At 33.4% G+C, this 72089-nt stretch overlaps 1 protein-coding gene across 1 annotated transcript; it reads left to right on the top strand.

Annotated features, from left to right (window-relative positions):
* The first annotated feature begins 21262 nt into the window (after positions 1-21262).
* Positions 21263-71834, top strand: LOC148310061 (uncharacterized). Its single transcript, XM_088259074.1, has 8 exons — positions 21263-21960; positions 55090-58124; positions 58939-59083; positions 61881-62067; positions 62457-62641; positions 63622-63737; positions 65955-66074; positions 71606-71834. The coding sequence occupies exons 1-8, from the start codon at positions 21672-21674 to the stop codon at positions 71768-71770; spliced, it is 4242 nt and encodes a 1413-aa protein (XP_088115200.1). The 5' UTR covers positions 21263-21671; the 3' UTR covers positions 71771-71834.
* Positions 71835-72089: the final 255 nt, after the last annotated feature.

The raw sequence follows: 72089 nt of genomic DNA, 5'->3' as shown, positions 1-72089 counted from the left end.
GGCTCAAAGCATTCTTATAACTGGCCTCTATCATATACAATCACAGATTTTGCTCCATCTCTTTCCTGTACCGAGATATTCATTATACAAACAGCCGCAAAATTGTGTTAATTTGATACGTGTTGGCGAAAAGGGTCATTGTAAGTTAATTATAGACTCGTTTATCTCAAAACTACTGTTTTTAAACTTTTATACTCGTCTATATAATCGACTGTTATTATTATTACAAGGAATAAAGCGTTATAAAAGTTATGTCATGGATTTATCATCGTTCATGATACATAATAAATAAAATAAAACCCTTACCGCACCCCAATGGTGCATAGGGCACTGCTTCATATAAACGCAGTGTTATCTCGATCGTTTACACATGAAGGAAAGGTGATCAGCCCTCCGCTTCAGGTACCAGTCCAGTGTAATATTGAATAAATATTACAGTGAAAAAATCACTTTATATTAAACCCCCCCTGGGAATCGAACCCGGGACCTCCAGAACGGTAGGCGAGCATGCTGACCATTACACTACGAAGGCGGACGAAGATACATAAGTGATACATAAGTCGATACATTTCTGTAAACAACTTATCACGATATAAGAAATTTTTATTTTGATTTATTTAACCCTAAAACTAAACATTCGTCCACGCGACGACGCCCTTCTGGGTGCAAGTCAAGTGCACTTACTTCCCCGCACCCCGCACCCGCCAGGGTGATTTATTGTTAAATGTCTCTTACATTCATTCCTAATAAACTAAACTTAAGTGTCATGTAACCAGTTACTAACTAACTAACTGACTAACCATCACGCCGCTTCTGCAGGGGTAGGCAGAGAGAATAGAACGCCACACCACTCTGTTTTTGCAAACATTCTTCGCCTCTTCCACGTTCGTGCATCTCCTCATTCACCCGCCGATTGTTTCGACTCCTAACCTGACCGCTTTCAAGTATTTGGCATACCTGATTGTGCCGAGTTTTTCTCGGTCTTCCTCTGGTCAATTGCCTTTTCACGTTAGATTAGCATAATCTTGTGCATTTTATTCTAGTTTAATAGTGGTAAAAAAGCCTCAATCTGACAATCCGTCCGTAAGCCATAAATTAAATAAAAAGGAAATAAAAAAAATATATTAGTTTCTCTCTCCTTTGTGCCATAGTATATTTGGCTGAAATTCTACTTTCTCTGCTACAAAATGAACGAAACAGTGCCATAGAAAATCTACTTATGGGAATATAAACATAGTATGCACTAGAATGTCCTCAAATAGAAAATAACGGATTAGTTTGTAAAATGCCAGCGGAACGGTCAACAAGATTGTCAATGTTCGCAATTCCATATTCAATCATAAGACAAACTAACTTATACTTATTCAAAACCCTTATCCGCACCCCAATGGTGCATAGGGCACTGCAACCCTCCGCTTCAGGCACCAGTCCAGGGTAATATTTAATAAATATTAGCGTGAAAAATCACTTATATTTATTTGACCCCCCCCCCCTGGGAATCGAACCCGGGACCACCGGTACGGTAGCCGAGCGTGCTGACCATTACACTACGGAGGCGGACAATTCACTTATACTTATAACGATATATTTTTTTGTAACTTATACTCTATACAACTATATAGTTTGTGTAACTTATACTTATAAATACATTTTCAAAACACATATTAAGAAAAAAATGGTATTTACTATATAATATAAAACCCTTATCCGCACCCCAATGGTGCATAGGGCACTGCGTCATTTTATTTTGCGTTTTACACATGAAGGAAAGGTGATCAGCCCTCCGCTTCAGGTACCAGTCCAGGGTAATACTGAATAATTATTACAGTGAAAAATCACTCATATTTATTTTACACCCCCTGGGAATCGAACCCGGGTCCTCCAGAATGGTAGCCGAGCGTGCTGACCATTACACTACGGAGGCGATATTTACTAAGTAAAAATTAATTTCTGTATTAATTTTTAAATCGAACACATACTTTTGGAGTCTACTAAATTGTATTTTATTAAAAAAAAAACACATAAAAATGAATATTGCGACAATTGTTTCGCCTAGTTATGGCATTTTCAAACGAATGTGAAGATTAAGTGGACTGACGGTCCTCATGTAACTATACAACTTAGTAGACTCAAAAAATCTGTGTTTGATTTAAAAATTAATACATAAATTAAAATGGAGTTCTACAAATTGAATGCCAAATCTATAAAAAAGTAAAAATTAAATTAATTTATGAATTTTTCCCCAGTCAAGAATGTTACATGGATATTCTAAGACTTGAAAAACAACGAAAAGAAAGTTTCGCTAATTAAGACGTCTTTAAATTGTTTACATATATTTATGTTAAAAAAAATAATTAGCATTTTTCCGATAATACGTCTCTTCACCTACATACTGCAATATTTGTTTAAGAAGAACGAGCAGGGTTGTCACAAATGTTCGAAAATTAATTTTCACACTTTTTTATAGTATTTTATTTCTGTCGCCTACTTTCAAAATCCGCCAGATCCATGTAAGTCGATTTTACAAAAAATGCAAAATTCTCCGGGTAACATTTACGTTTTAAAGATTTGTCTATCTTCAGACAAAATATTATAAAATAGAGGATTTTCGCATTTTTTTTTTTTTCAGTATTAAAAAAAAATACGAGACACAACTAGGTTGTCCAAACTTAAAACACAGTAAGGGACATTCTTTTGTAGTTCGTTTTTTTTTTTGCATTTCTGGACTAAGTAGATTCTACTTAATCCAAAAATGCAAAAAAACATATTACAAAAAAATGTCCCTTACTGTGTTTTGAGTTTGGACAGCCGAACTGATGATGACGTCATCTTAATTTTTGACCTATCCCCGCTCTCTGATTGGCCGATATGGGTCAGAAGGCAAGATCCATGAATATAGCGGAATTTGAAATACGTCGCTGTTTTTAAGTATTTTTTAGCAGGTAAGTATATAAATATTTTAAACAATAAAACCCACAATATGCATTCCTATGGAGTATTTATTTTTAAATTTTATAAAATTGGATCTGGCGGATTTTGAATCATCATTTTGAAACGCTATTCTCCAACACCATTTTCAAACGCAATATTTGAAAATGATGCAGAATGCATCGAAACACGTGTCACAATAGATTTCAAGAAAAAGTGGTAAGTATTTACAAAGTGTTTTTTTTGGTAGTTCTCCCAGAGGACTGAACATGGAACTGCGAACATTGACAATCTTTTTGATCGTCCAGCGGGAAGTTTACTAACCAATCCGTTATTTTATTTGATACCATTCGAACTCTATTTTTATTAAGAATGAATAGATGTTACCACAAAGTAACTACCGAATCAATTAATTAAACAAAAAATAAACCACTTTTTAAGACCACTTTTGAGTTAATTTATAAAAACGTGACTAGTTTTGAGAACTGAAGATGTTCTCATTTGTGTTTTCACCTATTAATGAGATTATCTCAATATCTCGTAAAATTTTCAATAAAAACCAACAAGTGACAACTGGCGAGCTTAGTTCATTTAATTTTTATTTTATTTATTTATGGTTCACAAACAATGAAAAACATATAACAATAAATGAAGTACAGTGCAATACAAATTGTTTGAATGTTTTTCATCAATTAGATGAGAACACAACAAGCTTACAGAAACAATAAAGGTGCAGGTTAAATACATACATACAGAATAGAAATTTGGTTTATCTTGTGAAACACAATAGAATTGAAACACGCGAGCAGTGCTCGGGTTGGCGCGCTGCGACACATGCGTCCGCGAACACTGCTCGTTTAAAAGTGGATAAAAAGAAATCCTTTGTGACATCCCTGATATGTGATATGCAGATGGCCGAGTCTCGATTTAAAGAAGTCGCATCGAGTGAAAGTCGTATCGAATGGATATAGTATGTGTGTGATGTGGTGTTATGGTGTGACACTCGCGTCACATAGCGCAGGTTATGTGGCAGCGCTGGGTACTGCACGGGAATGCGAATTGAGTCCAATGGGTCATCTGTGCAATGGAAACTCGGCTTATGGTGTGTGAAGTGGTGTTGGACTATTCCGTTTGCCGACGATATCCGATCATTATCAAAAGATATCAATGTTTGTTAACAGTATTCATATCATCAGTGGAATAACCTTTGGGCACGGATGCAATGGAAACTCCAACTTTTAATAACCTTGTTCACAAATCGCTCACTCCTTTCAAGAACGCCATAAATCAAAAAACCTGATTTTTCAGGAGAACTTTTTTAAAGTTTAAAAATAAAACACAATTTATTAAAAATAAATATCAAGCGACTTTTTGATCTTTTTACTGTGCAACAGATCTATTTAGGTAAAACCTGAAGGTTTTTTCGCCATTTGAAGAATATTAAATATATTTAAAAAAAAAAAAATAAACAATACCTTTTCTTCAAAATGCTAAAACAACATTTTCTGCCCTGTAGCGGGTAAATATTAAGTTAAAAATATGCCGCTTTTTCTGGGATATAGTACATTTTCTGGGCATTGTGAAAACATACACAACTGAAAATTTACAACTTTTGATTTATGACGTTCTTGAAAGGAGTGAGCGAAATGCAATAAAAACTCGATTTATGATGTGTGAGGTGGTGTTAAACTACCATATTCTCAATGTTATTAATATTTAAAGCATTTACTTTGTGGTTAGTCATTTTTACTTATTTATTTTTTTACAAAAATGTTAATAAAATTAGTATATACTAATATTATTAACATTTTTGTAAAAAAATAAATAAGTACCATATTCCGTTTGCTAATTATATATGATCATTATTTTGTTAAAAAAATCAGTGCTTAAAAATCAACGGAAAATCGGCTTATGGTGTATGAAGTGGTGTTGGACCATATCCGATCATTATCAAAAGATATCAATACTTCTTAACAGTATTCATGAATAACATTTGGGCACGGATGCAATGGAAACTCCAGCTGTATGAACTATGAATAACCTTTGGTAACGAATGCAATGGAAACTCGACTTACCGTTTGATGACAATGGCAATATTCGATCATTATAAAAATATATCAATACTTCTTAACAGTATGTATGAACTAACCTTTAAATAACCTTTGGGCACGGATGCAATGGATACTCCAACTGTATGAACCATGAATAACCTTTGGGCACGGATGCAATAGAAACTCCAACTATACGAACTATGAATAACCTTAACCTTGTTAGATTGTGTATTCCGTTTGTTGACGATATCCGACCATTATCAGCAACTACAAAAAACCTGAATGGGTATTAACAGTATTCATGAATAACCTTTGGGCACAGATGCAATGGAAACTCGACTTATGATGTTTAAAGTGGTGTTGAATATATATATATATATATATATATATATATATATATATATATATATATATATATATATATATATATATATATATATATTTTTTTTTTTTTTTTTTTGTCCGCCTCCGTGGTGTAATGGTCAGCGCGTTTAGCTACCGTCCCGGGTTCGATTCCCAGGGGGGGGGTGAAAATAAATATTAGTGATTTAACACTGTAATATATATTTAATATTACCCTGGACTGGTTCCTGAAGCGCAAGAGTGATCACCTTGCCTTCATGTAAGTAATGATCAAGATAACACCGCGTCAATTTGATGCAGCGCCCTATGCACCATTAGGAATATATATATATATATATATATATATATATATATATATATATATATATATATATATATATATATATATAAATATATATACATATATATGTATATATATAAATATATATGTATGTATATATATATATATATATATATATATATATATATATATATATATATATATATATATATATATATATATATATATATATATATATATATATATATACATATATGAGTTTCGAAATTTGAGTAGTGTAGTTGTAATCATGGGTAGAATGATGAATATGACACCTGTGTAAAGTGACCACTAAACCAGCCCATGACAGATCGTACCTCCTGTAAATAATCAGACTTACATATTCTTCTCCATGTACATACTTTGAGATGCTAAAATGTTCAAATTAAAACCTTGATACCAAAGTTTATACTGAGATTTTTTTACATAATGAAAATTATTTTTAAAAAAATGGCAGAAGTACCTAACAGCTTACCGTTGTAATAATTAATTTTTCAAGACCAGTTTCTTTACGACTGGCAATACTGCCAAGAACCAACCAAACCACAAAATACAGATAGATAATGCTTGACACACTTTATACTCGTCTATATAATCGACTGTTATTATTATTACAAGGAATAAAGCGTTATAAAAGTTATGTCATGGATTTATCATCGTTCATGATACATAAGTCGATACATTTCTCTAAACGACTTATCACGATATATGAAAAAAATGATTTATTTATTTATTTAACCCTAAAACTAAACATTCGTCCACGAGACGACGCCCTTCTGGGTGCAAGTCAAGTGCACTTACTTCCCCGCACCCCGCACCCCGCACCGCATTTATTGTTGAATGTCTCTTACATTCATTCCTAATAAACCAAACTTAAGTGTCATGTAACCAGTTACTAACTAACTAACTAACTAACCATCACGCCGCTTCTTCGCAGGGGTAGGCAGAGAGAATAGAACGCCACACCACTCTGTCTTTGCAAACATTCTTCGCCTCTTCCACGTTCATGCATCTCCTCATACATACCCGCCGATTATTACGACTCCTTACCTGACCACTTTCAAGTATTTGGCATACCTGATCGTGCCATGTTTTTCTCGGCCTTCCTCTGCCCCTTTTTCCAATTACATTCACCTCATAAATTTGTTTTACCGTTCTTTCCTCACTCATTCGTTCTACATGTCCGAACCATCTCAACACACCTTTCTTAATTTTATCGATAATGCTTATCTCAGCCTTGCATTCCTTCCTTATTTCACTATTCGAACATCTATCATACATCGTTCTGTCGCACATTCTTCTGAGAGATGGCATTTCGACTGCATTCAGTCTACTTTCATCCTTCTTTTGCCAACTCCATTCCATACATTAGAGTTGGAACCAGGACTCCGTTGTGCACTGCCAGTTTACTATTTACTTAACCAGTTACTATTTTTAATAAATACTTTTGATAATTTTCACGTTATTAATTGCGTAGTCCGCCTGACGAATGTTTGGTTACTATGTATCTACAAATATAGTTGAGATATCTAGGGTTAAATTTCATGTCCGCCTCCGTAGTGTAATGGTCAGCACGCTCGGCTACCGTTCTGGAGGTCCCGGGTTCGATTCCCAAGAGGGGTAAAATAAAAATAAGTGATTTTTTCACTGTAATATTTATTTAATATTACCCTAGACTGGTACCTGAAGCGGAGGGCTGATCACCTTTCCTTCATGTGTAAAACGATCAAGATAACACTGCGTTTATATGACGCAGTGCCCTATGCACCATTGGGGTGCGGATAAGGGTTTTATTATTATTATTATTAATATTTATTTAATATTACCCTAGACTGGTACCTGAAGCGGAGGGCTGATCACCTTTCCTTCATGTGTAAAACGATCAAGATAACACTGCGTTTATATGACGCAGTGCCCTATGCACCATTGGGGTGCGGATGAGGTTTTTATTATTATTAAACTTCATGTAAAGAAAATAAATAAGTACATTGGAGGGCTTATTGCTAAAAAGCAATATCTTCCAAACAATCAAAAATAGACTAGTGATATTGGTCAAGACATTGGATACCATATATAGCTGTTTGCATTCAGAGGGTAGATAGTGCTTGAACATAAGAAAAACATAAATTACTTCCTTTGCCTTCCTTATTATCATAAGTTGATGATAATAAGGAAGGCAAAGGAAGAAGGGAGTTTAGGGAAGGAGGTAGAGGGAGGAGGTTTGATGGACAGTTAGGATTCTAATGATAGATAGTAATATCTCAGACGTTTCTTAAAAGTTATTAGAGAAGGTGCATTTGTTTGCAAGTAGAGGTAATTCATTCCATTGTCTAGCCGCTTGGACAGAGAAGGATATTCTTGAATGTTTTTCGTAGATACTTTGTGGCACATTTTATAAACTTTATAAAATAAAACAACTTTGTTTTAACCACGTTTTATATGGTGTACGGAGTACGTGGAAGTTGTTGGTATCGTAAGGGAAGGGTAAAGGTTAACATAAACCTAACTATAAGTACAACATTTTGAGTGTGTCCAAATACTTGTTCACAAAATCTGGATTATCTCCAATTACAGGAGTTATTTTAATATTATTTTTTGACATCTCATCAAAGATGAAGAAGAATATGGAAGTCTGGGCATTTACGGGGCTGACGTGTGTAAAGTGGCCACTTAAACCAGCCGATGACGGTCGTCAGCCCCGTAAATGCCCAGACTTCCATATTCTTCTTCACCTTTGATGAGATGTCAAAAAATAATATAAAAAAATAACTATGAGTATTTCAATGTTTTAGAATTAGTACATAAACCCTTATGATGACAAGGTTCTTGTCGAAACCGGTTGGATAAAGTGTACCAATAAAAAGTGGTTAAAACAAAGTTGTATTATTTTATAAATAGAAGGAATCACTGAAGAATGATGTGTTATGGCGAGGAATGGAGAGTGTTCTTTATATTTTTATTTTCTTAGGAAGAACGAAAAATAATAAATAAATAAAATAAATTGTGGATTTTATTGCTGAAAAAAAATATTGTGACAATACTGTTATGGTATATGTACTGTAAATTATACAATGATATTTTAATTTATTTGACGCATTATCATCACATTCAAGCCACACGCGCCTAGCGCGTATTCCGCCCCGTGGAAAATGTCAGAATACGCGTCTGGCGAGTATGTATTAAATCGCATACAGTGCATCAATAGGGATTTCTCATGATGTTGGTTTATTGGCTAATAAATTAATATTAAAAATCACAAGACTATCGGTAGCATTCATATTGAAATATGTAAAGAACTAAGGGAGATATGAAGGTTTAAACTTTACATAGCTATTTTAATAAAACGAAAAACGGACAATGCGATACGTCATGAAATTTAACGTGTGTTATAAGACGTATCCCTTTATCTATCTGCTTTATAAAGCTAGTAGTAATGTAGATTCGTTTCATATGAAAACAACGTTTTTACGAAGGCTAATTTTGCAATAGAAAATAATAAAAATATTGATTATGTCGGCTGTTATAAACACTGCACGAGTCTCGCACAATCCTTCATAGGTTGAGTATGTTAAATTAGATCCACGGCCCCTACGTAAAGTACCTACTCTGTCTGCAAATCGGTTACTTTACATGAGAGAGCTTAGAAGATTTTTTCATCGTATTTTTATTTATTAACTAACGGTTTTATCTGAAATTCTAAACTAGTATTATACATTTAAAAACACGATAAAATAATGTATCAAATCGTTTTAAAACATTATTCTTTACCAAAATTAAGCAGTTAGCGTTTTAGGAGTTAAATTCATTTCGAAAATTCGATGTTGATAGCGTCTTATACGCCTGAAAACGAGACGTAATTTATTTTTTATATATTTTTTGTTTGTTTATATTTGTAGATATTTGTAAATATCTCAAAATTGACAAAAATGTAGTTAGAGCACTTTACGTAGGGCACGTCGAGATTTTCCTCCCGTCTGACAAAGATCCATTACTATCCAATCTTAGCTAAGGCTCCCGAATGATGATACCCAATTGATTTCTTATATTTATAGTGCGTGAATGGCAGTTATGATACATGCCCACTTTGTATTTGCGATCAGCTTTCATCCTATGTAGGAAAAGAACGCTTCCGCCATGATCTCACTTTGGTATCGATTTGAATAGAATTACCGAGAAGGTAGGAAATGGTCCGCGTTCTCACAGTCACACAGGTATTATTAGCTTTCTATTAAAATGATCACTTCTATGCAACTATTAAGTGTTATAAAACAAACAGGGTTGGCAATTCTGACATCTTAAGGCTCAATATACGATGAACTGCAACTATTTAATTTTATTTTATGTATTAATTTTAAATCGAACACAGATTTTTTAAAATGAAATGTTTGATAATGCCCTAACAAGGCGAAACAACTGTCACAATATATTTTTTTATGTGATTTCATTAATAGGTTAGGAGTCATTTCATAATTAGGTTAGGAGTCGTAACAATCGGCGGGTATGTATGAGGAGATGCATGAACGTGGAAGAGGCGAAGAATGTTTGCAAGGACAGAGTGGTGTGGCGCTCTATTCTCTCTGCCTACCCCTGCGGGGAAGCGGCGTTATGGTTAGTTAGTTAGTTAGTTAAAATTGTTATTTATATAGATATATATATACTATATATAATTTTTCCGTTGCTTCATGTGCAAGTTCCTAAGTCAATTTAGTAAGATTTTAACAAGGAGAGACCCTTTTAAATGTACGCAAGATCCTTGCTGAATTATTTTACATACTGGGAGACGCTTGAAAATAATTTGACTTTTTTACGTGTTCACAAATATGGGTTTCCCCACTTAAAAGTTATTCAACATGTAAAAATGGATAAATCCACCACAAATTGACTATCACACCACTTTTTTGGGTGTTTTACATCCTTTCACATGCGTGTTCTCAGCACCACCTAAGATTGAGGTAGAGCATTTTTTCTTCATTTAACGAAATGATTTTATGAAATGAAATTTTCTTAAATTGACGATTATTAAAATGTTTTAAATCCTTATTACTACCTAAATACAACTGCTACCGTCGTGCCATTTCCCCGCAGGGGTAGGCAGTACACTCTTAGCCTCCTTCACGTGCACACACATCTAGTCATACATGCCCTCCGATCACGCAGACTTTCGGCAACACCAGGTTTTAGGTTCTAATTGATCTGATCATGGCAAGTCATTTTCGGTCGTTCTCAATCTGTTTTCCCATTCGCACTGGCCAAATATGCTTTCTTATTCATCCTCTCGTTATCCATTCGCTCCACGTGTCCATACCACCAAAAGTTTAAGAAATTTTGTTTATAAAGATTAATTATATATGTGAAACTTTTTCGACTTACCGTATGGAGCCCTGAATTATAATAAACTGGCAACCCTGACACAAACGTCAACCTACATTTGACAGTTCTCAGATTGCATCTACCTTCCGTCTCGATTACAGCCGAGTTTAACAGACACCCATCGATTACTCCGTACAATTTGCACGTCCTAATCCCCGGTTGAAGTTTACCCAACATTCAACAAAGCTACTCTCTAGGATTACAAAAGGTGAAAGTTTAAACTCTAACTGACGATTATTGCATGGGTTTTTTATGGCGTAACAGACGTTTTATTAAAAATTTTATTCGACAACTGGAACTGTCAATTCCGATGTTTATAGAGCATAAAATATGAAATGAGGTAAAAACGATTTAGGAAATTATTAATATTTTATTTCTAGAATTTGCAAAAGTTTGAACGAAAAATTCGCAAAGAAAGAGATAAGGTCGATTCCTTGTATCCCTAGTGATGTGCTAAAAAACACAAAGCGAACGCAACTTTGTTTCGTTCGTCATGTATAACATCATTGTATTTTTTTAAATTTATTATTCTTTCATTAATAGATTCGGCAGTCGCTTTGTTGTGATATTAATTTTTCTTTTTAAATTTTACTAAAATAACTCCTAACTGGAGATAATCCAGATTTGGACACACTCAAAATGTTTAAGTATATTTACTGGCCACTAAGGTAGGTGCACTGAAATCAATTAAATATGCAGTTATAATATATATTATATAAAAATCAGCGAAAGCTAAACTGGCAGTGCACAACGGAGTCCTGGGTCCGACCCTAATGTATGGAAGTGAAACATGGAGTTGGCAAAAGAAGGATAAAAGTAGTCTGAATGCAGTCGAAATGCGATCAATCAAAAGAATGTGCGACAAAACGATGTATGATAGATGTTCGAATAGTGAAATAAGGAAGGAATGCAAAGCTGAGATAAGCATTATCGATAAAATTAAGAAAGGTGTGTTGAGATGGTTTGGACATGTAGAACGAATGAGTGAGGAAAGAACGGTAAAACAAATTTATGAGGCGATTGTAATTGGAAAAAGGAGAAGAGGCAGACTGAGAAAAACTTGGCACATACTTGAAATCGGTCAGGTTAGGAGTCGAAACAATCCGTGGGTATGTATGAGGAGATGCATGAACGTGGAAGAGGCGAAGAATGTTTTCAAAGATAGAGTAGAGTGGTGTGGCGTTCTATTCTCTGTGGCTACCCCTGCGGGGAACGGCGTGGTGGTTAGTTAGTTAGTCAGTTAAGGTAGGTTTTTCATCCTTTTACACCTTAGTGCATGTTACCTTAGACCTCTGCCTTTAGTGCATGTTGTTTTGCTATCCTTTTGCATGTTGGTCCTTGGGTAAATTCAAACTTTGAGAACCACCGTCTTTTAAAATCACACCTAATTAAAATTCGACGACAGTAAATAGATTATTTATTGACAAGATTTACTTTTACCATTTAATACAAGTAGAAAGTCATTTCGCTCGTCGAGTACTCATTACTATTTTCAGCCTGCATCCGACCCCGATTCGGTAGCGAGGTGGACACGCGTTTGCTTTCGCGCCGGGGTCACGGGTTCAATTCCAAACGTGCAAGGGAAATTTACTATAACGTGCTGTGAAGAGAGAAAATTGACATTAAGCGCTAATTTACCTACTTATCTTATCTAAAGCGATAAATATATACATATGAATATCACATTCGCTCTTAATTTGTACTATAATTCTAAGTTTATATTTGTATGTTTGTATATAATATATATATATATATATATATATATATATATATATATATATATATATATATATATATATATATATATATATATATATATATATATATAATATCGTCGATAAGGATATTGAGAGAAGAGTGATTGCAAATAAAAATATATTCATGGAAGCCAAGCTAGCGGTTCACAACGGCGTGCTGGTACCGACACTAATGTATGGAAGCGAAATATGGAACTGGCAAAGGAAGGATGAAAGCAGAGTGAACGCTGTTGAAATGCACTCCCTCAGACGAATGTGTGGAAAGTCATTGTGTGAATTAAAAACGAAGATGTAAGAAAGGAATGTAAGGCTGAACGAGGAATAATTGAAAAGATTATAAAGAGATATTTACGGTGGTATGGACTTGTGAAGCGAATGGATAACGAGAGAATGATTAAGTGGTGAATGTGAGATGGAAAACAGAACGAGGACGACCGAAAAAGACTTGGCAGGACAGAAAAGTGTGGCGCTCCATCCTCTCTGCCTACCTCTGCGGGGAAACGGCGTGATTGTAGTAGTAGTATATAAATATATATATATATATATATATATATATATATATATATATATATATATATATATATATATATATATATATATATATATATATATATATATATATATATATATATATATATATATATATATATATATATATATATATATGTATATATATATATATATATATATATATATATATATATATATATATATATATATATATATATATATATTATATATATATATATATATATCAGAAACTCGAGTGCATCTTTAAAACATCAATCTACAATATCTCACGGAGAAATCGGAGATTCCGCAAAAAAAAACGTTGAATGAAAGACGTCTGCCATCTTGAAAAGTGCGCAAAAAACATGGCGACCGTTCGCAAATTGGCGGCAAACCAGATGGGCAGTGTTGCCAGCGAAATTAAGAACAGGTGAAAAAAGGAATAAAAGAAAATGACAAACAAAACGTTGGCCTACTTGCAACATTGAACAAATGAAGGCAGGCGCCCGAGAAGAAAAAAAAATGTATAGTGTGATTTACGTTGAATTTCTCTGACATTTTAGTTAAATATGAACACGACTCTATAATTTGGGCAATTATATTCAAAAAGGTAGGTACCTACCTTACATAAAAGCGAATTAGTTGTACAGGATGGCGCAAAATTAATCACTGTATCGGTAAATACTATAATCTCTGCAAATGCCGTTGTATGTTAATCATATTTGACATTTCGCTCACTCCTTGTAACAACGTAATATATCAAAAAAAAATATTTTTCAGGAGATCGTTTTTAAAGTTTAAGAATATAATAAAATGTATTAAAAATAAATATCCAGCCACTTATAGTACATTTTACTGCGCAACAGACCATTTTAGGTAAAACCTGAAGGTTTTTTTTCTCCACTCGAAAAATATTTAGTATATTAAAAAAAATATTAAAGAATACATTTTCTTCAAAATACAAAAACAATAATTTCTGCCCTGTAGCGGGTAAATATTAAGTTAAAAATAAGCCACTTTTGCTGGGATATAGGTCATTTTCTGGGCATTTTGAAAACATGCACAACTGAAAATCGTCGATTTATTTTATGATTATATGACGTTGTTGAAAGGAGTGAGCGATATATCACCCTTTAATCGATGATGAATTGTTGTTTTATTTAAACCAGCTGTCGGGTAACGTTTTTGACCATTCCCCTAGAATATTTTTGCATATGTCGATATCACCCCCTCCCCTAATTTTGAAAAGAAGACAATCGATGTATATTTTAAATAAACATTATCTATTGAATTACTTTACACAGAAAAATTAAAAAAAAAGTTACGTGAAAATAGAAAATATATAATAGACAAACAAAATAAAATTCTCAAATAGGAACAAACGAAAATTTAGCTTTTCAGGTTTCCTTTTCAGTTTTTGGAGAAATGATGTCGTTTCGTGTTTGATACATTTAATTCTAAATTGGATTTTTTTATGTAAGAGCAATTTGAATACAGTCTTTGGCATTTAATCGATTTCTATCGCACAGACCTGAATTGTTTACGTTTGTAAAAATACTAATACGTTTATGAAACAGCAAATTTAAAAATTCTCTTATTACCCAAAAAAAAATCTTTTTTACCCCATTTGGGGTATTTTATCCCGGTTACCAAGATGAAGAACCCTGTAATAAATAATATATTAAAAACATGTCTTAAAAGTAGTTCTCTAATTCGATGTCATCACTTTCTTATTATCATTCTCTCCGTTATGAATGTGAATGTTTTGTTCATACGTATTTACAGCTGTTTGAATGTCAAATATACAAGGAAAGGCTCTCTTTTATACTAATATGAAGGCCGGACAGCATGAACACCAACGTTTTTCGTTCGCCAATCGACCGCTAAGAAACGAACTTCGTCAGGGAGGCTAATTTTGTCAAAAGCATGGATACTTTCGACAGAGGTAGAAATAATGACAGCAACTTTCCGCATGTTAACTAATTATAACAAAATTATTCAAGTATTCTCATGATACATATAAATAATAATAATAATAAAACCCTTATCCGCACCACAATGGTGCATAGGGCACTGCGTCAAATAAACGCAGTGTTATCTTGATTGTTTACACATGAAGGAAAGGTGATCAGCCCTCCGCTTCAGGTACCAGTCCAGGGTAGTATTGAATAAATATTACAGTGAAAAAATCACTTATATTTATTTTACCCCCCCTTGGGAATCGAACCCGGGACCTTCAGAACGGTAGCCGAGCATGCTGACCATTACACTAGGAGGCGGACAAAAGGAGGCGGACATATAAATACTTTACTAAAATATCAAATAGGATTCGTAAGTAGATTTATTTTATTATTTTTAATATATTTCTTCTAATAATAAATAAATATTTTATTTCCATATTATTTTTTGACATCTCATCAAAGGTGAAGAAGAATATGGAAATCTGGGAATTTACGGGGCTGATGACCGTCATAGGCTGGTTTAAGTGATCACTTTACACACGTGTAACATTCCCCAATTCTACCCATTATTGACAACCACACTTCTCAAATTCTTGGAAGTTCTATATATATTAACCAATTTTGAAACATTATGGTATTCTTGAATCACTAGAACTTCACTAGAGACATCTATTGGTGAGATGAAAAGAGGCCTTTTTATCAAGCAGAAACTCTTTTATTAGTATGTGATGTCCGAATCCTGGGTTATAATCACATACATGAGAAACGCCAGAAAATATCATTTTTATTTTTATTATTTAAGGATTTAAAAATGGATTCTTATTACGATAGTGAATCTACAGTTATTTTACCTGTTGTTGTTATGTTTTTTTTGTTAATATAAATCAGATGTAAAATAAATATGAACATAAATAAAACAAATATGTATAGTATAAATATGCATAAAGTAAAATAAATATGAACATAAGTAAAATAAAATAAAATAAACATGAATATAAATAAATCAGAGGTAAAATAAATATGAACGGACGGTACAAAGTGACTGCAGAATCAATCAATGAAAACGTTACGTTGGAGAACGAATGAGGATTGTCGTTATGGCGGTGCCTCGGGTGGGTTTCCATGTATGTTTGTATACAGCTCACACCCAGAATGTGGTGGTGATACGTAGGTATACACTATACACACTCGCTCGGTGTGGTATAGACACGGCGACCCACATTTCACGCGTTACGGTACATTCGACGCAAAGTATGCACGCGCAATACACACTGCTTGTGGACAATTTTGTCAATTCTAGTTATTGTTTCATTTCTAAAATATGCAATTTATGTTGAAAAAAAAATAATAAAAAAAATGTTTTTATTATTTACAAAAACACTTCGATTTCATACTACCTCTCATAACGGGTAATCGCATAACGAGCAAAAAAAGTGAAAAATTTGCTCCCTTAACGAGCTACATTTCGCGTAATTGGTTACAAAGAAAGGGTAAGTCCCTTTTTCACGATATTCACTTGTAAGCCGATTTTTTTTTCGCTTAACGAGTAAGATTCTGAAACGAATTATGCTCATTATGGAAGGTTCCACCGTATGTCTGTGAGTCTAAGCGGCTCGTTATTTAAAATAGGTATCGAATTGCGGTAGAGTGGGTTCGAACTCAGAAACTCTGACTCGAGAGTCCGTAACACTAACCACGGGACAACAACCCGACACAAGAAAATGCAGATTTTTTAAAAGTTTTACTTGGTAAATATTTAGCAAAGAACCGTATTTAAATGTATGTAAAATTCGATGCAACTTGATTTAAATTTTTTATTTATTGTTGTGCCATTCACTTTGTAGTAAGACATTGAAAAAGAAAAACACTTGATTCTTACCACTTGAGTTTATTTTATTATTTTTTTAGTTTATATTTAGACCTGAAGATGAAAACAAAGCTTCCGAAACTAGTCGGTATAATAAAATAAACACAAATGGTAAAAAAAACATGTGTTTTTCTGGAACAATTTTCAATTTTTATGCGCTGTACAAAAATCATGTTTTCAGGCGTCTCTAACATTTTATGAAAATAAATATTTGTGTTTCTTTTATTTATAAAAACTTCAATTTCACACTATTTGTGTGAGCCTAAGCGGCTCATTATTAGAAATACGTATCAAATTGTGGCAGAGTGGGTTCGAACCCAGAAGCACTGACTTAAGAGTCCGTGACACTAACCACGGGACCACAACCCGACACACGTTGGATGTTGGATGTTTTGTTTATGTGCTCGAACACATTACAACACATTTGTAATAAAATCTTTAAACTTATTTTTCGAATAATCGATGACTTTGTTTCAGCCCATATTGATAAACCACGAAGAAGTGTTTGTCTTATAAAAAACTGGTTTATGAGAAGCGACACCTTACTTCCCATTCATATACTGATGGAAAATAATAATCACTGCGGGTGCTAGGATGTACGTTAACCTTCTGCCTGCTTACCTGGGGGTAGTTGGAGAGGATAAAACGCCAAATAATGACACTAGGATATGTAAAAAAAGATTGAAATCCTATAACTACTCGTCGAGACACGAGGATTTAATATTTTTATATTTTTTATATAGGATTCAATATTTTTTTCATGCGTTACCCATATCGTCACTCCTTTCAAGAACGTCATAAATAAAAAATCGTCAATTTTCAGTTGTGCATGTTTTCGGAATGCCCAGGAAATGTACTGTATCTCAGCAAAAGCGGCATATTTTTAACTTAATATTTACCCGCTACAGGGCAGAAAGTGTTGATTTTGCATTTTGACGAAAAGGTATTTTTTAATCATTTTTTTTAAATATACTTAATATTTTTCAAATGGAAAAAAAACCTTCAGGTTTTACCTAAAGAGATCTGTTGCACAGTAAAAGGGTTCAATAAGTGGCTTGACATTTATTTTTAACACATTTTATTATATTCTTAAAGTTTAAAAACGAGTTCCTGAAAAATCAAGTTTTTTGATTTATGACGTTGTTGAAAGGAGTGAGCGATATGCTCCACCTAGGGAGTAAACATAGAGGAAGAAGAAGATTATTACTCGAATTAAAAGTCTCGCAGCGAATGCGTAACTGGCAGTACACAGTGTAGTCCTTGTACCAACCATGATGTATGGAAATGAAGCATGGAGTTGGCAAAAGAAGGATGAAAGTAGACTGAATGCAGTCGGAATGCGATCTCTCAGTGCGGCTAAATGATGTATGATAGATGTTCCAATGGTGATATAAGGAAATAATGCAAGTCTGAGATAAGCGTTATCGATAAAATTAAGAAACGTGTGTTGAGATAATTTAAAAACGTGGAACGAAAGAATGAGGAAAGAACTGTAAAACCAAATTAGAAATTTCAGCAGAGGAAGACCTAGGAAAACTTGCCATGATCAAGCAAGTCAAATATTAGTGGTCAGAGTCGAAATAATTAGTGGGTACATATAAGGAGATGCAATGCGTGGTTGAGTATTTAAAATATACCATATATTTTTTATTTATTTAATATTACCCTGGACTGGTACCTAAAGCGGAGGGCTGATCACCTTTCCTTGATGTGTTAAAAATCAAGATAACACTGCGTTTAAATGATGCAGTGCCCTATGCAACATTGGGATGCTTTAAGGGTTTAAAAAGATGAAGAAGATTTACTTTTTATAAACATCTTTTTCTTCATTTATCATTATGTTGTTGAATTAGTTTTAAAATAATAGGCGTAAAATTTTATTAAAGATTGTAAAAATATGGTTGGATATGATTAGCCATTTTTATAAAAAAATAATAGATTTAAATAGTTAGAAACAATAAAAAAAACCTATGTAAAAAGAACTCCACGGACAAGACACACGAGGTGGCTTGGTGGGTCTTTGAATTTTTTTAAAATCCATTTTTATATATTTTTTAAATGAATGAAAACAGTTTATGTAAAAAAAAATAAAAAAAAATATTAGAGCGTTTTCAAAATTTATTTACACGTACTGGTAAGAGCCTCTTTTAGGGCATATTCATATTTATAAATAAAAACAATTAATAACAATACGTTAAGAAAAATCATGGCCCTTTTAAATTGAATTAAAAAATATTAACAGATATAAAACTAGTGTAGTATTTTGCAATTTTTCTCTTCCTGTTCTCCTCGAAGGTAGAAAAAAATAATAAAAATGCAACTAAAATACGTTATTTAGCAAAAAATACGAACAATTTGACAGGCGCATTTTTTTTAATACATGTGCGTAGTGGATATTTCTACAAAGTGCCATAAAGGTTTAGATCGTTTTCACATTGTCAATACGAAATTGATAGGAGTAAAGACGGTTTTACAATCGAAATTTTATATTATATATATATATATATATATATATATATATATATATATATATATATATATATATATATATATATATATATATATATATATATATATATATTATAAAATGTATAGATCTATTTTGAGATGTCAATACATGGTATAGAATTATTGAACATATTAAGGCCAAGTATTCGTTAATCGCACCTTTATTTTCTCTGAATTCAGGTAACATTTTACGTGAATAATTTGTTTCTTAAAACAAGGAAAAATAAGTTTTCCTTAGAAATAATTATATAGTTTTGAAAAGAAAAGAGCAATTAAAAAGTAATATTTTTTTTAAGTACAAAAATTTGTTTTCTATGTTTATTCTACAAAAAAGTTTCCAATATAAATACTTAAAAAAAAATCGAGCGTAAGGACACGTCGAGCCCTGAGCGCGGCTCTGCGCATTCTGATTAAAACGCTTGAGTTCTGGGAATTTACTATCCTTGTTGATAAAAAACTAAAAACGCATCTGGTTGCCAAATTATTCCCAACATCTCCATTTCCGCAATGCAATTACAATGAAGCACCCTTGAGGTTGGTAACCTTATGAAAATGGCGTTATATAAATGGTCTGGATGATAATCACACACACGAGAAACGCCAGAAAATATCATTTTCTTTTTTATTATTTAAGCTTATAATCTTGGTCACAACTGTCGTCAAGAAAAGGCGATTCAGTTGGCTTGGCCATGTACTCCGCATGCCTTCTGAGAGCCTTAAACAAGCTTGCCCCTTTTACAAGGCATCAGGTTCGCGCCGCCCAGGACGACCACTGCTGACAATTCGTCGGCAGTTCTCGTCAGAACTTCGGGACGCGGATCTGACTTGGGAGGATGCAAGGGAGCTGGCAGCCGACAGAAAAGCCTGGAGACAGTTTGTGGACTCCATATGCTCCACCTCCGTAGTGTAATGGTCAGCACGCTCGGCTACCGTTCTGGAGGACCCGGGTTCGATTCCCAGGGGGGGTAAGAATAAATATGAGTGATTTTTTCACTGTAATATTTATTCAATATTACCCTGGACTGGTACTTGAAGCGGAGGGCTGATCACCTTTCCTTCATGTGTAAACGATCAAGATAACACTGCGTTTATATGACGCAGTACCCTATGCACCATTGGGGTGCGGATAAGGGTTTTATTATATATTATTTTATTATATGCTCCACCTAGGGAGCGGATATGGTTTTATAATATAATAATAAGCTTATAATTTGACCAGATAATTTATTTACTACATTTCGAGTGTGTTTAAATACTTATGAACAAGTATTTAGACACACTCAAAATGTTACAATTTCATGTTTTTAAAATACAAAATAAATTATACTCTAATTTGGCTATTGTGAAACCAATGTCAGGTCTGTAACGAGATAAGTGAGTATGCTCGGAGAAAGAGGTAAGTAAAGAAATTCCACTGTACGTGTATTACTGTCCCTTGCAGCGCGCTAACCACACAACCGGTGAACGATTCAACGGCACAAAGGAAAAAGAGACATGGTATTAATTAGGCAACTGAATAAATTCAGAGGATATGGTGTGTCGCTTTCTGCAAAGTGACTGTTACTGGAAAAATAGCTGAGCACTGTCGAGACGAGGCCATAAACTTGGCCGATAAACCGATGTTGGTCAGTCGGTCGAAGAGATTTCTTGGCGTCGCACATGCGCACAGAACGCGAGTCAATTTCAGATCAAAATTCCAAAATAATACGCGAATTCAAAACTCGACACCCATGTGAATAGCCACCTAAAAAAAACAGTCAATTTCGGATACAGCGAGTTCGATTAATAACAGTTTAAAATATACATAAAACAATTTAAAAATTAAAGTATTTGAACGTGATTTTATTTAATTTGTAAATTTTTATAAAGTGCAGTGAAGTGATGTTTATATTTTAATAATATAATACAAATATACCCTGTTAAAATGTTTGCACAAAAATGATTTTAAGGGTAGAAAGCAAACGGGTTTATATTGAAAAAAATCAATAATAATGAAAAGATAATTTTGTAAATTTTTCGTCAAATTTACGTGCCGCGATGGGTAGGGTCGTCAAAAAGATGACGGCGTCTTTGAAAAAGACTGTCATAGATCGGAATTCGAACTGCGCAATGACAAAGCGCTTCCGGTTTTCACCGGAAGCTGAAAAGTGTTGCAACATAAAGGAGAATATCATGAAGAACAGGAATGTTTACAAGAAATCTAGTTGTGTCATAATATTGAGCTTCCAGCTGGTATTGCTGTTGGTGATTTTCAATTATTTTGTGGAGTTTGCTGATGCTGGTTCCGGAACGAGAGGAAGACATAACAAGGCCATGCAGTTTAGAGGTATTTTAAATTGACAATCTATATATCGTCGGTGTACTGGCAAAAAACGTTAACTCTTAAAATCCCTGTTTGAATGATCCCTATAATTTAAAGCTGAATAAAATACCCGCTAATTAATTTAAACATGAATTAATTTGCTTTTAAAACCACATAAATATGACATTTGAAACTATTTGTCAGTCTGTAGAACGTTGAAAACTTTATAATACTGTATCATGTCGGGTTGTTGTCCCGTGGTTAGTGTCGCGGACTCTTAAGTCAGAGTTTCTCGGTTCGAACCCACTCTTCCACAATTTGATACCTATTTCTATTAATGAGCCGCTTAGGCTCAGAAAAATTGTATGAAATTGAAATATTTGTGTAAATAATAGAAATACAAATATTTCTTTTTATTTAAAAAAATACAAAATTAATGCTTTAAATAAAAATAATATTAAGAATATAATTAAAATATTTTTGTTCGTTTGTGCAAAACTTTAAATCTCTCTACAACATTTTGATTGTGTCCAAATACTTGTTCACAAAATCTGGATTATCTCCAATTACAGGAGTTATTTTCATATAATTTTTTTTTGACATCTCATCAAAGATGAAGAAGAATATGGAAGTCTGGTCATTTACGGGGCTGACGACCGTCATAGGCTGGTGGTGTTGGTAAGTGATCACTTAAACCAGCCTATGACGGTCGTCAGCCCCGTAAATGCCCAGACTTCCATATTCTTCTTCATCTTTGATGAGATGTCAAAAAAATAAAATAATAATAATAATATTTAAATCTCTCAAAGTAATTCACGGAATGCTTTGAAATTTAAAACGTTTTTTGAACGTTGCAATTGAATTCAGACGCGTTTTTGATGAATGTATCTTACACAATAAAAAAAAAGAAAATTTTTGGTTTATACTTACTCAAAACTATCAAGTTAATAACCGATTTCTTAAAAATATTGACACAACGTCGTATTCAAATACGCAGTGTTTTTATCTATCTGCAAAAATGAAAATATAAATGTGAGTTTGTGCAAAATCTAAAATGTCCTAATGTTAACCAAGGATTGCCTTGAAATTTTGACACAACGTAGCATTCAATTACACGCATGAATTGATGCATGTTAATGTTACTTGGTAAAATATCTTACATCTTCTTCACGGATTGCTTTGAAATTTCGACACAAGGTTGCATTCAATTACACGCATGTTTTTATATATCAGTGTAAATGACAGTAAGATCTAAGCTTAAAAGAAAAACAGTGGTATTATACCACTTTTAAGTTTATTAATGTAAACACGTCTACCATAGTTTTGAGAACGTTTATAGTTCTATTTAAATTATGTAATTCCACGAATTCATACCAAATCGATAACACTCTTCTTATCATTCATCGTTCACTTTGTGTAATACCACTTAAAATAACTGGTCTAATTCTAAGCTCCATATAAAAATAAAACATTTTTCAGGCTTCTCCCAGTATGTAAAATAATCCGTTTAGGATCTTACATACATCTGAATAACATATTTTCATCTGAATAAAATCTGCTTAGTAAAATATTTTCAAACCAACCATAAATGACTCCAGTGAGCTCCAACGTAAAGCGAAATGAGATTTATGTATACTTATGAGTTCCAAAAAATCGAGAAGTGTGGTTGTTAATCATGGTGAATGTTACACTTGTGTAAAGTGAGCACTAATCCAGACTAGACAGACAGGTCATAAGTATTGTAAATTCCCAAACATACATTTTATTCTTCATCTATGTTGAGATATCAAAATGTAAAATGCATTATTCAGGTATAAAAAATAAAAAAAAACACAATATTTTGTTTTAATCCTCCTGTGAATCGGACCCGGGACCTCCAGCACGATAGCCTAACGCGCTAACCACTACATTATGAAGACAGATAAATTCATAAGGCTAATTATTTTAAATTGGGCTCTACGCACCATTCAAAAATAACAAATGTAAAAAAAAAAAACAAAATAAAAAAATAACTGGGTTTCGCGCTTTACCCATAGTTGGTATCTTGGTACACTATTTTTCATACATATGTTTTTTGAGAAACTTGAACGATGCATTTTTTGGGGTGTAGTTATATCAAGTATTTCGTAGTTTATGATGCAAAAGGCACTTTTTATTAAATATTAAAAATGAAATTATTATTATTCATGTTGTATTCCCATTTTCTTGTAATTTAAAAAATACGTTAAACTCTGGAAATTCGATAGTTCTGATCATGTCCCTACTAATTTGCTACTAATTAGGGAGTTAAATATTATATTCCTACTAAAGAGAGATAAAAAAAAAATATGAAAAAAGAAATATTTCTGTTTTTATTAATAACTTTTTTTTATTTTTTATTTTATTTATCTATTGTAAAACCAACAGAATATTTACAAAAAAAATATTATATAATAAAATATTATATAATAAAATTCCAATTACAGGTTTTCACTGTACAATGTACATAAAACTGTAATGTACATAAAATTATAACTATATAATAAACTTACATAACATGTTTTTATCAAATAACAGAAATTTTCTTTATCTTTATCAAATACTCAAATAGACGTCACGTTAAAAGAAACATTATTGATGTCTATTTCATTAAGCACAAATATTTCAATTTCATACTATTTCTGTGAGTCTAAGCGGCTCATTATTAGAAATAGGTTTCAAATTGTGGGAGAGTGGGTTCGAACCGAGAAACTCTAACTTAAGAGTCTGCGACACTAACCACGGAAACAGAACCCGACACTTAATGAATAAAGTTACTTTGATTTCATGCTGTTCTTACACATCCTGAAAATATTTATCATATGAGTTAAAATATTAATCATAGGTCGGACTAAAGATCAACATGTACTCAGATTGTTTTAAAACACCCATAGTGCATGTTTTTTTTTGTAAAATCCGTTAAGAAAGTATGTAAAACGGCACATAATCTAATGGATACGTCTAAAGATAAAAAAGGTAGTTGATTCTAGGAAAATAATGGTTTAAAGAATTATCTATTGTTCAAACTAGAAGATAAGTATGTAAGTGCTCACAGTTCACATTCCAATAACCTTTTCGATCCTGATGTAATCCTGGTATGTGAAATACTTTTTTGTTTATATATAACCTACGTAGGAACATGATAAACGGTGTTGCATAAGCCGCAGATAGATTAAAGAGTAACTTGGACGTTTTCTAATTCCGAAGATGAGAACACCTTAAATATCCTAATAATGTACATACGTAATTTAGATTTCAATTTAAAAATAAAACATTTGTGTTATAAAAGACTTCCAAGACCACTTCCTGAGTTTATTAATGTAATCACGGCTGGTTTCAAGAACTACAGATGTTCTCGAAACTAGTCGTGTTTACATTAATGAACTCAAAAAGTGGTCTTATACGAGGGTTTTGATTTTATATTTAAATCATTATGTCATTCCACAAAATCAATTCCAAATCAATGAATAACGTAATTTCTTCTTCATATTCAAACGTTTATCCGCACCCGATGGTGCATAGGGCGCTGCATCATATAAACACAATGTTATCTTATCGCTAACACGTGAAGGAAAGGTGATCAGCCTTCCGCTTCAGGTACCAGTCCAGGGTAATATTGAATTAATATTTTAGTAAAAAAATTACTTATATTTATTTGACCCCCCTGGGAATCGAACCCGGGACCTCCAGAACGGTAGGTGAGCCTGCTGATTATTACACTACGAAGGCGAAAAAATGCGGTTAAATGGAATTTAGCTAATATTATTTGTCTGCCTCCGTAGTGTAATGGTCAGCACGCTCGGCTACCATTCTGAAGGCCCCGGGTTCGATTCGCAGGGGGGTTCAAATAAATATAACTGATTTTTTTACTGTAATATTTATTCAATATTATCCTGGACTGGTACCTGAAGCTGAGGGCTGATCACCTTTCCTTCATGTGTAAACGATCAAGATAACACTGTGTTATATGACGCAGTGCCCTATGCACCATTTTGGTGCGGATAAGGGTTTAATTACATTATTATATTAATATTAAATAATAATAATAAAAAATAGCAGTTATTAGTTAAAACTTTCCTAGACGGTGTATAATATCCCGGTTGAATTATTGTATTACATCCGGGGCAAGAAGATGTGTAATATAACTCAGTATTCATGTAATTCCTACTGTTTTACGATCAGTTTAACAAATTAAGCGTGTGTCATTTAGAGAAAGAGTGTTTGCTCTAGAGAAATGCTTAATACGAGAACAGGATGGACCGAAAAGTGTGACATATTCTTATTTTTCTAATTAACTGACTAACCATAGTGCCGCTTCCTTCAGGGATAGGTGGAGATGAAATCTCTCTGTCTTTGAAAACATTATTCGCCTCTTCAACATTCATGCATCTCCTCATATATTTTCATTCATTCAAACCCTTATCCGCATCCCAATGATGCATAGGGCACTGCATCATATAAACGCAGTGTTATCTTGATCGTAAACACATGAAGGAAAGGTGATCAGCCCTCCGCTTCAGGTACCAGTCCAGAGTAATATTGAATAATTATTACAGTGAAAAAAAACACTTATTTTTATTTGACCCCTATGGGAATCGAACCCGGGACCTCCAGAACGGTAGCCGAGCGTGCTGACCATTACACTACAGTGGCGGATATACCCGCCTCATATATACCCGCCGATTATTCCGATTACTGACCTGACCACGTCCAAGTATTTGACATACTTGATCATGCCAAGTTTTCCTCGATCTTTTTCTGCTTCCATTTCTAACTACAATGGACTTTTATATTTGTTTAACCGTTCTTACCTCACTCATTCGTTCTACATGTCCAAACCATCTCAACACACCTCTCGTAATTTTATCGATAATGCTTGTCTCGGCTTTGCATTCCTTCCCTATTTCACCATTCAAACATTTATGGTACATTTGTCTGAATGATCTTATTTCAACTGCATTCAGTCTACTTTCATATCTGCATTCATGTATCTTCTCATACAAACATGTACAGGTATGTATAAGGAGACGCATGAATGTCGAAGAGGCGAAAAATGTTTGCAAGGCAGAGTGGTGTGGAGCTCTATTCTCTCTGCCTAGCCCTGCGGAAAGCGGCGTGATGGTAACCATTCTGTAAATATTTACAATAAGAATTTGAAATGTTATAAAAAATGGCTAATTATTGCCCATTGTATTTTTAAGTATTTTCTAAATTGTACTACTATTCAACTACTATTTTCACTTTTAGACTATCGCAACTCAATAAAAAACGGGAAGAAAAAAAAGTAAAACTATATGTGGTATATAATAATAATATAATAATAAAACCCTTATCCGCACCCCAATGGTGCATAGGGCACTGTGTCATATTAACGCAGTGTTATCTTGATCGTTTACACATGAAGGAAAGGTGATCAGCCCTCCGCTTCAGGTACCAGTCCATGGTAATATTGAATAAATATTACAGTGAAAAAATCACTTATATTTATTTAACCTCCCTTGGGAATCGAACCCGGGACCTCCAGAACGGTAGACGAGCGTGCTGACCATTACACTACGGAGGCGGACAAAATATATATGGTATAGATATATGGTATAAATATAAATAAAATGCTTACCAAAAATATATTAAAAATAAAGTGAGTTTAATATGTAATTATTGTTGTTTTTAATATAAGACGATATAAGAAATGAATATAAGGCTGAACGAGGAATAATTGAAAAGATTAGGAAGAGTTATTTGCGGTGGTATGGACATGTGGAGCGAATGGATACCGAGAGAATGACTAAGAAAATATATGTGGCGAACGTGAGAGGGAAAACAGAACGTGGACGACCGAAAAGGACTTGGCATGATCAGATCAATCAGAACCTAAAATCTGGCGGTGTCAAAAGTCAGAGTGGCGGTGACAAAGAGGGCATGTATGACTAGATGTATGGATGCGAGGAGTGTATGTCAGGACAGAAGAGTGTGGCGTTCCATCCTCTCTGCCTACCCCTGCGGGGAAACGGCGTGATGGCAGTAGTAGTAGTAGTTGTTTTAATTTTAATTTTACATGGTAAATACCACTTTTTCTTAAAATCTACTGTGACACGTGTTTCGATACTTTCCTCGCCATTTTAAAACACCGTCACTGTGTTCAAAATGATGCGGCATGCATCAAAACACGTGTCACAATAGATTTTTTTTTAAAGTGGTACTAGGCAAGTAAAACTTAGATTAAAAATGGATAGATATAACCACAAAGTGACTGCTGAATCAATTAATGAAATTATCGCATCGCTTTGGGGGGCTGAGGTGCAGACAGGCGGTGTCTAACAACAGTTAGACACACTTTTTTACACACTTTCGCTTGCACCTCTAGTCTTGACGCATCCGATACTAGTCCACAGTTTGTATACATAATTAATTATGACGCAGTTCGTAAGCAGAGTGACTATTTAGTACAGCGTCTTACAGTTATGTGGTCTCTGCGAACGCTCAAATTGTATGTTATGAATTAGAGTGTGGTGTCGATAACCCAACGATGATATTTATTTATTTATTTATTGAACGGCTGAAGCCTTTAAGATATACATATATAATATTAACAATAATAAAACCCTTATCCGCACCCCAATGGTGCATAGGGCACTGCGTCATATAAACGCAGTGTTATCTTGATGGTTTACACATGAAGGAAAGGTGATCAGCCCTCCGCTTCAGGTACCAGTCCAGGGTAATATTGAATAAAATATGACTGAAAAAATCACTTATATTTATTTTACCCCCCTTGGGAATCGAACCCGGGACCTCCAGAACGGTAGCCGAACGATCTCCTGAAAAATCAAGTTTTTGAAATGTGACGTTGTTGAAGGGAGTCAGCGAAATGTCAAATCGTAATAATTTTAATGTAATAATTTAATTTTAATTTTAATGACCTGATGATGGAATGATTTTCCGAAACAGGTAGTCACAAATAAGTGTTTAAAAAAGTGGTATTACACAAAGTGAACAACGGATGGTAAGGAGAGTGTAATATTACCTTACCACAATGTTTTCAATGCTTTTAATATACATAATATATTAAATTGAATTTAATATATTATGTATAGTTTAGTAGAACTGGAACCAATTGATTTTTCCACTTCCACTGTTCTACAAGGTCTCGATCTCAATTTATCATCTTTGCGTTCCACAACGTTGATTATCAATACCATTTATACGATGTGCTATTTTTGGAATAAGAAATGAATAAAGAATAATAAAGAAGGATGAAATAATAAAGAAGGATGAAAGCAGACTGAATGCAGTCGAAATGCGATCCCTCAGACGAATGTGTGGCAAAACGATGTTTAATAGATGTTCGAATGATGAAATAAGGAAAGAATGTAAGGCTGAGATAAGCATTTTCGATAAAATTAAGAAAGGTGTGTTGAGATGGTTTGGACATGTGGAGCGTATGAGTGAAGAAAGAACGGTTAAACAAATTTATGAGGCGAATGTAGTTGGAAAAAGAAGCAGAGAACGACCGAGGAAAACTTGGCACAATCAGGTATGTCAAATATTTGAAAGCGGCCGGGTCAGGTGTCGTAATAATCGTCGGGTATGTATGAGGAGATGCATGAATGTAGAAGAGGCAAAGAATGTTTGCAAAGACAGAGTGGTGTGGCGTTCGATTCTCTCTGCCTACCCCTGCGGGGAAGCGGCGTGATGGTTAGTTAGTTTTTTTTTTTAGTTAGCTATTTTTGAGAACTACAGATGCTCCCATCAAAAGCCGAAAATACAATCTAATTATATTTTCACGTGTAGATGAGAACATCTGTAGTTCGGCTGTCCAAACTCAAAACACAGTAAGGGACATTTTTTTGTAGTACGTTTTTTTTTTGCATTTTCGGACGAAGTTGATTCTACTTAGCCCAAAAATGCAAAAAAAACGTACTACAAAAAAATGTCCCTTACTGTGTTTTAAGTTTGGACAGCCGAGTTCTCGAAACTAGTCGTGTTTACAATATTTTATCCGGCACAATTTACATGTCCGCCTCCGTAGTGTAATGGTCTGCTACCGTTCTGGAGGTCCCGGGTTCGATTCCCAGGGGGGGGTCAAATAAATATAAGTTATTTTTTCACTGTGATATTTATTCAATTATACCCTGGACTGGTACCTGAAGCGGAGGGTTGATCACCTTCCCTTCATGTGTGAACGATGACACTGCGTTTATAAGACGCAGTGCCCTATGCACCATTGGGGTGCGGATAAGGGTTTTACTTTCTCGCTTCAATTTACATTGAATTCTTTCTAGACACTTAAGCCAGCGAAGATCATTTTTTCCTGTGTAAACGATCAAGATAACAGTGCGTTTATAAGACGCAGTGCCCTATGCACCATTGGCGTGCGGATAAGGGTTTTATTTGACACGAACAGATGTCAGTCAGCAACTGTCTCCCCGCTTTTGCTCTATGGAGCACATTTGCGTTGCTATTTGATCCACCATATTTTTATTATATCTTTACTTTTTTTAAGCGGTATTATGTGGAACGTGTAACGTATCCACCGCGTAAATGGGAAGTCCACTATATCCCTAAATGACGCACTTCACAGACCGTATTCGTGTCTTGTCGGTATATACAAGTGTTGCACCGAATCAGTCGTCCGAAGAATAGTAATTTCCGTTTCTGGAGCGTGAAGCACTTGACTCGAGTGAATCAGGCCCATAACTAATTCCCAAATTATCACTTTCCTCCAAATATGAGCCACTGTGCTGTCTGTTACTATACCTTAACATGCACACACACACCTACACACAAATAAGTATATATACATAAATAAACTTGAAATTATACAAAATAAAGCGATGAGAATAGTTCTTAAGAAAAATAAATATAGCAATGTAAAAAAAATGAGAGATGAACTAAAATGGTTATCTGTTAGAAGAAGACTTAAATTTAATATGTTGATATTTATACATAAATTTTTTCACGATAAATTACCAAAATATTTTAAGGATAAAGTTGTCTTAAACAAAAATTGTCATGAATATGCTACTAGACAAAAGGATAAAATAAGACTACCATTATTGAAAAGAGCTGAGTCGCAAAATTGCTTGATGTATAAGGGTTTAAAAATGTATGATGAGATGCCTGAATGTATGAAGAATGAAAAGTGTCTGAAAGAATTTAAAAATAAATGTCTAAGTTACTGTAAGGAAATGTAAATATATAAAGATGATGTAAATGTATATAATACTTTATATTAGTTTTAATATAAGCTAACTTAAGAAATAAATAAAAAAAAAATAAAAAAAAATACACACACCTACAGCCAAGCTAGCGGTTCACAACGGCGTGCTGGCACCGACACGAATGTATGGAAGCGAAACATGGAACTGGCAAAGAAAGGATGAAAGCAGAGTGAACGCTGTTGAAATGCGCTCCCTCAGACGAATGTGTGGAAAAATCATTGCATGACAGAATTAAAAACGAAGATATAAGAAAGGAATGTAAGGCTGAACGAGGAATAATTAAAAAGGCTAGGAAGAGTTCTTTACGGTGGTATGGACATGTGGAGCGAATTGATAACGAGAGAATGACTAAGAACATATATGTGGCGAATGTGAGAGGGAAAACAGAACGAGGACGACCGAAAAAGACTCGGCACGATCAGATCAATCAGAACCTAAAATCTGGCGGTGTCAAAAGTCTGCGTAATCGGAGGGCATGTATGACTAGATGTATGGATGTGAAGGAGGCGAGGAGTGTATGTCAGGACAGAATAGTGTGGCGTGTTATTCTCTCTGCCTACCCCTGCGGAGAAACGGCGTGATGGTATTAATAGTAGTAATACATAATATTGAGTGATGAATAGTTTGGAAGGATGACTGATAATAATAATAATAAATAATAAAACCCTTATCCGCACCCAATGGTGCATAGGGCACTGCGTCATATAAACGCAGTGTTATCTTGATCGTTTACACAAGAAGGAAAGGTGATCAGCCCTCCGCTTCAGGTACTAGTCCAGGGTAATATTGAATAAATATTACAGTGAAAAAATCACTTATGTTTATTTTACTCCACTTGGGAATCGAACCCGGGACCTCCAGAACGGTAGCCGAGCGTGCTGACCATCACACTACGGAGGCGGACGAAATAATGATTTGACATGGTTTTTGTTTCTTGAATGTTTTTCGCGGTTACTTTGTGACACATTTTATGAGCTTTATAAAATTAAACAACTTTGTTTTAACCACTTTTTTTTATGTTTAACCTACCGGTTTCGACAAGAACCTTGTCATCATCAGGGTTAATTAAATTCTAAAACATTAAAAACATTAAAATACTCATAAATAATTACATGTCCGCCTCCGTAGTGTAATGGTCAGCACGCTCGGCTATCGTTCTGGAGGTCCCGGGTTCGATTCCCAGGGGGGGTCAAATAAATATAAGTGATTTTTTCACACTTATATTTATTCAATATTATCCTGGACTGGCACCTGAAGCGGAGGGCTGATCACCTTTCCTTCATAAGTAAAAACGATCATGATAACTCTGCGTTTATAAGACACAGTGCCCTATGCACCATTGTGGTGCGGATAAGGGTTTTATAATAATAATAATAATAATTAATTACATTCCCTTACCAAAAACTAAATCCTAATTTGATGCTGTAATTTCTAGGAATTAAAGAGATCATACAAGATGTCTATATAATAATTATTATTCTGAATTTGCCAATCACCTAATAGAAAATAATCACACATTTGATAAAAATAAAGGCCTAAGTATATTACACACATGCAACAGAAGACTCAAATTAGATTACTTAAAAATATTATAAATTTTTAAAGCAACTAAAAATAATTGGCAACTAAAAAATACACATATTATTTTTGACATCTCATCAAAGATGAAGAAGAATATGAAAGTCTGGGCGTTTACGTGGCTGACGACCGTCATAGGCTGGTTTAAGTGATCACTTTACACACGTGTAGCATTCACCAATTCTACCCATTATTGACAACCACACTGCTCAAATTCTTGGAAGTTCTATATATATGAACCAATTTAGAAACATTGTTCTTGAATCACTAGAACTTCACTAGAGACATCTATTGGTGATGTTTTCTCATGTGTGTGATTATAATCCAGGATTCGGACCTCACATACTAATATAAAAGTTTCTGCTTAGTAAAAAAGCTTCTTTACATCTCACCAATAGTGAAGTTCTAGTGATTCAAGAACAATGTTTCTAAATTGATTCATATATATAGAACTTCCAAGAATTAGAGTAGTGTGGTTGTCGATAATGGGTAGAATTGGTGAATATTACACGTGTGTAAAGTGATCGCCCAGACTTCCATATTCTTCTTCATCTTTGATGAGGTGTCAAAAATAATATGAAAATAACTCCTGTAATTGGAGATAATCCAGATTTTGTGAACAAGTTTTTTGGACACACTCAAAATGTTGTAAAAAATACACAAGTCAACGATTTTTCTAAAAGTCCGTTATTAAATATGTTTCCAATCACTCAACATCCCTGATCCCTTTTGCCTGTGGCTGCTTATCAAAAAAAAATAAACCCGAGTTCTTTTGCCAAAATATTTAAAATTTTGTAAAGTAGATAGTGTTTTAGTATTAATCAGTCTTGAAAAAGAAGCGGTTAGCTTCGAAACCGGTAGACATTATAATTAAGTTATAATAAACTGTTTTATAACCATAATACAAAGTTATCAATGCTTTTAATATACAAAATATATGATAAAGTATTTATGGTGATTTTAAAACAAAGTTATATTTAAAAAAAATATATATACTTACGTCGCACCGTATTGGAGAAATCCTTCAAAGATTTTGAAGCTATTTATTTTAAAATGCAACAAAAAACTATGACAATTACGTATATTCACAAAAATAAAGACAAAAATATGTTTTTCTCTATGTTTTATTGTATTTTAAGCTTAAGATGACAATACATACGTATGATGTATTATGTTTCGAAATATTTAGAGCGTATTTTCTTACAAAAATACGCTATTCTTTTGTAAAGAAAACGTATTTGGAGATGTCATACTAACCTATTCACCATTTATGAAGCAATATTTTATAAATGGTCAAGACCAAAGTAAATAACCTATATTTTATTTGAAACTTACTTAGTAAAAAACACTTGTGCTTGAAATCTTTTGTGACGTGTGATTCAATTCATTCAACGTCACAATCAAATCAAACACCATTTGAAAAAAAAATAGAATTTCATTTATTTCTTAATCATCCTTCAAACCCTTATCCGCACCCGATAGTGCATAGGGCACTGCTTCATATAAACGCAGTGTTATTTTGATCGTTCACACATGAATAATAATAATAATAAATTTGGATAACTTATATAGCCCCATTTTCGTAAAAAAAATACCTCAAGGGCGCTTCACTGTGAATGAATTGGGGAAAATATTACGGTGGAAATGATTTAGCAAACAAATGCGTTTTTAGTCTTTTTCTAAAGATCATCTCACTCTCACTATTTCTAACCATTGGTGGAAGAGCATTCCACGCCGTCGGCCCCGCAACAGCAAAGGCACGCTCGCCAAATTTAGTGCGTTGGTTGCGAGCTGGTAAGATCACTTTGCCCATTGCAGATGTTGTAGCCGATCGAAGCGTCAGACGTCTGTCAACCAATTCATCTGGAATACACAGCTCCTTAAGATACTCTGGAGCCATATGAAGGAAAGTTGATCAGCCCTCCGCTTCAGGTTCTAATCCAGGGTAATATTGTATAAATATTACAGTAAAAAAATCACGTCAATTCATTTGACCCACCCGTGGGAATCGAACCCGGGACCTCCAGTACGGTAGCCGAGCGTGCTGACCATTACACTACGATGGGGGTCAATATATTAAACTAGTAAAATTAAAATTTTAAATGTATACGTAAGGAGTTTCTTACATTCATACACCTAGTCATACATGACCTCCAGTTACTAAGACTTTTGACAAGACCAGATGTCAATTAGTCTTTTTTTTAATTGGTTTTTACTATTTTCGATTAATATTTATAAAATAAATCAGATTATTTATTTATTTACCCTGTTTTTTTAAAGAGAAATATTTATGTTTTTATTATTTACACAAATATTTCAATTTCATACTATTTCTGTGAGCCTAAGCGGCTCATTATTAGAAATAGGTATCAAATTGTGGTAGAGTGGGTTCGAACCGAGAAACTCTGACACGGGAGTCCGCGACACTAACCACGGGACCACAACCAAACGCTTACATTTAAAAATGTTTTTACCTTTTTTTAACTCTGCGTTTCAATAACTCTTTTATTTTCAAAAACATAGATTTAAATCGAATGTGTTTTAAGCAAAAAAATTAAATACCTTTAATATTACCTAGGTTAAAAAATATTAGTAGTCTCCGCCTCCGTAGTGTAATGGTCAGCACGCTAGGCTACCATGCTGGAGGTCCCGGGCTCGATTTCCAAGGGGGTCAAAATAAATATTAGTGATTTTTCAGTCTAATATTTATTTAATATGACACTGGACTGGTACCTGAAGCGGAAGGCTGATCACCTTTCCTAGGTGTATTTAACGATCAAGATAACACTGCTACTGTACGATGCAGTGCCCTATGCACCATTGTGGTTAGAGAAGAAGAGAAGAGAAAAAATATTAAGTCGTGGGCTATCGAATATCCCGTTTTAATATTTGTATACAATAAGACTCTTTAAAATATTCTTCTTCTTCTTCTTTATGTAGATCCAAGGGATCTGTTTGTGCCTCCGCATGTCGCTCTTGGGATTTTGACTCCCAGCTGTCTTTCCATCTTTTCGGAGGTCTGCCTGGGGGGCTGCGTCCTTCAGGGTTGCCTTGGAGGGCGATACGTGGAAGTCTGTCTTCTGACATTCTGTTTATATGTTCCTTCCACTATCGCCTTCGTTGTCGTCCCCACCTCACAATATCCTCCGTCTTACACATGCTCCGGATGTCGGTATTTCTTACTCGGTCTCGCAATGTGTTTCCGGTTATGGATCGGAGAGTCTTCATCTCGGAGGTTCGAAGTATCTGTTTGTTCTAGAAGTATCTGCTCTTGCCTCAACCCCATAAGTGGCTATTGGTCGAACACATATTTAGTAACTAACCCCTAAATATATTTTTGTTCGTTGGTTTTAATTTGTACCTGAAGATGAAAACATCTGTTAGTTTTTGAAACTAGTCGTATATATAAATAAAACTTATAATATATTATTAGATTAAAACCAATATTTTTAGCTTTTCCACTTTATTTTTATTTGACCAGAGACCGGGTTTCGTCGTTACCGACATCATCCGACTGGTGGGAAGCTATACAAATTGTTATGTTATATATAAAACAAGGCAGGAGTTGATAACCATGATTTGATATAATTTTATTGAGAAATTAATTTAATTTGAGTGAATTTAAGTATTGTATGATATTAAAAATATTTTTTATAAAAGTTTTTTGTATTGAGAGCACGATTTTATATAAAGTTATAATAGATTTGCATTTTTTAAATAATATATTAAAATAATATATTTTTCAACAATATATTAAAAATGCAATTCTATCACGAAGTGTCAGTGGATAATATAAATCTATTAATCAAAATTATCTAAGTGGTATATTCAAGTGTTTAATTTTAATAAAATCTAATAATCAGTGCTTGATTTTAATATTGAATATATACAAATGAAAATGGAGTTCTACAAATTAAACGCAAATTTATAAATGCATTAAGACTGTAAAAATTGTTTATACTCATTGTGCCACCCTGTACGTAATTATTATTAATTTTAGAATAAGTCCGTTATTTGTTCTGAATTGCGTTCGTATGAGTTATAATATCAGTTATGATCCCAAATAGGAAAGTATGGCGACAGAGTCTAGTACGAATGTGTATGAACGTCGATGAAAGTACTCATTTGTAATATCGCTCACTCCTTTCAACAACATAATATATAAAAAATCGTGAATTTTCAGTTGTGCATGTTTTCAGAATGCCCAGAAAATGTACTATATCCCAGCAAAAGCGGCATATTTCAAACTTAATATTTACCCGCTACAGGGCAGAAAGTGATGTTTTTGAATTTTTAAGAAAAGGTATTGTTTTATTATTTTTTTAAATATACTAAATATTTTTCAAATGGAAAAAAACCTTCAAGTTTTACCTAAAAAGATCTGTTGCACAGTAAAAAGTTCAATAAGTGGCTTGATATTTATTTTTAAAACATTTCATTATATTCTTAAACTTCAAAAACGATCTCCTGAAAAATCAAGTTTTTTGATATATGACGTTGTTGAAAGGAGAAATGTATAATTTTCAGTATAAACTATCCCATAGAACAGTCAATCTGTGAAGGGAAGGGAAGATAATTTATTAAGAATTTCAAATATCGTTATTCAGTAAATTATACTTCTTTTGATAAACAAATACTGAAAGATGAAGAAGAATATGTACATGTGGGGATTTACGGGGCTGACGACCGTCATAGGCTGGTTAAAGTGATCACTTTACCACACGTGTAACATTCACCAATTCTACCCATTATCGACAACCACGCTGCTCAAATTTTGGAAGTTCTTTATATATCGCTCACTCCTTTCAAGAGCGTCATAAATAAAAAAACTTAATTTTTCAGGAGAACGTTTTTAAAGTTTAAAAATATAACACAATGTATTAAATAAATATCAAGCCACTTATTGAACTTTTTACTGTGCAACATACTTTTTTAAGTAAAACCCGAACTTTTTTTTCCATTTGAAAAATATTTAGAATATTTAAAAAAATAATTAAACAATACATTTTCTTAAAAATGCAAAAACAGCACTTTCTGCCCTGTAGCGGGTAAATATTAAGATAAAAATATGCCTCTTTTGCTGGGATATACTACATTTTCTGGGCATTCTGAAATGAACTGAAAATTGTCGATTTTTGATTTATGACGTTGTTGAAAGGAGTGAGCGATAATGAACCAATTTCGTAACGTTGTTCTTGAATCATTAGAACTTCACTACAGACATTTATTGGTGAGATGAAAATATTCTTCTTCATCTTTGATGAGATGTCAAAAAATAATACAAAACACCTCATTATTTTAACTATTTCTTAAAATGTGAGACGTCATTGTTATACATGTGTGATTACCCCATTTATTTAACGAAATTAACGAAAAATTACAGTCAATTCGGCTGCCGGATTAACAGTTAATTTGGAGCCCTACTTTCCGGCGCCATGAGAGCCGAGAACTTGGAGAATACATGCAAAAAATTCACTTTTCCCACGTGGCCTCGATTCCTATATGTATTCAGGGCGATTTGGTTACGGCGCTACCGCACAAACTCGTATTATACGATAATATTTCCGGCTCACGCCCACACAAATCAAATAATACACCTGCAATATAAAGCTCACTCCTTTCAAGAACGTCATAAATAAAAAATCGTCAATTTTCAGTTGTGCAAGTTTTCGGAATGCCCAGAAAATGTACTATATCCCAGCAAAAGAGACATTTTTTAAACTTAATATTTACCCGCTACAGGGCAGAACGTGTTGTTTTTGCATTTCGAAGAAAAGGTATTGTTGAAATATTTTTTGAAATAAACTAAATATTTTTCAAATGGAGAAAAAACCTTAAGGTTTTACCTAAAAAGATCTGTTGCACAGTAAAAAGTTCAATAAGTGGCTTGATATTATTTTTTAATACATTGTATTATATTTTTAAACTTTAAAAAGGTTCTCCTGAAAAATCTAGTTTTTTGATTTATGACGTTCTTGAAAGGAGTGAGCGATATGTGGAGGTCCTCATCAAAAAGTTAAATTTCCAACATTGCACAAATAATAATAAAACCCTTATCCATACCCCAATGGTGCATAGGGCACTGCTTCATATGGACACAGTGTTATCTTGATCGTTTACACATGAAGCAAAGGTGATCAGGTCTCCGCTTCAGGGTAATATTTAATAAATTTCACAGTGAAAAAATCACTTATATTTTTTTGACCCCCCCTGGGAATCGAGCCCGAACGGTAGCCGAGCATGTTGACCATTACACATTACGGAGGTGCACAAATAAATCCTCTAAATGCAAATCTGTTCTGCATTGTTCATATTTAAAAAAAAATTAAACATATTTTTATATAACGGGCAGAGGCTTGTCCGCCTCCGTAGTGTAATGGTCAGCACGCTCGGCTACCGTTCTGGAGGTCCCGGGTTCGATTCCCAAGGAGGGTAAAATAAACATAAGTGATTTTTTCACTGTCATATTTATTCAATATTACCCTGGACTGGTACCTGAAGCGGGGGGCTGATCACCTTTCCTTCATGTGTAAACGATCAAGATAACACTGCGTTTATATGACGCAGTGCCCTATGCACCATTGGGGTGCGGATAAGGGTTTTATTTTTTTATATTATTATATAACGGACTTTCGGCTTTAACGAACACCCCCTCCCCCCGAAATTAGTTCGTAATATCGAGGCCATGCTGTACACACATGGTACTGTAAATTGATCATAGTATAAATTGATCAATAAAAGCATGCTTTTTTGCTAGTAATGAGCATGTCATGTGAGTCATTAAATGTGGAGGTCCTCACCGAAATGTTACATTTTCAATATTGCTTAAAAAATCGTTTAAATGCAAATCTGTTCTGTTTACTGTATCCTTAACAGAGTTCAATAACGAAACAATAAGCGTATTTTTCTTACAATATCTTGAAACGGTTCAATAACCAAACAGCGTATTCCCTTAATAATATCGTAAGAGTTTGCCATATAAAAAAACGTATTTTTCTAACGACAGTCAATACTTAAAAATTAACGAATATAAATAAAATAATAATAATGTCAATAATGGGTAGAATTGGTGAATGTTACACGTGTGTAAAGCGATCACTTAAACCAGCCTATGACGGTCGTCAGCCCCGTAAATGCCCAGACTTCCATATTCTTCTTCATCTTTGATGAGATGTCAAAAAATAATATGAAAATAACTCCTGTAATTGGAGATAATCCAGATTTTGTGAACAAGTATTTGGACACACTCAAAATGTTGTAAATAAATTGTCTGGTCAAATTATAAGCTTAAATAATAAAAATGAAAATGGTATTTTTTGGCGTTTCTCATGTGTGTGATTATAATCCAGGATTCGGACCTCACATACTAATATAAGAGTTTCTGTTTAGTAAAAAACTGAAAATTGTCGATTTTTGATTTATGACGTTGTTGAAAGGAGTGAGCGATAATGAACCAATTTCGTAACGTTGTTCTTGAATCATTAGAACTTAAAACTAACTAACTAACTAACCATCACGCCGCTTTCCCGCAGGGGTAGGCAGAGAGAATCGAACGCCACACCACTCTGTCCTTGCAAACATTCTTTGCCTCTTCTACATTCATGCATCTCCTCATACATACCCGACGATTATTACGACTCCTGACCCGGCCGCTTTCAAGTATTTGACATACCTGATTGTGCCAAGTTTTCCTCGGTCGTCCTCTGCTTCTTTTTCCAACTACATTCGCCTCATAAATTTGTTTAACCGTTCTTTCTTCACTCATACGCTCCACATGTCCAAACCATCTCAATACACCTTTCTTAATTTTATCAATAATGCTTATCTCAGCCTTACATTCTTTCCTTATTTCATCATTCGAACATCTATCAAACATCGTTTTGCCACACATTCGTCTGAGGGATCGCATTTCGACTGCATTCAGTCTGCTTTCATCCTTCTTCTGCCAACTCCATGCTTCGCTTCCATACATAAGGGTTGGAACATCATTAGAACTTCACTACAGACATTTATTGGTGAGATGAAAAGAATGCCCAGACTTCCATATTCTTCTTCATCTTTGATGAGATGTCAAAGATTAAAATATTAAAAAAAAATATTATAAATAAAATATTTCTACACAAGATGGTCCCAAAAGTTCACTAAAAAAAAAGAAAATGAATCAGTTACAAAATGTTCCTGATTTTTGACGTTGGCGGATTTATTACTGGAGATTTTTTACGTCGACCTGGTATGCAATAGCGTAATAAATTAATAAAGACACCAGAGCACGTAGAAGAGAATTGAAATGATAATTTGGTATTTAAAAGGAAAAAAATAACTAAGCTAGTTATAGATTTATATTATCCACTGACACTTCGTGATGGAATTGCATTTTTAATTTATTATTAGATTAAAACCAATATTTTTAGCTTTTCCACTTTTTTATTTGACCAGTCTGATGATGTCGGTAACGACGAAACCCGGTCGCTGGTCAGATTAAAAAGTGGAAAAGCTAAAAATATTGGTTTTAATCTAATAATAAATTAAGCTAGTTATAGCTGTTTGCTTTTTCAGCTAATGAAAACGGGACATCATACTAGGTGCCCATTTAAACGTGGTACAGTGGAACTCGGTTATAACATCATTGAAGGAATTATCTGAATTAATATTAGTATTAAAGCAGAGGAAGACCGATGAAAACTTGCCGTGATCAAGAATTTCAAATAATTGAAAGTGGAGTCGGAACAATAAGCGGATGTGTATAAGGAGATACATAAATGTGGAAGAGACGAAAATTGTTTGTTTGAAAAGATTTATGTGGCGGTCTTTTGTCTCTATTAACTCTACGGGGAAGCAGCGCGATAGTTTTTATTTTTATTTATTTATATATATATATATATATATATATATATATATATATATATATATATATATATATATATATATATATATATATATATATATATATATATTTATATATATATATATATATATATATATATATATATATATATATATATATATAAATATATATATATATATATATATATATATATATATATATATATATATATATATATATATATATATATATATATATATATATGTATATATATATATATATATATATATATATATATATATATATATATATATATATATATATATATATATATATATATATATATATATATATATATATATATATATATATATATATATATATATATATATATATATATATATATATGTATATATTTATATATATATATATATATATATATATATATATATATATATATATATATATATATATATATATATATATATATATATATATATATATATATATATATATATATATATATATATATATATATATATATATATATATATATATATATATATATATATATATATATATATATATATATATATATATATATATATATATATATATATATATATATATATATATATATATATATATATATATATATATTTATATACCATTTATCATATGAGTGTGTTGGATTTGTTATTTAAATCATGTTTCAATTATCGCGTTGTCAATTCGATCCATATGTCCAAACCACTTTAAATAAAATTTATTTAAAAAAATCCTAATGTTGATAAAGCAGAATTTAAAATAATGTTTATAGGTTATCATTTAAAATTAAAATAAGAAACTAAATAATAAAATAATATGTACAGTGATGCCTCGTATAACGTATTTAATTCGTTATATGAAATGCATTTTTATATAAACAATACACGAAAAAAATCATTCTGTAGCATAAAATTTGGTATTGTAACATAAAAAAGTTACTTACGTTTTTTTTGTCAGACTCAGATTTAGGATAGTCTACTGAGGCTTGCAGGGTCAAATTCTTTTGCTCCGTCTTTTGCTTCTTGGCAGCTGGCTTCTTGAGCAACCTTTCCAAGGTTGTCTATTTCTTCCTCTTCTTCAACACCTGCGGAAATAACGGATGTCATTGTAGAGATGGTTGAACCTTGTATTTATTTATTCCCCTGCGCTTCAGGGACCTGTTCAGGGTAATAAATAATAAATACTAAACTTAAATAATAAAAATGAAAATGGTATTTCTGGCGTTTCTCATGTGTGTGATTATAATCCAGGATTCGGACCTCACATACTAATATAAGAGTTTCTGCTTTATAAAAAGCTTCTTTACATCTCACCAATAGATGTCTCTAGTGAAGTTCTAGTGATTCAAGAACAAGGTTTCTAAATTGGTTCATATATACAGAACTTCCAAGAATTTGATTAGTGTGGTTGTCAATAATGGGTAGAATTGGTGAATGTTACACGTGTGTAAAGTGATCACTTAAACCAGCCTATGACGGTCGCCAGCCCCGTAAATGCCCAGATTTCCATATTCTTCTTCATCTTTGATGAGATGTCAAAAAATAATACCTAATAAATACTAAAGCGTAAAATCACCAGTACCACGGAGGCGGGCATCATTATACGGCATTTGAAAATGATACCGATTGCATTGAAACACGTGTCATATAAGATTTTAATAAATACTGGTATTTATCAAGTAAAACATAAATTAAAAAATATTTTCTTACCTAAGAACACAAACACCCCGAATTTCGACACTTTAAAACTCGGGTTACATTCAAATTAATTTCATATCACAAAGACGTCAATATGCACGTCATTTTCAGATTATCCTTGTTCAAATCCATTGTATATCGTATAAAATCAAAATAAATTTAGAATAGGTTAAAAGCGGAGGGCTGATCACCTTTCCTTCATGTGTAAACGATCAAGATAACACTGCGTTTATATGGCGCAGTGCCCTATGCACCATTGGGGTGCGGATAAGGGTTTATTATTATTATTTATAGGTTAAAAAATACTTATAAGGTATAAATAATATAATAATAATAATAAAAACCCTTATCCGCACCCCAATGGTGCATAGGGCACTGTGTCATATTAACGCAGTGTTATCTAAATCGTTTACACATGAAGGAAAGGTGATCAGCCCTCCGCTTCAGGTACCAGTCCATGGTAATATTGAATAAATATTACAGTGAAAAAATCACTTATATTTATTTTACCCCCCTTGGGAATCGAACCCGGGACCTCCAGAACGGTAGCCGAGCGTGCTGACCATTACACTACGGAGGCGGACAGATATATATTGAATAATATTGACCAAAAAAATTGATTACGTTACAACTAATTTGTAATTTCACTATCACCCGTCACAAAAAAAATATGGTATAGACAATAGATTTGTATTATCCACTGACACTTCGTGATGGAATTACATTTTTAATATATTATTAGATTAAAACCAATATTTTTAGCTTTTCCACTTTATTTTTATTTGACCAGCGATTGGGTTTCGTCGTTACCGACATCATCAGACTGGTGGGAGGCTATACAAATTGTTATGTTATATATAAAACAAGGCAGGAGTTGATAACCATGATTTGATATAATTTTATTGAGAAATTAATTTAATTTGAGTGAATTTAAGTAATGTAACTAACTAACTAACTAACCATCACGCCGCTTCCCCGCAGGGGTAGGCAGAGAGAATCGAACGCCACACCACTCTGTCTTTGCAAACATTTTTTGCCTCTTCTACATTCATGCATCTCCTCATACATACCCGACGATTATTACGACTCCTGACCCGGCCGCTTTCAAGTATTTGACATACCTGATTGTGCCAAGTTTTCCTCTACAACTTCCTTTTTCCAACTACATTCGCTCCATAAATTTGTTTAACCGTTCTTTCTTCACTCATACGCTCCACATGTCCAAACCATCTCAATACACCTTTCTTAATTTTATCAATAATGCTTATCTCAACCTTACATTCTTTCCTTATTTCATCATTCGAACATCTATCAAACATCGTTTTGCCACACATTCGTATGAGGGATCGCATTTCGACTGCATTCAGTCTGCTTTCATCCTTCTTTTGCCAACTCCATGCTTCGCTTCCATACATAAGGGTTGGAACCAGAACTCCATTGTGTACTGCCAGTTTAGCTTCCGCTGATAGATTTTTATTTGCTAAAACTGATTTTAGTGCCCCATTCACTCTGTTCCCAGCATTCACTCTCCTTTCTATGTCTTTATCAATCTTTCCATCCCTAGAAAACATACTACCCAAATATATGAAATCATTTACCTGTTCCAAAATCTCCCCATTTACCAATATTTCACACTCAGATCTACATTCATCTCTTTCAAAAACCATGATTTTAAGTAATGTATGATATTAAATATATTTTTTATAAAGGTTTTTTTGTATTGAGAGCACGATTTTATTTATATATAATCTATTATAACTTTATAGACAGTAATTTATTTTAGATACGTGTCTTTACATTTCAATCTATGGTATTACAAACATTAAGATAATTGCAAATATTTCCTGTGGCGAAATTTATTGCCAACTTACGAAACTGCATTTTCAAAAAAGCTATGAAAATTATAAATGAAACGGTTCTCTTTATTGGCTGTTTCGACATCTCAACATATAGTAGATGATGAAGAAAATTGAAGTCTAGGTATTTATAGGGATTACGATCTGGGATAGGCTGGTTTGAGTGATCGCTTAATGAACATGTGAGATTCAGTTAATTTTTGACATCTTATCAAAGATGAAGAAGAATATGGAAGGCATTTACGGGGCTGACGACCGTCATAGGCTGGTTTAAGTGCTCACTTTACACACGTGTAATATTCACCAATTCTACACATTGTTGACAACCACACTATTCAAATTCTTGGAAGTTCTATATATATGAACCAATTTTGAAACATTATTCTTGAATCACTAAGACTTCACTAGAGACATCTATTGGTGAGATGAAAAGAAGCTATTTATTGAGCAGTAACTCTTTTATTAGTATGTGAGGTCGGAATCCTGGATTATAATCACACACATCGCTCACTCCTTTCAAGAACGTCATAAATAAAAAAACTCGATTTTTCAGGAGAACGTTTTTAAAGTTTTGATATATAATACAATGTAAAAAAAATAAATATCAAGCCACTTACTGAATTTTTTACTGTGTAACAGATCTTTTTAGGTAAAACCTGAAAGTTTTTCCTCCATTTGAAAAATATTTAGTATATTTAAGAAAATTATTAAAAAACACCTTTTCTTCAAAATGCAAAAACAACACTTTCTGCCCTGTAGCGGGTAAATATTATGTTAAAAATATGCCGCTTTTGCTGGGATATAGTACATTTTCTGGGCATTCCGAAAACATGCACAACTGAAAATTGACGAAAATTGTTAATTGTTCGCAAGATCTTTACCGAATTATTTCATATATAATATACACACTGGAAGACGCATGAAAACATGAGTATCAGTTTTTACCACGGTTTTAATTTGATCATTTTTTTTAATTTAAAAAGAGAAATATTTGCGTTTTTATTATTTACAAAAATACTTCAATTTCATACTATTTCTGTGAGCCTAAGAGGCTCATTATTAGAAATAGGTATCAAATTGTGGTAGAGTGGGTTCGAACCGAGAAACTCTGAGTCCGCGACACTAACCACGGGACCACAACCCGGATATTTATTAACTACATGTATACAACTTACTCAAATAAACCATACATAATGCATATAAATGTAGATAACTCGCTTATGAAGCAACTTCCTCATCTTTGTTGAGATGTAAAAAATGTAAAAATAACTCCTAAATGGAGAGACCCAATTCGTTAACAAGGATTTGGACACACCAAAAATCTTGAGTATGTAGTCTGTTGTCGATGTTGTATGTCATACAAACGCAGTGTTATCTTGGTCGTTTACACTTGAAGGATTCGAACCAGGGACCTCGAGTACGGTAGCCGAGCGTGCTGACCGTTTCACTACGAAAGCGGACAGACACTATATATTTATATATATATATATATATATATATATATATATATATATATATACATATATATATATATATATATATATATATATATATATATATATATATATATATATATATATATATATATATATATATATAAATTGTATATATATAACAATTTACCTCGATAGAAAGTGTAGAAATGCTAATAGAAGCATATCGTAGCGCTGTGACTAGATGTTACGGTTTGAGCCGATTATGAATCCGGCCTTATGTATCGACTTACTGACTATACATGTATTGTACGACGTATGAAATCATAGGTGAGTATAGTATGATGTTGATATAACACTCGTAAACACGTTGTAATTGGATAGTACATATTACCGTTATAATCTCATCACATTATAGAGAACGCATCTATCACATATGGGGAAATCACACGGTAAAGACAAATCCATACATGTACATGTATGTTTGTAAATAAACATGATTTTTTTTTCAATGAATAGTGGTATTTACTGAGTAAAACTTAAACAAAAAACGGATAGACTTTATCATAAAGTGACTGCCGAATCAATAAATGAAAACATGTAATTGTGAATTAGTTAAAAATCTCAAATTATCAATCACCGATTGCTTTGAAATTTCGACACAGCGTTGCATTTGAACACGCGCGTATTTTTATCTATTTATATAAATAAAATGTAAATGTTCATTTGCTCCAAATCTTAAATCAATTCACTGACAGTTTTAAATTTTTTAAAGAAAATTGAATTCAAATGCGCGCGATTTCTGATATCCACTTGTGACAGGTAAAAACACTTTTAGAAAAAAAGTTTCATTACTGCAATGGCAGCGCCATCTGTTGAACGTTGCAGCAGCAGCACACGTAATACTGATCATTACTCATGGCAGACGGCGTGCTTATTAACAACAGACACTGACACTTAGCATTTTCAATATTTTCGATTGGATTGCTGTTTCATAGATTTGTTTTATATTTTATTGCGAACCAAAATACATGTCGGTGATCAGTCCTACACTACAGGTTCCAGTTCGAGATAATATCAAATAAATATTGCTCATGGCAGACGGCTTGCTTCTTAACAACACACTCTGACACTTAGCATTTTCAATATTTTCGATTGGATTGTTGTTTTATAGATTTGTTTTATATTTGATTGCAAACCAAAATACATGTAGGTGATCAGTCCTACGCTACAGGTTCCAGTCCGAGGTAATATCAAATAAACATTATAGAAAAAATTACCTACATTTATTTTGACCTATCTGAGAGGTTTTTATCGAACCAGAGACTTCTGTCCGCCTCCGTAGTGTAATGGTCAGCACGCTCGGCTACCGTTCTGGAGGTCCCGGGTTCGATTCCCAAGGGGGGTAAAACAAATATAAGTGATTTTTTCACTGTAATATTTATTCAATATTACCATGGACTGGTACCTGAAGCGGAGGGCTGATCATCTTTCCTTCATGTGCAAACGATCAAGATAACACTACGTTTATATGACTTAGTGCCCTATGCACCATTGGGGTGCGGATAAGGGTTTTATAATATATTATAAGAGACTTCTAGCGCCAAATATTTTTCATGTGTATTTGGAAGATAATTTGATTTGCGAGCAAGAATTACCCAAATACACTGACAGTGACTCAATGCGATGGCAGGTTTATCATTAGGGTCTATTGTTTCATAATTACCATTTATTATGCAAACTATTTTTTTAAATGTAATTTTGTAGGGTAATTTTTAAAACACTCTCCTTACCATCCATTGTGCAATACCACTTTTTTAAACACTCATTTTTGACTACCGGTTTCGGAAAATCATTCCATCATCAGGTCATTAAAATTAAAATAAAATTATTACATCAAAATTATTAAAATTAAAATAAAATTATTACGATTTGACATTTGTATAAAAATAAAAATTTTGAAAAAGAGAAAGACGACAAATGAATCACAATGGGAATATTTTCAAAAGTGGACTTTTCTTTGTGACTACCGGAACCGATAGTCACATGTCAACCGGTAGTCAAGTGTTTAAAAAAGTGGTATTACACAAAGTAAACAATGGATGGTAAGGAGAGTGTTTTATTACCATACCACAAGGTTTTAAATGCTTTTAATTTACAAAATATATAATTTTTATATAACATAGCGTATGAATCAGAGTGCCAATTTAATAAATATAATATAAATACATGTTTTCTATTTTAAAAAATCGTCAGTAGTTTCATCGTTAGGTATTTGTATGTATGGTATGCGTATTTGTTAAAGCGTTTTTATTAAAAATCTATTTTAAACCGCCTGTAATTGTTTGAAACCGCTTGTGATTGTTTTAAACCATATTTAGTTGTTTTAAACTGTCTGACGGAGTTTTAAACTAACTAGGGTTGTTTAAAACTATCTGTAGGTTTTTAAAAACATTTGTGGGTGTTTTAAACCATCTTTGGTTGTTTCAAACCACATGTGGTTGTTTTTAACCGCATTTGGTTGTTTTAAACCGTCTGTGATTGTTTTAAACCGCTTGTGATTGTATTAAACCGTCTGTGATTGTTTAAAAAAAAACCCTTCGGGTGTTTTAAATCACCTTTAGTAATTTTAAACCATCTGTGATTGTTTTAAACCACCTGGTTTAAAACGACGTAAAATCGTTTTTAAATATACAGGACCATCTTATCCAGATCAGCGTATTTTTTGTTGTTTTCAATATATAAACCTATTTTGATATATTTTAATTTCCCGACCCAAATGATTTCTTAGCAGAATACACCCGATGCGTATTATACATGTATATTATGTATGTACGAGAAGCAGCAATTAGTGTGTGAATGTGAGTAACCTATATTACATGGTTTTATATCGAATCGGAGGTATGAGGTCACAAAGAAAGTAGAATGATATCAAAAAACATACTTATGAGTAAGAAATTTCATCCGGTCGTGAGAGATTTCTCGATACAGATGTGCGAAAATCGATGTACGATATAGTTTATGGCTGTGAGAAATAACACGGAGCTATTCTCTACACCTTTGTAATGTAGATTGTTTATAAATATTGTGAGCTGACTGTATTCGGCCACTCGTTGCTGCGGTTCAGTCAGATTAAATAGAACAGAAAGAAAATAGGAATCACACATTCCTTTTTCTTTCAAGTTTCATTCAACGGTTAGTGATAAAAGCTATCAAAAGACGCTATTCACAAACAGTAAAGAGTTAAATATCTGGTCAGTTGCTGTTGCTTGCAACAGATGGCGTTGCCATTGCAAAAAAAGGTTTTTGTCATTTTTTTATCAGTCACAAGTACATATAATAGAAACACAAGAGTATTCTAAAACGTTGATTAGATTTACATACATTTACACACAATATATATTTGTAACTGTGTGTGTGTGTATATATATATATATATATATATATATATATATATATATATATATATATATATATATATATATATATATATATATATATATATATATATATATATATATATATATATATATATATATATATATATATATATATATATATATATATATATATATATATATATATATATATATATATATATATATATATATATATATATATATATATATATATATATATATATATATATATATATATATATATATATATATATATATATATATATATATATATATATATATATATATATATATATATATATATATATATATTTATTCAATATTACCCTGGACTGGTACCTAAAGCGGAGGGCTGATCACCCTTTTCTCCATGTGTTAACGATCAAGATAACACTGCGTTTATATGATGCAGTGCCCTATGCACCATTTAGGTGCGGGTAGGGTTTGAAGAAGAAGAAATATGCATATTGTATATATAACGGTCTACATGCCTCAAACATCAGTCAGTCAGTCATTGTCCGTTATTTGCGTTTTTCAGCATTTTAAGAAATAAAAACTCTGGTCTAAATTTGGTCGTGTCAGAATTTTAAATAGCTTCATTCTGGTGAAAAACTGGGTGTGTTGGATGTGATGTGAATGGGTGATGAGTCAATAGGACTTCCAGAATACCTGATCACGGACAACTAATAACGAGAGATTCAGGATCAAATGAGACAATCAATGTGACATTTTTTTTATGAATTTTTAAATTTTATAAAATTAAACAACTTTGTGGTAACCCCTTTTCATTGGTTTAACCAACCGGTTTCGACAAGAACCTTGTCATCATCAGGGTTTATGGACTAACTTTTAAAACATTGAAATACTCATTGTTAGATTATAGCTAATTACCCTTTATTCATACTTTCATATGGTGTACGGAGGGCGTGAATGTTATTGGTATTGTAAGGGAAGGGTTACGCCCCTCTTCCGGGTATTTACATAACTAACTAACTAACTAACTAACTAACCATCACGCCGCTTCCCCGCAGGGGTAGGCAGAGAGAATAGAGCGCCACACCACTCTGTCCTTGCAAACATTCTTCGCCTCTTTCACGTTCATGCATCTCCTCATACATACCCGCCGACTGTTACGACTCCTAACCTGACCACTTTCAAGTATTTGGCATACCTGATCGTGCCATGTTTTTCTCGGTCTTCCTCTGCTTCTTTTCCTGCTAACATTCGCCTCATAAATTTGTTTTACCGTTCTTTCGTTACTCATTCGTTCTACATGTCCAAACCATCTCAACACACCTTTCTTAATTTTATCGATAATGCTTATCTCAGCTTTGCATTCCTTCCTTATTTCACTATTCGCACATCTATCATACGTCGTTTTGTCGCAAATTCTTCTGAGAGATCGCATTTCGACTGCATTCAGTCTACTTTCATCCTTCTTTTGCCAACTCCATGTTTCACTTCCATACATTAGAGTTGGATCCAGGACTCCGTTGTGCACTGCCAGTTTAGCTTCCGCTGATAGGTTTTTATTTGCTATAACCGATTTCAGTGCACCATTCACTTTGTTCCCAGCATTCCCTCTCCTTTCTATGTCTTTATCAATCTTTCCATCCCTAGAAAACATACTACCCAAATACACGAAATCATCTACCTGTTCCAAAATCTCTCCGTTTACCGGGTATTATTATATGTAAAATTTTAAAAATGCAATGTTACAAATACTGTTTTATTTGGTTACTCATTAATGGTTCTCTAAAATTTCTAAATATATATATATATATATATATATATATATATATATATATATATATATATATATATATATATATATATATATATATATATATATATATTAATCTTTTTATGCTCTGACTACCCCTACGGGAAAGTTAGTTAGTAAGTCAATAAATATGTAACGAACTCTAGAAAATATTTAGTTTTCAGTTTTAAGCGCAGGTCTGGGGCCGCTCAAATGAAGTATGTAAAGTATTTTATTTATTGTTTCGGCATTAACTTTGTGGTAAGACATGTTACAATGATTAAAGAAAACACTTCGTTTTTTACCACTTGAATTTTTTTATAGACTACATGTTTCAGAAGTTAAACTTCCATCATTCAGGTTTGTATAATAACAAAGATAACAGTTACTATACAGACCTGAATAATGGAAGTTTAACTTCTGAAACATGTAGTCTATAATAAAACTCAAGTGGTAAAAAACGAAGTGTTTTCTTTAATCATTGTAAGTATGTACAGTATAAGATTAAGACCAAGCGCATTTAAGTGAAAGTAATTTTTTATAGCGTTATGATTGTCCCATCAAATGTCACTTTTCTCCGGCGTGGTCGCGTTCTGCGTCACGTAGCGCCGTCACCGGCTCAGTACCCGGATCACATAAAGACGAGCGTCAGGTATGACCTCTTGGGAGTCGATTACCGGCTTTCTTTTCTTGCCAGCCGGAAATTTCACCGGCTGTGACTAATTTCGACGTCTCCTCTGATTCGGTTGGTGTGTATTCTGATGGTATAGTCAGCGGCGAATGAATTACTAATCTGGTTCAACGTATAGTGTGTCCGCAATGAAAGTGCACACTAATAATATTTAAAATAAAAAATGGTAAAACAAATTTAGAGATATGGAAGTAAGCATGGAGTTGGGAATAGAAAGATAAAAGACTGAATGCACTTGAAATCTGTGGCAAAATATTGTAGATGTTTGAATGGTGATAAAAGGAAAGAATGCCAGTCCAAGAAAAGCATTATCGATAAAATTAAGAAAGGTGTGTTCAGATGGTTTGGGCATGTGAATGAAGAAAGGACAGTTGAAAAAAATATGAGGCGAATGTAGTTAGTAATAATATAATAATAAAACCCTTATCCGCACCCCAATGGTGCATAGGGCACTGCTTCATATAAACGCAGTGTTATCCTCATCGTTTACACATGAAGGAAAGGTGATCAGCCCTCCGCTTTAGGTAATATTGAATAAATATTAGAGTGAAAAAATCACTTATATTTATTTGAGCCCCCCTGGGAATCGAACCCGGGACCTCCAAAACGGTAGCCGAGCATGCTGACCATTACACTACGGAGGCGGACGAAAGTGTACTAGTTAGTAATAGAGCAGAGAAATATCGACGAAAACTTTGTTTTTCAAATACTTGAAAGTGTGTTTCAAATACTTGAAGTGATCAAGTATTTCAAATACTTGAAAGTGAGGGTCAGGAGTCGAAATAATCGGCGGGTATGTATAAGAAGATGCATGAATGATTAAAACGCCAAGACTGTTTTCAAAGACAAATTAGTGTGGCACTCCATCCCCTCTGCCTACCCCTGCGGATACGTGGCATGATGTTTGGTCAATTTTTATTAATGATAACATGAGTAATTTACCTAGTAAAATCGAAATTAAAAAATAATTTACAAAACTTTTTTATAAATGCATTTTTTTATAAATTTATATAAATATATATAAATATATATATATATATATATATATATATATATATATATATATATATATATATATATATATATATATATATATATATATATATATATATATATATATATAAATATATATTTATATATATATATATATATATATATATATATATATATATATATATATATATATATATATATATATATATATATATATATATATATATATATATATATATATATATATATATATATATATATATATATATATATATATATATATATATATATATATATATATATATATATATATATATATATATATATATATATATATATATATATATATATATATATATATATATATATATATATATATATATATATAAGGTTTTATACACACAACGAAGGTTTCATAGTCCCAAAATTTAACAAAAAATATGGTAGTCGAACACTGCAATATATCATTCCGAACATTTTTGATTTGTCGCCGACGGATGTTAGAGGTTAAAATAAAATATGGGATATAAAGGAATGGGTGAATGATCAAGAGTTAATTCTATGAAAATAGTAAAATGCTTATATTCTTAAGTTTTCTCTCTTTTTTGTGTGTATATTAGGTTAAAATGGTTAAAAACAATGAAAACTATTTTTAAAATTTTTCATTGTTTTTAACCATTATTTTTTAAATATAAAATATTTCAATTACATTAAATTAGCAATACATTTTGCGTACAGACTATACCGATCGTTGAACGTGAATTTGTTATACAGCGTTATGTAGGGCGGCGCATGACGGTATGTACGTAACTGACCGTTACACCTTGGTCATGGGTTCAATAATGCTCACCAAATTATTTATAACTAGCCAACTAACCACCACGCCGCTTCCCACAGGGGCAGGCAGAGAATTAATTAAAATGTCTACCGGTTTTGAAGCTAACCGCTTCTTTATCAAGACTGATTAATATTATTTTTTGACATCTCATCGAAGATAAAGAAGAATATGGAAGTCTGGACATTGACGGGGCTGACGACTGTCATAGGCTGGTTTAAGTGATCACTTTGCACATTTGTAACATTCACCAATTCTATCCATTATTGACAACTCAAATTCTTGGAAGTTCTAAATATATATGAACCAATTTTGAAACATTATTCTTGAATCACTAGAACTTCATTAGAGACGTCCATTGGAGAGATGAAAAGAAGCTTTTTATTGAACAGAAACTCTTTGATTAGTATGTGAGGTCCGAATACTGGATTTTAATCACACACATGAGAAACGCCAGAATATTATGATTATAATCATACACATGATTATAATCACATACATGATTAAAATCAGGTGTGTGATTATAATCATGTGTACAATATATTGTACTTGAATGTGGTCAGGTCTTGAGTTGAAATAATCAGCGAGTATGTATGAGGGAATGCATAAATGTGGAAGAGATTAAGATTGTTCGCAATGACAGATTGGTGTGATCTGATTTTTTTGCCTATCTCGGCAATGAAGCGTCATAATGTTTACTTTGTTAGTTATTTATAACATTAGGTATGTTTAAAAAATATACGATCACCACACTAAAGTTCGATGTCTCTTTTTTCAGAATCGTCAAAAATGTTCGGAGGATACAGAATTATCCCGAGATCTTGCGAAGCCAGCCGACCCGCGAGAAGAGACAAGCTTGGCCTGACGAAGAGTGGTCCAGCGGTCTGCATGTTCAACCACGAGTGTACGCAGCGAGATGGTGACGTGGTAGGGACTTGCATGGACGGCTTCCTCTTCGGAGCTTGCTGCCAGCTGTATGGAAAACAGGGAATCCGGGATAACGCTGTCATCTCTGGAGTCGTAGTATCAAACAACAATCATCTCCTGAATCCAGATCTCCTGACACCTGATAAAGAACATACTGTTATAAACGAAGATGAATCCGACGATCTGCACCAGCTAGCCAACTCCTACTTCAATCCGAACGCGGCCAAGCCTAGCTTGCTAACAACAACCCAAATATACTCGGAACAGACTTCAGACAGCGTAGCTAAAATCACAAATGCTCTTCTACAAGGTACTCCGAATAAAGAAGACATCATAATGGATACAGGTGACATTCCAGAAACATTATTTAGTCACAGCACTATTTCGCATGAAGAAGCAGACACGGTTTTGATAAGCCAAAACGGTGAAGATATTGCTGAAATATCACGCCCTAGCGATTTCTCCGCTCCTGGAAGTAATGTTTATAATATGCATACTAAACCGTCGCTTCAAGATATGACAACATCGCCATCGAACGCTTACCATACGCATAGACCAGTCGCAGACACGACAGCTACAACCGTCGATCAAGCTTCCTGGAAGGATTCTTCAACAGCTATGGATGACATCGCTGAACAGAAGTACACTATGACTGCATCAGCTCCCACGAAGCAATACCCTCAGTTTACTGAAAAACCTGCGTATCAAAAACCTGGCTTCAGGCCGAAGCCAGTAACGACTAAAGAACCAATTAAGGGGCATTTTGTTTTGGTGCAGACCGTTACAAGACCTCCACATCCTCTCAAAGCGTCTGTTACCAGCGCTGATACTAACCAAGAGATTGCTTCAATTCAGTCTATTGTCAACATGCTCAATGGATCTTATCCACCAACCGTTTATGATAGTCAACCACCGCCGGTCCAAAATGCTGAGAATGATTTGTACACAACCACGACTCTAAAAGCACCTTCAACTAGCTATGTTTATAGCCCAGCTGTTACAAAGCGTCCAGGATATGTTTCCACGTATCCTGAGAAGTACGGATCAACGTCAGGATTCTTCACAAGACGACCTGTTATTCGAAATACAACGAAACAACCGGAAGTCGTAAGCACTGGGCATTATGGATCTTCAACTCTATCGTATGACGATTATTGGGGATCTCCATCCACAGAGAGTCCGAAACCACCATCAACAAGCTACGTTTACAGTCCTGTGCCGACAAAACGACCTGTCTCAAATATTCACAACGTCGGACCGAGCTACGAAGTCTCCAGCGCTGGTCCTGACAATTTTTCTGGCGTGACACCTACAGTCATTGTGTTGAATGATATCAATAACTCGCAGTATGAAAATTATACTCCCAAACCACCTAAATTCCCTATTCGATACCCGGTAGATACAGATGAAAAAGAAGATTACGCATCTGTTACACAAATATCACCATTGAAGGGAAAGCCAGTACATCCAACTCTATCAAACAGTCACGTCGTTTCATCTACTAATTTGGTACATTTTGATCAAGAGGATAATGAGCCGTCAGAATCTAATTACGGACAAAATCAAAACGAGAAAAGGCCCCAGTACTCCACGTCTGAAAAACCATCGCCAACAGTTCTGATCACCCCAAAACCAAGTATTTTGACTTTTCCAACAATGACACCTTCTCCACAGTACCCAGTTAAAGATGGTAGTGCTCAACCTCAAACTGAAGAACTTACCGATTTCCCACCGGTTAGAAATCCAGGCGGATTCCAGTCGACAAGCGGAAGACCAGAAACGGTTTCGAGTACCACTTATTCTGATTCAACATTAGGAGTTGTCAACAACAATTTCTACACGCCCAAACCAAACAAGCCTTCCACTGAAAGCCGACCAAATTCCCCAGTCACAACTCCACCAAAGAAAAAGAAACCAGTCCAACAAATCGTTCTGAACAACGTAATTTCAAACACCAATGTAGTTTACTTTGATCCTTTAAGTAATCGACCATTCGTGCCTGCTTCATCTACACAAGGAACAAATAACGATACAGAATCAACAGCAGCTCAGATAGGAGAATATTCTTCAACAGAATCCCAGTTACAAAATACTCCTGAACAAACTAATGATAACTGGGCGCAATTCTCCACATTGAGGATACCGACTACAGCTGTGGTCATAACACCAAAGCCAGTGGTGACTGTCGGCCAGACTCCAGTGATAACTGATGCTCAGCTATCACCAGATGAAATGATGAACTTCCCTCCAGTTAGAAATCCAGCAGGGTTCGAATCTTCAAGTGGAAACCCAGACACTATATCGAGTGTTACTTCTTCAGGTTTAAATGCTGGATATGTACCGCAGATTAACATTGATTTTACTTCAAATCCAACACGACAGCCATCGAGTTCTTCCACGCCTGCTCCTAAACCTTCAAAGCCTCCAGCTGATGAATGGATCAATTTCCCACCGGTGAGAAATCCGAATCTCAATGCTACAGGACTCGTCACCAATTCCCTGGTGACTTCCAACATTTCAACTACAGACATAATATTCCAAGAAGTCGAATTCACCACACCACCGATGCTCTTCCAAGAGGACGACGAACTCAACGACAAGATGAGTTTGTTCGTAAACAAAATCGTCGGCAGCTTCCAAGACACCTTCCAAGAACTCCACGACATCGTCATTCTGGACAAGACTCAAAACGTCTCGACGACGACGAAAAAACCTTCGGTGGTGTCGACGAGAAAGCCGACAACGAAGAAGCCCGTTAGAGGAGGAACAACAACGACGAAGAAGCCGAGAACAACGAAGAAACCAGCGAGGGTTACAACTACAACCGGTGCTCCTTTGACAACGGTTGTGACCCAGCCGCAAACCACAAGGAAACCAGCGACTCGAGTAAGATTTGAAAAGATTCAATATTTACCCAGAATTAAGTTATTTAACAAAACCTAAAGTCATTTAACAAAATCTTCTTCTTCCTAGCTCCATCCCAGCTTATCGTCTTTGTAGACTGCTGGGGTCAGCTCTCCTCGTCCTCAGGTCGTAGGTCCTTCTATCATATACAACGTGACCTAGGCCATGCCTTCGAATCACGTTATCTCCCTGCAGCATCCATAAATTCTTTGTTCTTCCTCTAGATGTCTTTCTAGAAAGATCCATCGTTATTTTACGAATCCAAAATAATAATAAAAAAATCCTTTAAATAACATTTTAAAGTTACTCACAACATTCTTGATTGCGTCCCAATCGTTGTTCACAAATCTGGGTTTCTCCACTCGGGAGTTATTTTTATATTCACATCTCAACAGAGATGAATAAAAATACAGATGTCTGTGTATTTACAGGGCTTACTACCTGTCAAATATTAGTTCAAGTTATCACTTTATACACGTGTAATATTCACGATTCCACCCATGATTGACAACCACACTATTTAAATTTTTGAAACTCATGTATTCAAACGTCGTATCTAAAATGATGTATGCATCGAACAAAGAAAATCACAAAGCTTTTAGTGGTATTTACCAAGTAAAATTAGGATATATTACAAATGAAAACCATAATTGCTTGGCTTTAGGTTGAGACGCCTATAATATATACAACCTCTTTAAGCTTACATTATCAAAATACCAGCTAAGCCGACCATTAATTATTATTAACGGTCGGCTTGACTGGTATTTTAAATAAATGTTTCAAATTGTTTTTACAGCAAACCACGACCACTGCTAAGCCTACGAAACCAAGAACACCATCAACGACAACGACAGTATCTACGACAACAACCACAACGGAAGCTGCCGTGGTAGAGGAAGATGTTTACACCACGGAGACACCTAGCGGAGAATTCAAACACCGTAAGTCAATCCTCCTTCTCCAAGCACAAGAGCTTAGTCTTTTTATTGGAGAGTAACAGAGTAACTAGTATTGAGATATCGCTCACTCCTTTCAACAACGTCATATATCAAAAATCGTCAATTTTCAGTTGTGCGTGTTTTTGGAATGGCCAGAAAATGTACTATATCCCAGCAAAAGAGGTATATTTTCAACTTAATATTTACCCGCTACAGGGCAGAAAGTGTTGTTTTTGCATTTTAAAGAAAATGTTTTGTTTAATTATTTTTTTAAATAAACCATATATTTTGCAAAAGGAGAAAAAACCTTTAGATTTTACCTGAAAAGATGTGTTGCACAATAAAAAGTTCAATAAGTGGCTTGATATTTATTTTTAATACATTGTGTTATATTTTTAAACTTTAAAAACGTTCTCCTGAAAAATCTATTTTTTTATATTTATGACGTTCTTGAAAGGAGTAAGCAATATGTAAAAAGAAGATATATGAACTTGCAAATGAATTAAATTATAATATTAATTTTTTGTAGCTACATCAAATACATTTTGTCCACCAGTGTAATGGTCAGCACGCTCGGCTAGTGTTCTGGAGGTCCCGAGTTCGATTCCCAGGCCTGAAGCGGAAGGCTAATCACCTTTCTTTCATGTGTTAACGATCAAGTTGCCACTGCGTTTATATGATGGTGGTCTGCCCGGGAGTTGTCTACCTTGGGGTTGGACGTGCAGTGTAATTTGGGGGAGTCTGGATGGTTCCATTCTCTTTCGTGCGCATACCATTGTCTCCTACGTTGCTTTCCCTACTTAACGACATCTTCGATCTCGCATATTTCTCTTTTCCTGGTGTTCCTTATTCTAACTCTCAGACTCTTGCCAGATATGCTCCTTGGAGTTTTCATTTCTGACACTCTTAGCGCATTTTTGTTGCTTTTAATTTTAGTATCGTTTTCACCAAAAGGAAGGTTATTATATCGTGGGTATACTGACAAAAAACGTTAACTCTAAAATCCCTGTTTAAATACCCGCTTTTAAACTTAAAGGTGAATTTACTTAAAAAACCACATATCGGTAATGTAATGGCACAGGGGAATATCTGTCACATTGTTCATTTTCTAAGTTTGTTCCACAAAATGTCTAAAATAGTGTATTCTATTATCTGGCAAAAAGATAAAGCTGTAGTTGCAACACTTATTTAGTTTTATTAAGATTTGTACATACAAAAATACATAAAGCAAATGAGTTATTTAATTTCACAAGTTTGTTTTTGCTCTCCTGTAAAATTTGGTCTGAGACAGATATACCGCTTTGCCTTTACACTACCGATATATCGCTCACTCCTTTCAAGAACGTCATTAATCAAAAATTGTCAATTTTCAGTTGTGCATGTTATCGGAATGCCCAGAACATGTACTATATCCAAGCAAAAGATGCATATTTTTAACTTAATATTTACCCGCTATAAGGCAGAAAATGTTGTTTTTGCATTTTGAAGAAGGTATTGTTTAATTATTTTTTTTTATATATATTATCTTTTTCAAATGGAAAAAAAACCTTCAGGTCTTACCAAAAAATATCTATTGCATAGTAAAAAGTTCAATAAGTGGCTTGATATTTATTTTTAATACATTGTGTTATATTTTTAAACTTTAAAAACGTTCTCCTGAAAAATCTAGTTTTTTGATTTATGATGTTCTTGAAAGGAGTGAGCGATATGTATATGACATTTCAAACTACTTAGTGTATTTTGCCAATTTATAGAACGATGAAAACGTTATAACATGCATCATCAAGTCAAAATTCCATAATTTCGAGTTAGCGTTTTTTGCCACTATATATTTATTTATTTTAACTTTATGTACAGAAAAGATATAAGTTCATTGGCGGGCTTATTGCTAAAAAGCAATATTCTCCAACCAACCAAAAACAGACTAGTGAAATTGGTCAAAACGTTTGATACCATATATAGCTGTTTGCAATCAGAGGGTAGATAGTACTTGAACATTAAAAAAAAATTACATGTTGGTGATAATGAGGAAGGTAAAGGGAAAAGGGAGTTTAGGGAAGAAGGTAGAGGGAAAAACTAAGGGAAGAGGTTTGATGGACAGTTAGGAATCTAATGATAAATAGTAATGTCTCAGACGTTTCTTAAAAGTTATAATATATTATCTGAGGAAGTAATACTTGATTGCTCTGACCATATATCGTAGTCATACAGTGACCAAGTGCATTTTTGACAAAAACGTGATCATTAACTATTTGATATCTTGCTAGCTTAATATTGCCCTGAAAACATCCCAAAGGATTTTAAACTTGGAAGTATAATATATAGACTTGTTAAAATGACACTGCATTGATGTTTATTTTCTTGCCAAGCAAAAGTGACTTAAATGTTTTCGTTGTGTTAGTTGGTCACTTTTCCCTGTGCGACTACGATATGTATATACATTTGTATGTAAAAACAAGGCTTTTTCTTCATGTAACACGGTGGAATGGCGTTCCGACACCTTTTTTACAGATATATTTTTTTTAAATTTTCTAAATCAGTTAGACGAAACAATTTTTTTGCTTACGTAATTACAATCTTTATTATACAATTCGTCAAAATGATAAAAAATGATATTGAAATAAATATTTAAATGATATTTTGATACATTTTTTGTTAAAAATGACTAACTGCATTGATGTTTATTTTCTTGCCAAACAAAAGTGACTTAAATGGCCCTCCTGAACATTTAACGTTTTGGTAGTTGGTCACTTTCTCCTGTACGACTACGATATAATGTAAAATATGTTTGATTTTTCAGTCTGTGGCGTTCGACCCATGGTGAAATCGGGTAGAATTGTCGGCGGAAAGGGAGCAACGTTCGGTGAATGGCCATGGCAGGTGTTGGTGAGAGAGTCGACCTGGTTGGGGCTGTTCACCAAGAACAAATGTGGTGGAGTCCTGATTGCCACGAGATATGTCACCACGGCAGCTCATTGTCAGCCAGGGTGAGTGGAAATTCCAGATGATTCCAGATGATTCGAATATCACATACTAATATAAGAGTTTCTGCTCAATAAAAAGCTTCTTTTCATCTCGTCAATAGATGTCTCAAGTGAAGTTCTAGTGATTCAAGAACAAGGTTTATAAATTGGTTGATGTCGTATACATAGAACTTCCAAGAATTTGACTAGCGTGGTCGTCAATAATGGGTAGAATTGGTGAATGTTACACGTGTGTAATGTGATCACTTAAACCAGCCTATGACGGTCATCAGCCCCGTAAATGCCCAGACTTCCATATTCTTCTTCACATTTGATGAGATGTCAAAAAAAAATATAAAAAAGATAGTTAAAGTGTATATTTATTATATCTTCATAATGTTTTTGTCATCAAGATTCCTGGCTTCGCTGGTAGCCGTGATGGGAGAGTTCGATATATCGGGAGATCTGGAAACCAAGAGATCTGTCACCAAGAACGTCCGGAGAGTCATCGTCCATAGGAACTACGACGCAGCCACCTTCGAGAACGATCTTGCAATACTAGAACTCGAAAGCCCAGTGACCTTCGACAGCCATATAGGTAAAAAATCTTTCATTATGTATCTCAATCTTCTCAATATCTTTGTATTTTTAAATTTGACATCTCCACAAAGATGAGATGTGGTGCTACAGGCGCATGTCGGGGATTCATCGGTGGAAACATGTAGGGAGCAACGAGCTATAAGTAGGGCTGGGGAGTCTAGATGCTTAATATGCTTATAAAGTAACATTTTAATATATTAGTATGAGAAATAAATAGACTTTGTTTTTTGATCCACTCACATTTTTATAAACAACCAACTAGTTTTGGCAAACACTTGTTGCCCTCTTCAGGGTTTAATTTATGACTAAAAGTTATACCTAAAAAGATCTGTTCACAGTAAAAACTTCAATAAGTGGCTTGATGTTTATTTTTAATATAATGTATTTTACATATTTTCAAACGTTAAAAACGATCTCCCGAAAAATCAAGTTCTTTGATATATGACGTTGTTAAAAGGAGTGAGCGATATGTAAATTGTAACTCATGAATAATAATGAACTGTAATGTGGATGTTATAGCAAACATCACTCACTCCTTTCAAGAACGTCATAAATCAAAAATCGTCAATTTTCAGTTGTGCGTGTTTTCGGAATGCCCAGAAAACGTACTATATCCCAGCAAAAGAGACATATTTTTAACTTAATATTTACCCGCTACAGGGCAGAAAGTGTTGTTTTTGCATTTTGGAGAAAATGTATTTTTTTATTTTTTTTTAACTATACTAAATATTTTTCAAATGGAGAAAAAACCATCAGGTTTTACCTAAAAAGATCTGTTGTACAGTAAAAAGTTTAATAAGTGGCTTGATATTTATTTTTAACATTGTGTTATATTTTTAAACTTTAAAAACGTTCTCCTGGAAAATAAAGTTTTTTGAAATATGACGTTGTTAAAAGGAGTGAGCGATATGTAGATTGTAACCTATGAATAAGAAGTTAGATTGTAATATGGATGATATAATTGAACTAACTTTTCAGTTCCTATCTGCCTACCCCCTGACGAGTACGATTTCACCGGAAGGATGGCAACAGTAACCGGATGGGGAAGACTGAAATATGGCGGAGGTGTTCCGTCAGTCTTGCAAGAAGTTCAGGTAAGTTCAATCGCTTCTACAAGACTTAAATTTCTCTGTTTGAAGACGCCTTAAATATATATAAAGAAAGTATGAAGAAATAATAAAAGTACACATGTGAGATAAATATTTTGTCTAACGGCCAAAATATTTTGAATTTTGTTTGGTAGATAGTGTTTGTCCGCCTCCGTAGTGTAATGGTCAGCACGCTCGGCTATCGTTCTGGAGGTCCTGGGTTCGATTCCCAGGGGGGGGGGGTAAAATAAATATAAGTGATTTTTTCACTGTAATATTTATTTAATATTACCCTGAACTGGTACCTGAAGCGGAGGGCTGATCACCTTTCCTTCATGTGTATACGATCAAGATAACACTGCGTTTATATGAAGCAGTGCCCTATGCACCATTTGGTGCGGATAAGGATTTTTATTTATTATTAGATGGTGTTTTAGTATTAATCAGTCTTGATAAAGAAGTGGTTAGCTTCGAAACTGGTAGACATTATAATTATGTTATAATAAAATATTTATAGTGCTTTTAAAACAAAGTTACATTTTAATTATATTCTTTGATAAGGAGAGTGTTTTATTACCATACCTAAAAGTGAACAATGCTTATTTTATTAAAATTAAATAAATAAATAATAAAATTTTATAAATAATATAACAATGTTTATGATTGAACAATGTTTTTGGGTAAATCTAAAGTGGCTTTATTTTTTGTTGATTAGCAGTCACAGTCAAAAGGGATCAGGGATGATGAGTGCTTGGAAACATATTTAATGACGGACTTTTAGAATATTTATAGTGATTTTAAAAAGATACATTTTAATTATAAAATAGAAAATCGCAAAGTTAGTGCTCCAGATATGAATTATACTATCCTCATCATTATAATATTGATTATTTATTGATTCGGCATTAACTTTGTGTAATGACATGATTATTTTATTAAAATTAAACACTTGAATAATCCACTTTAATGAGTTTTATTTACAACATTTTGAGTGTGTCCAAATACTAATAATAATATAAGAGGTTCTGCTTAGTAAAAAGCTTCTTTACATCTCACCAATAGATGTCTCTAGTGAATTTCTAATGATTCAAGAACAACGTAGCGGAATTGGTTCATATATATATAGAACTTCCAAGAATTTGAGTAGTGTGGTTGTCAATAATGGGTAGAATTAGTGAATGTTACACGTGTGTAAAGTGATCACTTAAACCAGCCTATGACGGTCGTCAGCCCCGTAAATGCCCAGACTTCCATATTCTTCTTCATCTTTGATGAGATGTCAGAAAAAATAATATGAGTTTTTTTTTATATTTACTAGTTTCGAAAACGACAGATGTTTTCATCTTCTGGTACAAATTAAAACATTTTATATTATTTATTGATTCAGCATTAACCTTGTGGAATGACATGTTGTTTATTTTTTTTATTTTTACCAGAAGATGAAAACATCTGTAAGTTGTCAAAACTAGTCGTATATATAAAAAAAACTCATTAAGTGGTTTATTCAAGATAATTTATTTTTAATAATCTAATAATAAATTCATCGTTTACTTTGTGTAATGCCACCAAAAAAAAACAATACTTCATGACTACGGGTATTGATATATATCGTAGTCATACAGGAGAAAGTGCATTTGGTACAAAAACGGTATCATTGACTATTTGATATCTTACTAGCTTAATATTACTCTGAAAAACATCCAAAAGGATTTAAAACTAGGAAGTATAATAATAATATTGACTTGTTAAAAATGACTAACTGCATTGATATTTATTTTCTTGCCAAGCAAAAGTGACTTAAATGTTTTACGTTGTGTTAGTTGGTCACTTTCCCCTGTGCGACTACGATATGTATATACATTTGTATGTAAAAACAAGGCTTTTTCTTCATGTAATACGGTGGAATGGCGTTCCGGCGCCATTTTTCACGGATATATATTTTATTAATTTTAAAAATCTGTTAGACGAAACAATTTTTTTTCTTACGTAATTACAATATTTATTTATATAATTCGTCAAAACGATAAAATGTTGTATTGAAATAATATTTTTATACAATTTTTGTTAAAAGTGACTTACTGCATGGATGTTTATTTTCTTGCCAAACAAAAGTGACTTAAGTGGCCCTCCTGAACATTTTACGTTTTGTTAGTTGGTCACTTTCTCCTGTACGACTACGATATGTATATATTTGATACGAATGTGTATTGTTATTTTTTTCAGGTGCCAGTAATAGAAAACAGCGTATGCCAAGAGATGTTCCAAACCGCAGGACATTCCAAGATCATTCTCAACTCCTTCGTATGCGCAGGATACGCCAACGGTCAGAAGGATTCATGCGAGGTAGGTACTCACGAGGACAACATGCGGGCGAATGCCTTGTTCAGTCTTGTCTCCATATTTTGGTATAGTCGCTATGAACTATAGCAAAAAAAGTTTGAGGACCGCTGCTATCGGCGATTCTGAAATTTTTTTGCGAAAGAACCATTTACAGTATCTACTCAATGAATTAGGGCCACGCAGAATTTCGCGCAATTTCTCAATTCAAACAGGAATAACTCAGAGAAAACCTTGAATAAAACAACATTGAATTTTATTTACACATGAACACTTTATTACTCTTAAATTATGCATATATTTTCATATAAATATAGTAAGTATTTAGTATTTCCACCTTTGGCAGAAATAACTGCCTCAATTCTTTTTGGCATACTTAAAATGCACTGTTTTATCATGTTTTTTATTTCTTCGTCTTCTGACCAAATTTTTTGAATATATTTTTTTAGACAGTCTACTGTCGGATTTGGAAATGAGTATACCTTATTTTTTAACATGCTCCATACGTTTTCTATAGGATTAAGGTCCGGAGAATTTCCAGGCCAGGGGAGCAAAGGCAGATTTTTGTTAGACAAAAATTTTATTATTGATTTAGCCCGGTGGCAAGGTGCCCTATCCTGCATGAAGGTGTATGGACCTTCTGTTGGGTCGAGTGTATGGTAGAAGGGCAATAAAATACGTTCGAGGACCTGCTTATAGGAATTTAAGTTCATTGTTCCTTCCACGAAAAACAACGGCCCAGGTAAATTGTTAATAATACATGACCATATCATTGTAGCAGGGGGGTGTTTGATAACTTTTACCACACAGGCTTCATTGTAACGTTCCATTGGTGTTCTCCTGACGAATCGACGGCTCTCTGTCACGGCTTCTAACCGGCACTCATCACTAAAGATGACCTGAAAAATAATGAATATTTAAGTTTAATTCAAATATATAAGTTTATTTACTAAAATGATTTGTTGAAAATTCAATTTAAATATATACCTTTTTCCAATCATCTACCGAGTAATTTCGATGTAGCCTGGTCCATTGTAATCGATCCGCTTTCATTCGTGGTGTCAATTTTGGTACTTTTACAGGGCGCCTGCATTTCAGATTTACTTCGTAAAGACGTCGCCTCAGTGTTGATACCGATATATTTATACCCTCTTCTTCCAATTTTATTTTTAATGTTTTTGCTGATGCACTACGGTTTTCTAAGGCACTTTGAACGATTTTTCGATCAGTCCTCGGTGTTGTTTTTCTAATCCTACGACAGTTCTTTCGCCGATTGCTGGTGGCGGGTGACTGATTTTTTATTGATTTTGAAATTCTGTCCACTGTTTGACGAGAAACGTTTTCTTTTTTTGAAATTTCTCTATTAGATAGTATTCCTAATTTCAGTAGCACTATAACACTAGACTTTTTTTCCTCAGAAATGTCTTTACTTTTTCCCATTTTGTCCTTTACAAAAAAAAACACTTGTGTTTACAAAAAAAAATTATACTTTATGAACTAAAATTAAAAATTAAGTTTTTTTCACAAGACACGATAACTATATAACCTCTCTGAACAAAACAACAACCAGAACTCAAGAAACTTCACTAATAAATGAGATAGGACTATTTTTTGAACTTTCAACTATCTGTCTACCTGTGCTAATCAGGGACCTTTCTCAGAAAAAGGGTTTGAAATTTTGTAAAGACTTAAATAATCCAGGTATATTTTACATATTATTGAAGGTAATATACATGATATTAGATGTCAATAGAAAACTTAAAGTATTTATGTAAAATAAATATAATAATCCAAAAGATTTCAGAGTATTCAAAAAAATAATGGGTGGCCCTAATTCATTGAGTAGATACTGTAAAAATAAAATATTTGATGGAGCGCTAAAATGAGCAAACCGCTAAATTATATTCATTCTTTAACTGTATGATGTATTATTTTTAATCATTTGATGAAAATCTTTCGCTATTAACTTGTACAGAAATATATAAAACAACACGTATTAATACACAATGCAAAAAAATGTGGGTTTTTCTCCTTTTTTTTCATTTTTAAATTTATATAATAAAGAGAAAATAATATACATAAATATATGCTAGATTAAAAAATAGTAACATGAAAGAAATTCAAAACGGTGCTAGGCCAGCCCCAACATAAAATGTGTCTTGCAATAGAAGCAGAAGAAGACCGGGGAAAACTTGGCATGATCAAGTATTTCAAATAATTAAAAAAAGGCAGGTCAAGAGTCAGAATTATCGGCGGGTATATATGAGGAGATAAATGCATGAGGAAAAGACGAAGATTATTTGCAAAGACAGATTGGTGTGGCGTTCTATTATCTATGCCTACCCACGCGGGGAAGCTGCGTTAGTTAGTTTTCATCAATTTACAGTTTTTTTACGTAATGTTAAAATTATTTCCTTTTCATACTGCAATTAATCAAAATATGTTTTATTTCTCGTTCTCTATTTTGTTTTCGGTTGTTTGGAAGATATTGCTTCTTAGAAATAAGCCCACCAACGTAGATGTATTTTCTATATCAAACAAATAAAAATAAAAAAAAATTATCCGCACTTCTTCAGGCTACAAATACTGCTACTATATAATATTATTTAGGCGGTATTTTTTTATTATTATATTGTTTGGCATACCACCCATTCCAGTGTATTTATTTAAACCAAGATGGCGGACGCTTCTGACGTCATATCTAAATAGTAGCTACAAAATTCAATTTGTATAAAGACAGGGTAGTACTCAGAACAAAACTATGTTAAAATATAAAAAAAAAAAACTAATTTGGGACATTTAATTGTTCTTATAACTTATCTTTGTTGTAAAGTTGTTATATTTTCCTCTATAACTGACAATAAATGCGAAAAATATAAAAATTCATATATATATATATATATATATATATATATATATATATATATATATATATATATATATATATATATATATATATATATATATATATATATATATATATATATATATATATATATATATATATATATATATATATATATATATATATATATATATATATATATATATATAAATATATATATATATATATATATATAATATTATAATACTATAAATATTTATTTCCATATATTATTAGGTTTTCACTAAAAGATAATTAAAGGTGTCTTAACATTTATCGTTCTTTTTTATATGAAAGTAGATTGTGTCGGGTTGTGGTCCTGTGGTTAGTGTCGCGGACTCTTAAGTCAGAGTTTCTCGGTTCGAACCCACTCTACTACAATTTGATACATATTTCTAATAATGAGCCGCTTAGGGTCACAGAAATAGTATGAAATTGAAATATTTGTGTAAATAACAAAAACACACAAATATTTCTATTTTGTAAAAAAAAGGGAGCCTGAGCATCCTAAATGGAGCAAGCTTTATATTATTTAATTAAAAAAACTGTTTCGCAAAGTTGGTAATATTTAGAAAGAAATAAACTGCGAAATACGCGTATTATTGAGATTTTAATTTTAAATTTTGGTTAGTAAATACCACAATTAATTAAATTATTGTAGCCAGTACGGTTAAAAGAGCAATGTGAATAGTAAGATAGTGACCGAATATACAGTCGTGTGTTTAAATATGTCTAATATATATTAAAAATGTTCGCCTCCATAGTGTTATGGTCAGCACCATTCTGGAGGTCCCGGGTTCGATTTCCAGGGGGGGTCTAATAAATATAAGTGATTTTTTAACTATAAAATTTATTCGATACTACCCTGGACTGCTTCCTGAAGCAGAGGGCTGATCCCCTTTCCTTCGTGTGTTAACGATCAAGATAACACTGTGTTTACATAATGCAGTGCCTTATGCACCATTGGGGTGTGGATAAGGGTTTGAATTGAATTGTGTTTAAATATTTACTTTTATCAATCGTGTTTAAGATAAAGTGGTATTTACAAAGTAAAACTTAAATTAAAAATGGATAGATTTTTGCCACAAAGTCACTGCCGAATCAATTAAAGAAATGAAAGTTTTTTCACAATTTTTCTCAAAAATTCATCCCTCATTTGGCCCTGTCTGTCTCAACCTCTGATCCCGTAATACAATACGTAACTAAGTAGAAGTATTAAGGGTAGTATTACCAAGAGACAGCAGCTGCTACCCTTACCTTACAGAGGGTGGCAAATACAGCCTCCCTTCTAACTACCATATTAAATTCACGTTGTATATAAACTCGTATTATAAAGTACTTCGAAACTAAATACGCGAACAGAGGAATTTTAATCATGTAAGCATAACTACAATTAAAAGGGCTAGGATTAATATTTTACACACATCGTTCACTCCTTTCAACAACGTCATATATAAAAAAAACTTGATTTTTCAGGAGATCGTTTTTAGAGTTTAAAAATATAATGAAATGTATTAAAAATAAATATCAAGCCACTTATTTAACTTTTTTCTGTGCAACAGATCTTTTTAGGTAAAACCTGAATGTTTTTTCTCCATTTGAAAAATATTTAGCTTATTTAAAAAAATATTGAACAATACCTTTTCTTCAAAATGCAAAAATAACACTTTCTTTTATTAAGTTAAAAATATGCCGCTTTTTCTGGGATATAGTATGTACATTTTATGGGCATTCCGAAAACATGCACAGCTGAAAATTGATGATTTTTAATATATGACGTTGTTGAATGGAGTGAGCGACATACCATATATGTATTTATGTTTGTAAATACAGGGCTATTTCTTTATGTAACGCGGTGGAATGGCGTTCCGGCATCTTTTTAAACGGATATATATTATTTTTTTTAATTTTTTAAAATCAGTTTTTTTGCTTACGTAATTACAATCTTTATTTATATAATTCGTCAAAACGATAAAATATGATATTTTAATGAAAATTTAAATGATATTTTAATATATGCTTGACATGAAGTGAGTTCGTGGACCTTTCTTATTTAAAAAAGCCCTGTATACAAACACAAAGTACCATATTAAAATTAAAAAATTAAAAAACAAAACTAAAGGCAACTTCAGATTAATACAATATTTTGAGTGTGTCCAAATACGTCCTCAAATCTGAATATCTCAACATACAAGTTTTTTCTTTACATACTTTTGACATCTCAACATTGATGAAGAGGAATATGGAAGTCTAGCCATAAGGGATTTTTATTTTAAGTTTTACTTAGTTAATACCACTATTTATTAAAATCTACTGTGACACGTGTTTCGATGCATTCTGCATAATTTTCAAACACCGTAAAATGATGCGGAATGCATCGAAACACGTGTCACAGTCCCTGTTTAAAGCGGCTGTAGACAGAGTAAATATTGCCATTCATAGAAAGAAGGCCTACATATATCCTGGCTTGGCAACTTGAGAGAGTGGTTCCACTATAGCACTGAGTCCCTGTTTAGAGCGGCTGCATACATTGCCATGATGACTTCCAACCTTCAACATGGACTAACGCAACATCCTTCATTTACACAATTGAACCATGCGATGCATGTAGTCCTTGACTCCAAAAGTTAAAAGTGATTTTTTAATTTTCCAGGGTGACAGCGGTGGTCCATTGGTCCTGCAAAGACCTGACGGAAGATGGCAGTTGGTTGGTACCGTGTCCCACGGGATCAAGTGTGCCGCACCCTATCTTCCTGGAGTCTACATGAGAACCACCTTTTACAAACCGTGGCTGAAGAGCATCACGGGAGTCCACTAACAAATGGAATCATTCAAGAAAACTGTGTAAAAATATAAATATAATAAAATTGACGAGAGCTCTTTTTAAATTGAGCGACTGAAAAACAATCTGGATTGTTAAATTTCTTCAGTTAATCTTTTTTTTGTGATCGGTTATTACCGAATGATATATAATTCGTTCAAACAAATCATTCGCAGTAATTCATTTAGGGTAAATAGGGGTGTTATTGACACGGCCCAGTTATTGGCACCACAATTTTAACGACTTATATAATAGTATACATATTTTCCGATATTGGAATCATATTCATTTTACAGTGAAACCCCGCTTAACGCGA

This window comes from Brachycentrus maculatus, unplaced genomic scaffold, assembly GCF_059751285.1.
Source record: "Brachycentrus maculatus isolate JH-2025_06_01 unplaced genomic scaffold, ASM5975128v1 h1tg000109l, whole genome shotgun sequence".
Classification (NCBI taxonomy): Eukaryota; Metazoa; Arthropoda; class Insecta; order Trichoptera; family Brachycentridae; genus Brachycentrus; species Brachycentrus maculatus.
This window is presented reverse-complemented; position numbering and strand designations above follow the sequence as displayed.

Bases quoted from the DNA above. Each gene is read 5' to 3' on its own strand.
- LOC148310061 (XM_088259074.1), top strand. From the start codon at position 21,672: ATGGGTAGGGTCGTCAAAAAGATGACGGCGTCTTTGAAAAAGACTGTC. The intron at 59,084-61,880 runs GTAAGTCAATCC...TTGATTTTTCAG, and splicing joins TAGCGGAGAATTCAAACACC to TCTGTGGCGTTCGACCCATG. The intron at 66,075-71,605 runs GTAGGTACTCAC...TTAATTTTCCAG, and splicing joins GTCAGAAGGATTCATGCGAG to GGTGACAGCGGTGGTCCATT.